The following is a 72,089-nucleotide window of genomic DNA, read 5'->3' on the forward strand; positions in this document are numbered from 1 at the left end:
CATCATTGTCCACCTCTAAAGTTATCGTATCATCTTCTGTGCCTGCATTTAATATATCTGTATCCATTTCATCAGTATGCATTTTCAAAGTTATTGTATTGTCCACTGCATCTGCTTCTACTGTTGCAATTTCACTACCTGTTAAAGACCTATCTTCACTTTCATCCCTTCGCAGTGCAACAGGGTCATTGATATTTTCTTCCAAATCCTCATAAGCTTGCGATGATGGTAAATTTAAAGTTGGTACAGTATTGTCCTTTAGCCTACGGATAAAAGAATCCACCATTACATCATTTTCATCAAAATGTTTATAACACACTTTATATTTATTTATATCATTTAAAGATAGATTATACAAATCCTGGTTTCTAATTTGTTTGACCCATTCTAATCCAATTGCCTTCTTTGGAATTAAGTGTCCTGGCTCCTTGCTCTTGCTTGAACATCCTGGCACAATGCATGAATATTTTGAGGGTATTTTCTTAGACATCCTGTTTGTTGAGTTTTTCACGTCCATTGATTTAAAATTCTGTACAAAATTAACAAGAAATAGAAATTAAAACATATTCTTTAATGTTTTATTCTACCGAAATTAACCTAACACTTTCGACAACTTTGAACTTTACTTACTTTAAAAAAAAAGAACACCAGGTAGAAACTATTATTCTATAATTGCACTCGTAGTTCCTGGCACCTAAGAATAACTTTTAAACACTTTTCAGTATTAAAAATTGCTGTTGAAATAACTTTACTTTAAGAGCGTATTTATACACATGCACAGTAAAAAGACTTTCAAACAGCAAGAAAGATGGTGGTCGGATGGCGGGATATCGGCGTCGTCAAAGTAGCGACGCCAGCGCCACTTAGGAACTCTGACATTTTTTGGAGGAACTATAACGCTGCCCCACTTCGCCTATGGTGCAACTGATGAAGACTCAAATATACTTTACACTTTTCGGCCCGTCCGGGCAAGTAGTACAATGACCGGCAGAGTTGGCGTCCCTTGATGCGTTTAGGAACCGCATTTTAGGATCCTTCACTGTATACTCTATTCTGCTAGGCGGAGATAGGGGAATGGAACGCGATAACTATAGTAGTTAGTTTATCTCGCTCTAAATGCGCGAGTGCGAGAGAGAGAGCTTTATACGGCATAGCAGGGCAAGCCAGGCGTCCCGAGGCTTATTTCTATCTGTGCCATTGCCTATGGCTATCTCTCTCGCTCGGTAAGAATCATTCGTCCGTCCTTGTTTAGGTCAGCTCTACGCCAATGGATACTCTCTAAAGAAGACTTTCTCAGGCGACACCATTGAAGACTGCGATTACAGCGGGGATTTTAAAATACTGTGCACCTGTCACTGTCAAACGTCAGTATGAAAGATTATTGTCGCTTACAGCGTTTGGTGCAATTAACATTATAAGTCTGGATTATTATGTGATATTCTGTAATGCACATATATATATACATATGTTAATTTACTTTTAATTTTTTAACCCAATAAGTTATTGGCATTATAGAAGAAACTCATTTAAATATAAGAATATACTGGTTTCCACTTATGTAACTTTTCTTGTAAATATAACATAATTTTAATTAATAAAATTCACTCGTTTATTAATCAGACTAAGAAGAGTTATTTCTTTTAAATTTTAACATGTATAGAATAATATCCTAAACGCGCACACTTAACTAATTATTATTAGAGAAATATTTTTATAATCGTTACACATTGATAATAATATATCTCAATATCCTTCAGTTTAAAATATCATTTACATTGAAGAAATCTTGATCAATGGTCATGAAGAGTTCGTGGTTCAATGGCTAGGTCGCTTGCCTCGAAGATTAGTTAAAGCGCTTTTGTCGGTGGTTCGAGTCCCGCGGGAGAGATTTTTTTTTTCGTTTTAAAAGCATTATTATCTTTTCTTTTTGTTAATTATTTGGAAGCATTGCTACTGCCTCCAAACATATTTTTGCAAACCTTAAAATATACAATGTTATATTTATGCTTTTTTTGTAATCTAATCTATATGAGCAGGAGCTCGCTTCTTCGGCATTTGTTTTTGTGCATTACAGAATATCACATAATAATCCAGACTTATAATGTTAATTGCACCAAACGCTGTAAGCGACAATAATCTTTCATACTGACGTTCAACAGTGACAGGTGCACAGTATTTTAAAATCCCCGCTGTAATCGCAGTCTTCAATGGTGTCGCCTGAGAAAATCTTCTTTAGAGAGTATCCATTGGCGTAGAACTGACCTAAACAAGGACGGACGAATGATTCTTACCGAGCGAGAGAGATAGCCATAGGCAATGGCACAGATAGAAATAAGCCTCGGGACGCCTGGCTTGCCCTGCTATGCCGTATAAAGCTCTCTCTCTCGCACTCACGCATTTAGAGCGAGATAAACTAACTACTATAGTTATCGCGTTCCATTCCCCTATCTCCGCCTAGCAGAATAGAGTATACAGTGAAGGATCCTAAAATGCGGTTCCTAAACGCATCAAGGGACGCCATTTCTGCCGGTCATTGTACTTGCCGTCTTTTTTTTACAAGCGAAGCTTGTTTTTTGAGATATATTTCTGTATTTTCAATCTCACAAGCAGCATTGTAACTAGCTAGAGTACGGTTGTTTTGTTGCCGTCTAGTCAATTTAGAAAACGATTTACGGATGATAAAATTATTTTTATGAATTAATATAAATAATTTAAAAATAATAAAACTTATAATATAAAAAAATTATATTTCTATATATACCATTTATGTTAGATTCTCTTGCAGAATAAAACTTGATATATGCCACCTGTAAATAACATTTATAGTAAATTAACCTGTATAATTTATATACATGCGTTAGTTTATGTTTTTTAAAGTAAAGTGTTCGTAAAGTTGCAAGTTTTCATGCTAACTGTTAGTCGGAAAACAATTCTAAATTAAAAACCAAAGGTGGTTCGAGTTCTATTTTTTATGAAAAGCTAGAAATGGTTAATAAAGGAGAGCTGGAAACAATGAAAAGGATAGAATAGAAGCGAAGACAAGAGAGATGGAGATAATGTAAGAAGGATAATCAGGAGTTATAGATGAGGACGTCATTGGACAAAGAGATGAGTGAAGAGGGTGGAACGATATTGAAGATGGCGGGAATACTTCGATTTAAAATTTGGAATGGAGGGCTACAAAAGGATATAGAAAGAAATATTACGCTTGTAGGAGTGAATGGAAGCTTAGTTATTGTATATCTAGTGAATAGGGAGGTGAGGGTGTGATTAAAAAAGATAGTCAATACAGAGAAAGATATGACTGATTTATGAAATTGGGAGAAAGAGAGGGAAATAGCTTATGCAAATGATCGATTTAAAAGTAGGAAGAAAGAAAAATGGAGCTTAAAAGAAGATAAAATGGAACATACAGGATGTTTTTCTAACATTGAAGCATAGGACGTTTCCCGTTATTTGACTATAGCACTATTGACTATAGCAAACTTTTAATATTTAGTTTAATTTATCATTAAATGCATGAGTGAGATTATTTAAGAAAAAGAATATTTATAATGAAGAATAAAAGTAATTAAATAGAAATAAGAGTTAAAAACTAACGCTCAAAGATTTTATTAAATATAATAATCTATAATATATGTGGGATTTGAAATACGTCTTAATAGTATAGTCGTTGTGTTATTTTACATTATGATACTAAGTTCTTTCTACGCAATGGTTGACTGTTTTGTTTATTTTCCGTGAGTCCGTCGACCGTTGTAATTCTACGAATTATATTGAGCGACGATCCCGCGAGAGCGCAAGAGCGAGTTAGTTAGTCTTGGACTACAGAGCGACGAGCATCTAACCAATTTAATTTGTATCTTGCCCTTAATATAATAAATAATTTTATTCTCGATCTTTATTTGTTCACCTCTACATATGGGGGCTCAGCCGGAATGAAACAAGACAAAAAATGGTGAGTCATATAATTAATCAGTAAAAGCTGTCGTCGGTTGTAAGTTGTTTGCCGTTGTATGTGCAAGAAGAAGAGTATCATTGGATATCTTATCGAGCTAAGTAGTGAGACAAAGTACAAGTTGGTACGAGTCTAAAAGTTGAAAAGAGGTGAGATATTATAATATACTCAAAATGAAGAAGAATGGAAACAAGAGGAAACTAGCAGGGACAAGTTGAAACACGGCAGAATTCTTCGGAATCTGAGGCAAAAAGTGGTTCGAACAAAAGATTAAAAATGGAAGATATAAAAGAGATGAAGATAAAGGAATTGAAAGAAAAATTAAAAGAGGCTCGATTGGCAATAACGGGCAAAAAGAGTGAATTACAGGAGAGGTTAATACAACGAATGGAAACAACAAAAGATGAAGTTGATCTGTTCCATTCAATCATAGAGTCAGATCATGGAGGTAGCAACGAAGGCTTATGCAACCCAGAAAATCAAGAAGATACGTCAGAAGAAGAAGCTGAGGAAACGGAGGACGAAGAACAGCCGGATGAAGAAGACGACGAATCGGATGAGTCAGCGGAGAGAGAAGATCGCGGCGATCGAAGAAAAAGACCTGTTCAACAGAGAAGACGCATGGGCAAGTTTACCATACGAGATGTTGAAGAAAGCCTATCGCAATTTTCGGGACGTGATAAATACCCTATCAAGATATGGATTAGAGAATTTGAAGAAATGAGTACGTTATTAGAGTGAGACGACCTACAGAAATTAATTTATGTTAAAAAATGATTGAAGGGATCTGCCAAACAGTTTGTAAACTTCGAACGAGGAATAACTTCGTGGTATGTATTGAAAAAACGATTGATTAGCGAATTCAAAATCAATATAAGTAGTGCTACTATTCATGTTCAATTATACAAACAAAAACAGCAAAATAATGAAAGCGCTAGAAGCTATATATATATGCAATGCAAGAAATCGAGGCTCAGGGAGATATAGAGATAGACTCGCTATTAGAATATATTATTAATGGTGTACAAAACGATGAAGCGAATAAAGTAATTTTGTATAATGCGCGTTCATTGAAAGAGTTGAAAGAAGCTTTTGATGTATATGATAAAATGTGAGAAAAAAGTAATAGAAAGACATTTAAGAATAACAATACGAAAAACAGTAAACTAAATATAAAAAAAGAAAAACGGTAAATAAACCAATACATTGTTTTAACTGCGGTTCTGCGGATCACGAGGTAGTAATCTGTGTTCACAAAAACAAAGGATCTAAATGTTTTAGGTGTAACGAATTCGGGCATCGAGTAGCGAATTGTAAACAAAGCGTAGAGTCTAAGACCGAACCGACAAAAATTAACTGTGTCAATAGTATAGATAATAGTATGATCCACTTAGATGTAAATAACATAAAATTATGTGAGTAGAGTAGCTAAGGGGATTCTATGACCGGGTGACGAGGGGGTCGGGATCCCGCGGGGGCAAGGGAAGTAGGGGAATTGCCCCCTCTCCTCGAGCGGTTGTGCGCATGCGCATCCTCCTCCCCCGACGTTAAACTCGTAGGGTACACACGTGGCCTCCCCCCCCCCCCCCCCCTCTTACGTTAAGCAGTGGACGCAGAGAAAGAGAGAAAGAGAGAAAGAGAGAGAGAGATTCCATCGATGATTGTCGGTATCGCTAACTACCGATAGTTGTCGCGTGTATCCCCCCTCTGACTCCTTTGGTGGGGGGGGGTACAAATGTGGCCTCCCCCTTTTACCTTAAATTCCTTAAAGAGCGGTGCCCAAGCGAATCTTGACGCTCCTGGGATGAGAGTTGGGGGGTGCCCAACCGAGTCTTTACGCTCCTGGGTGCCCGCGCGACCGACTTCTTTTAAGGCGAATAGTGTAGACGCTTTGGAGAAAGAGAGAGAGAGAGAGAATACTCGTAGAGAGCGATCCAGTGATCGCTCCCCCATATTTTTTTTTTTTTTTTTTTTTTTTTTTTTTTCGTAAGTTAGAAAAAAGGGAATCTTTTTTTTTTTTTTTAATTATAATTTATTGAAGTATTAAAAAGGTTTTATTTACAATGCTTTTTTTAGAAATTTTTTTTACATTCAATTGCATGATGTATATATTTATGACAAATGCTACACCACTCTGGTAGTGAACAATTGATGCGTAGGTGACCATATTTTGTACAATTTGTACACCAGTAATGTGGTGTGAGATCTATCTGAGGCTCCATTTGCGTAGCCTCAGTTCTTGTAGCAATGGACTCCGTTTGTGTGGCCATATTTTTCACCTGGGACATATTTGAAAAACATTTTGTTATTTTTTTTTTTTTTTTTGATATTGTAATAACTATTTTAACAAAGCAAATATACTTACAAAAATCACAAACTCTTCTTCTTCTTCTTCTTCTTCTTCCTCTTCTTCCACCATCTCCTCTTCTTCCTCCCTCTCCTCTAAAGCAATGGCTGGTAAAAAATAAAAGAAAAAAATTTTTTTTCGTAATTCTTCGTTTTGAATAATAATAAAAAAAAAATTGGTCAAATAGTGGGATTGTTAACAGTTTTCAAATATATGTGTCGTAAAATTCTTTTATGATTCTATTTATTGAAATAAACAATCTGTATGGATGGGTAGGGTTTTTTTTCTTTAAAAGAAATTAAAATAAGTACTTACAGTTCATGTGCATATTATGATGAAGCATTGCTTCATATTCTTCAAAATAACGATTATGAGAATCGTTAATTCTTTTGATGTAATCAGACATCGATTCCGCTTGATTTTTATCCTCCTCCTCCTCTACTAGATATATTGTCACTAAACAACGTTCACTTTCCATTTCTTTAATTTTCTACTTTACTATCCGCACTGATGAACGTTCGAGGACTGAATGCAGCCTCTGAAGAAATCCCGTCGAGAGAGAGAGAGAGTCTTTATCGTTTATGTTTTCAATATGAAGTTACATTTGATAACAATTAGAAGTGCATTCTTTCTTAATCAAGAAGGATACCCTCTGAATAATCCCCGTATAGAGATATCCATAGATATTTTTTCCTATTGTTTTCAATATGAAGTTACATTTGATAACAATTAGAAGTCCATTCTTTCTTTCTTTCTTAATCAAGAAGGATACACTATACCCTCTGAATAATTCCAATATAGTGATATCTATAGATATTTTTTCCAAACATTGAAATTAAATACGCTTAACATACGATAATATCGTTTGCAAAGAAGTCAAGTGAACAGCAGAAGAAGAAAAAGCTTCAGTCTATAAAACGTACTCTGCAAAGCAGTCACAGTAAAAGCGCTTCAGTCTGTAAAAACGTATTCTGCAAAGCAGTTTTTGTGTCAGGTGTATTGAGAGAAAAGAGTTTAAAACGCATTAAAAAGAAACTTGTTCTTGTTTGTTAGTTTGTTACATAAAAAAGGTAAGGATATATTTTCTTTTTTTAACTCTAATGAGACTAATCATTTTTTTTTTTCATAAAGATAAAAATGCATTATTTAATTGATTTTTTAACTCTAATGAGACTAATTATTTTTTTCTTTTTTTCATAGAGATAATAATGAATTTCAATAAAATTAATGAATTGGGAAGCGTAATTCCAAAGAATATCGTTAAATTAAATAGCTTGACGGAAAATAAAGAGTATGATATTTTAGAAGTGGACAAAATTATGACAAAATATGGAATAAAAATAATTGTTAAGCTGTCAGTTGGAGATTGGATGTTCTTGCCTGGCAGAATGGCAAAATTGGCGGAGGATACGGAGCAGTTGCAGCAGCTGCAAAAGGCTGCAACAGCCAAAAATTTAATAATGCTATACAAAGGAGGAAAATATCACAATGTGGAATTTAAATCTAAAGTTTGATTGGTATTTTGTATTCAAAAATAATGAATAAATTTGATACTTATTTATTTAATAAAACAATTGTTTCCTTATTTTTAACTTACATTTCTAACAATATTCGTAAGAGGATTATATTGTACAATTTTATCGTGTATGATTAAACAATAGGCTGTAGTATTATCCGGAATGATTTCCATACACTCGATCTCGAGTTTAACGTCGACCGTGCCGGTTTTTATGGACTCGTTCTGATGCGAGCAGTCGATGACGAAGAGCGGCCCGTACGTCAAAAAGTCCGTATAGTCGAGCATGGGTCTCCCGAGTTTCTCACCAGCGTAATAGGAGGTGAAAAACTTTACATACATGTCGTAGAGGACGGAGTAGCGGGATTTCGTGAAATCAGTGTCGAGACGATCGTACGGATAGGATTCGGAATTCAGATAGAGTTTGACATCGAGGACTTTGCAATGATTAAATCTCAGCACATCCTCGTGCTGATTACTCTTCTTGTTCGTTCTGAACGCCAGAATGACGTATCGCGGCTTCTCCAATTGCGTGGACGCTTTCACGGACCACGTGTGTCGCTGCGACTTGGGCAGAAGGGGATACTCGTAAAGTTCCCAGGCGCGAAAAGCGAGTGACAGACTCTTGTCCTGCTCGACGATACCGAGAAATTGGAGTTTCGTAATTTCGTTCAGGGTCACATGGGGTATTCTCCATTGCACTCGTAGCAGCTTGATCGACGAATCGGTGATTTTCACCGCCGAGTAAATGGCGTTTGTATCGTCGCGCGCGCGAATGAGAACGAGCTCGTGACGCGCGTTAACGACGACTCGCCGATAATCCTCGCAGAATCCCAGCAGCATTTTCAGGGGCACGCAAAAGCTGAAATTCTTAACAGCCGCCTCCTTTTTGAGTCGGTCTTTGGCCGTTGCGACGAACCATCCAGAATGACGTAGACTGGCGCTCTCCTCGGTGCTCAGGGAAACGAGATTCTTCAGAGTGCTGGTAATACCGACGTTTCTGCATCGGTCGATCTCGATACCGTTCAATTCATAACGAATCTCGTCGAAGAGGAAAGCCGCGGAATTGCAGTCGAGCGTAACTGTATCATCGTTGGTGGCGCTCGCGTCACGCGTACCCTCCACCAGCTGGCCCTCGACGTAGAGATAACTCTCGCACGGCAGGAGTATCAAATCTTGCTGCTGTATGGGAATGCGAATCTCGTCGCTGTTCGCCAACGAGGCGTTCGCATACGGATTGTAGGCATGCATCTCCATTTTCGTGATGCGATTGTCGTAGGTCAGCGGTGCGGTGACGTTCAAGGGATCTGCCATTGTTCCACTATGTACTACCTTCGCCCAATCTCTTCACGGTGAATCCCAATGATTGTAAAAATTCGATATTTCTTCTCGTTAGCAGGAAGCTCCTCTTGTCGCGATTTTCACTCCGAGCCGGTGTATTCGACTCCACGTAGGACGAACGACTAGCGAACGTTTCATCCAGTTTCACCGCTTTATAATCCTCGCTACTACTTTTGTAAATTAACATTTCTTAATGTGTAATCTTATGGTAATTTCTTCACGTCCAAAGTCTACGAGACGATCGTCCTGATCGAGGATACGTAACGTGAGACGGTCGATTACTCTGACGATGACCGGTAGATAAATGACGGTTTTCGGTGCCTCCGAGATTTTATAGCCCGGTGGTACGCTGGGAAAGAACTCGTGAATAATGTGTCGTGGTCTACCGTTGGTGTACGCACCACCCGCAATGTTGCACTCGATGCGTAGAATATTTGTTTTCACAATGTCCACGGTATCGTCGGATTCAGCCTGGACGTTCGGCTCGATCACGCGATTCGACGAGAAGCCCAGTAGTGAGCCAATGTTATTCGGTTTTCCAAAGTCAATCGAATATTTACAGAATATTTCACTCTTCAGTGTATTGTTATTCGCTCGTAGAAGAATAACGCTGTCAATGTCTTCTTGAATTTCGTGTCTCGCAGAAATTTGAGACTGCAAAAACTCATTTATGGCACTCAACTCGTAACAGCCTCTGGGTATCGTCAGCACCTTATCGTTATCGTAGTAAAACTTATTATTCGTCTCGTCCACATTGGCTATCGAGTTGAACGTTTGCATGTCCACGAGACCGATCTCGTAGCGATCGTCTTGCAGATTGATGGGGGGGAAGAAATCTGAATTTAATACTGATTTACGATCCGATAATGTCACGGTGAAAGACATTTTTGTTTCAAAGTATCTGTTCTCGCAGGAATTTCACGCACAACTGACCGCAATTGCTTTTATCGTACGATTGATATCGATCATGATTGTAGTAGATTGTAACGTTAGGACCAAAGTAACGCACACATTCTTTCGGCGGTTTCAAATTTCCGAAGGAATCAAAATATCGGACGATGTCGTTACGCTTGACGTAGGCTACCCAGTGGGTACCAGGACCGCATTGATCGTCGAGATTCACGATCGCGCACTCGTTGCACCGCGGTCCGTCTAGCGGCAGAGATGTGCGCATAAAGACTCCACGGAAGTATGGTATGCGTCGGCAGATGAGTGCCAATTGTACGTTACTAGTAGGACCTGAATCCGGGAGAGCATCGCGACGACGACGACGAAATTTTCCCTCATTCATTTTCTTCCTCGACCGTTTTTTTGTTGTTTTTTTTTGTTTTTTTTTTGTTTTTTTTTTGTTTTTTTTTTGTTTTTTTTTTTGTTTTTTTTTTGTTTTTTTTTCCACGGATACCCTCTCCGACGACTCGCTTGTACGGTTTCAGATAAAGACCTCGGCCTCTCTCGCGCGACGCTTCCATCGCGCGAGTGTGACGTTGCATTTCCCGCAATCGTTCTCTCTCAGCTTTTGCACGGTTTACAGCACTCGCTATACCCGATGCTCCACCTGCCAATGCTCCGACTGCACCTAGTAGTGGAAGTATAGGTATTATACCACCCCGTTTCCTCGGCATTCGAATTCTTCTCTTCCTCGTAATACCAATTTTTTTCTTGTTGTTGTTCTTTTTTTTAGCCGCTACTGCTTTCTTCATCGCAACAATATTATTATGTAATCCCAAGCCAAGTTTACGCTTAGCATTCATCGATGCCCATACGGCTGCGGCGACCGCGCGTTCACCCAAGGTCGCGTCTCTTGCGTTAATACGTTCACGCGCTCTCCTCGCTAGCACTTTATCGGCCTGATGACGCTCTGGTAGATCCTCGTTGTGCCAATATGCTAAGTCGTGATCGAGGCAGGCCTCGTCCAGCGGATTTATACCACGATCGCCGCGCTCCAATCTTTCGCGAAGTCGAGTGCCGGGTCCGCAATAATTGTAACCGGGCACGTGCAGCTCAAATGGCAATTTTTTCAAGACTTTATTGAAGAACGATCCAGACATTTAGAGCAACTGCTTCTCTTGCTGACAAACGTAACAGTCTTTTATCCGTCTCGGTGGTCCGTCGTGGTGAGTGGTATCAGGTAGATTGTAGTGTTGCAAACAATATTGATATTGCTGCACATCCGAGTCCGCGCGAATGTGCCGAGGTAATCTTTCCCACACACTCGCGATACTGTCTGGATAGTACTCGAGCAATACGATCTTCGGTATGTGTTCGAGCTGATGATTCGTCAAGTTATGCAGAGAATCGACGACGACTAGCATGAACGCCATCGTAATGGCAACTGACCGAATAGTTCCGTAATTCGCGAAATATAAATGAACGATACGGCTGTTCCCGAAGGTTAATAGCGAGGATGCATTTCGTGAAGCACGTGCCGACTATTCGCGTGACAAATTTGGATGCTCACAATGCTACCGCGCAAATAAAAAAAAAACGTCACGGATCGCTATTACCATCTACGATACGCTGCATAGTTTGCGGTCCGTCGAATTGCGGTAAGACAAAAGTGCTGCTGAGCCTCATAGAGAGTCCGCACGGTGTGAGATTCGAGAACCTGTACGTCTACTCGAAATCGCTCCAGCAACCGAAGTATCGATATCTGGAGCAGCTTCTGCAGGAAACGGAGGAAATCGGTTACTTTCAATTTTCCAACAATTGCGAGGTTGTGAACGTCGCGGATGCAAAGCCGAATTCCATTTTCATATTCGACGATGTGGCCAACGACAAGCAGGACAATATAAGGGACTACTTTTGCATGGGTAGACATTCCAACATCGATTGTTTCTACCTCTGTCAGACTTATGCGAAAATACCGAAGCATCTGATACGAGATAACGCAAACTTGCTAATAATATTTAAGCAGGATGGAACTAATCTGAAGCATATTTTCAACGATCACGTCAACAGTGATATGTCGTATGAGAAATTTCTCACATTGTGTTCGACCTGTTGGAGTCGCGATTACGGTTTCTTAGTAATAGACAAGGATAGCTCTCTGAGGAACGGTCGTTATCGCAAAGGTTTCAACGAGTACGCCACGATCGAATGAACGGCCTTGTCAGGCCGGTAAGGTTTCGACCTTGCCGGTAAGGTTTCGGCCTTGTGAATGTCGATAATCATGCCGGTAAGGTTTCACGATCACGGCCTTGAGTGTCAGTTTGATACTGGAGCGCAGGCTGTTCGGATCACCGTGTCAGGTCGGTTAAAACCCGTGTCGGTTCGGGGAGAATACAGCATCGCAACAGGTCGGTTAAAAACCGTTCAATTCGGGGGAAAGCTGTTTTATACAGCATCGCGATGGATGAAAAATCGCTTCTGAAGAGGATCGCCAAGACGAGCGAGGTCATTCGCGACAAGCATCGTGCCTTGAAATCGGAGAAGGCGATAATGGAGAGCAGTTTGAATGAGACATTCAAGCCGATAGTCGAACCATTGAAGAAACTCGTTTCGCAAACGGAGGATAACACAAATAATAATAATAGTTCGTTTGTCAAATACAACGATAAATTGAAGAGGGGAGCCTATTTCACATCGACACCGCATAAACGAGCAAAGAATCTTAGTAGTAGTAATATTAGTGAAACTATTACGAATCCATTGGATTTCATGACCGACGACGACGACGAGTCTTCTATAACCGATCAACCGTCGCCCGATTCAAAAAAAAGTTTGCTAGAAAAATTAAATGTTGATGAAAAACAGGAACCAGGCTTGTTTCAACATGTCTTTCAACATATTCAATTACATCCGATCCCTGGCAAGTATATTAAATTACTTCTGACTGATAGGGATAACTTGATTGATCGTGCTTTTGGACCTCGTTATGAAGATGATCAACTGACGCTTGGTAAATGTAAATTTGAAATAAGTCATGAGGGAGATATTATTCTCGATAAGACGTTATACACCGGTACAATGGGTACTTATGAACTAATTTTCATGAGAGAACCCAATCGAGCCATTATAAAACCCGACGATTTGGAACAATACAAGAGTATTCTCAATCAAACTAAAGCGCATAAACTGTTAAACGATAGTCTAAAACAAATCAAAGGTAATAGAGGTGCTAAATATACAGAAATTATGAAACCATTGCTATTGGGAAAACCTATTTTACCGCCTTATCGGTTACCATCAACATCACGCGCAAGAAAATCGTCAACTTCTGACGCGTCAACATCGGGCGCAAGTAAACCGTCGGGCGCAAGTAAACCGTCGAGCGCAAGTAAACCGTCATCAGCATCATCGAAAAAAAAGGGTAAAGGTCTTATGCGTGTCACCGAGGGACCAATCAACTACGTACATTGGAACGATCCGAATGAATTGATCGAACGTTTGAGACTTTTGATCGCGTCGGTGGCTGCCGGTAATACGAGTCATCACAACGAGATACAGTCGATAATCGAGGAGTTGCGCGACGAGGATCTTATCGTATAAAGAAAGTTGCACGTTACACTCTTACCTCAGTGTAATATCAACGTCTTTCGGTAGTACGAGGTAAAAAAAAAAAAAAATAAATGTCTGACTCCTGCTGCTGTGAAATTTGCATTTGTTTAACATACATCGTAGACTGTATACTCTCGACATTACGAGCCATCAAAAAGAGGAATAATAACGAGGAACAGGAGACTGATTTTTGAAATGTCGATAAATAAATTTGGAATTGGACTGGATGGTGAGAGTAGGAAACACGAACCAAATTTAGAACATTTACTGCATGAATTCAAACAATATCTGACAATGACATTGAATAAACATAATGAACAATTTGAGAAAAAGATGGACCAAATTTTTCAAACAATTTGTGAAAAATTGGATGATAAAGTGAGTAAAAGAGATCTGGAAAGAGCAATACTTAGCAACACTTTTCATTAGGAATTTCTAAGAATCTGTCTATTTTTTTGAAAAAAAAAAAAAAAAAAAAAATGAGCAAAGAAAAGATACAGTTGGTGGAGGAGCTCCATGCACCGGCGAGGATAAATTTTCCACGCAGAAGAGTCATCGTGCGCGGCTTCGACGATCTCTGGCAGGCCGATCTTGTTGATATGCGCAATTACGTCGATGCAGGTTACCAGTACATTCTCACTGTAATCGATACCCTCTCAAAATACGCTTGGTCGGTGGCATTGAAGACCAAGAGCGGCGGAGAAGTGACGACGGCAATGACGAGAATCCTACTGAAGGACGGCAGATGTCCGAAAAATTTACAGACCGACAACGGCAAGGAGTTTTACAACAGTGACTTTCGGGCGTTGATGAAGAAACGCGGGATAAATCACTACTCGACCTACAGCGTGATGAAAGCGTCGATAGTCGAGCGCTGGAATCGTACGTTGAAGACGGAAATGTGGAAACGATTTACGTTGAACGGTAATTACAAGTGGCGCGCTATGCTGCAAGAGTTGGTGGACGCGTACAATGCGCGAAAGCATCGTACCACGGGAATGCGTCCCGTGGATGTGAAACCCGAGCATGCAGATAAGCTACTCAAGACAGTATACAGCCACATCAACGTCGCAGGTCGTGCCAAGTTCAAAGTCGGTGATTTCGTACGAATCAGTAAATACAAGCAGATGTTCGCCAAAGGCTACACGCCTAATTGGACTACCGAAATATTCGAGGTGGCGAAAGTGCAGAGGACCAATCCCGCTACGTATCTCCTCAAGGATTCCAGGGGTACGGAACTGTTGGGTGGATTTTACGAATACGAGCTTTCGAAAACCATCAATCCCGATGTGTATCTGGTGGAGAGAGTATTGCGTAGAAAGGGCGATAAAGTGTTCGTTAAGTGGCTGGGAATCGACAGGACGCACAATTCCTGGATAAATAAGAGCAATGTTTTATAATAACTTTTATTAAGATGTATCAAAATATAGAATAAATAAATAAATAAATAAATAAATAAACAAATTATTTTAGACTATAATGTCCCCAGGGTAGAGTCGCCGCGGTGCCGGGTGTAACGAAACGCTTGTCGTCGTACGGACTGAGGGCGACCTTTCTCTGACTGATCGAGAAAACCTGGTGCAGTCTCGATCGAATCAAATTTTGACTGCGAGACTGTACGGTGAAATTATCCAAGCAATCCTTGTAGTCGTCAAATGTTATATTTCTATCGATAACGTAACCTTTGACACCTTTGGCTTTTTTGGTAATTCTCGCACAGTCCTGCACCTTGAAAGTATACATTTTTGCCCTCAGTCCTACGAACTCGGTCATGACACGACCATTGTTCTCGTCCTTCATCAGACCGGGTATCTTTTTGTTGACGCGTGGCAAGTCATACCGATTATCGTCAGGATAATCGCTGGTGTCGAATCGCGCGAGATCGCGTTTCATGACCGAGTAAACGTCGTCGCACTCGACACTGTATATCAGACTGTCCGTGTCGGTATACATCGCTCTACATTTACCGCCGAATGTAGGAAGCATATAGTCATAGTGGAATTCATACAAGCAAATTTTTGAAATATCTAAAATACTCATTCCCACGTAAATGGGTTTATCAAATTTCGCGGACAATTTCGACAATTGAATCGCGACCAAATTCTCGTTGAAAATCGCGAGACTGTGAAAATTCGGTTTGGAAATCAGGCTTTCCGCCCCGTATCTTCCCTCCCACTTGGTTGCGAGCCTCACGTCAACTCTATTCCTCACGTTCTCCATTATTTTACCGAAAACCGCGTTGTTCATCAACTTGAAGAGATTCCTCTCAAATTCGTTGGTGGACGCGGTGCGCAAACGCGTGTTCAGCTCGATGTAATCGCGTAGCCAGGTGGACTGCTGAAACTTTAAACCGCGATGTATACGCTTCAGTACGAGTCCATTACGCATACATTGTTGCAGAGCGCGATAATGTATTACGTAACGGGTCTTATCGTTTAAAGTGGCCAGCAGCTTCTCCTGGCTCGCGCCCGGCGGCTTCTCGCGCACCATGCAGAACGGTAGGTCCGCGTGTTTGTCGTGAAGCTCGCGCGGATACTCCAAATCGACCTCCAAAATATAACCCTCGGGATGATCCGTGGGTATAGCGGAGACATCGAGATTGGCAGCGTCCTCGATCCATTGGAATCCATGGGTGGGCAGCGGCTGACACATTGCCCACCCATACAGATTGTTTACGTCGTAATACATGAGATATTTCGACGGTTCCGCCGGATCGTAGTCCCGCATATACCGATTGTTGGCCCTCTCGTAACGATGGGAGCACTGACTCAAACCACCGCGTATACCGCGCTCCACGAACAGCAACATATCCACGTCCGTGAAAAGCTCCAGCCTGATTCCCGTATGCTTCAACATCGCGTCCCAGGTGAAGCCCGGTAGCGTATAATAATGGGCTGTATCCAACTCATAATTTAGCATGCAACTATCGCGAAAACTTTCGAAAACATCGGTCAACAATAGGACATCGGTCTTCAGGTACAGGTCACTGTACTCCCCAAGTGTGCGCATGTGGAATTTGGTCCATACCTCTACGGCATGATTGTATGCTTCCTCGCTGATATCGCTGTCGGTCAGTCTGTTGCGAAACGACTGTCGCGGTGGTAAAGCCGTCTCTTCCAATCTAGCCGCGCTATCTATATAGTCGTAAGGAAAAATACCTTTCCTCGTAAGCAAATTCAACTGTTCGACGCTCAATTCCGAAAATTGTGACCTCAAATTTGTCAGCTGAGATTCCGCCAAGTACGAGCTCAATTTGTCCAAACTGGAGGCCATGAATTTGAACGAATCGATAAATCTCAGCCGTATATTATAATTTCGCAGATATTTGGTGAATGAAATGTATTTTTCCTTATGCACAGGCAGCAGATATACCGATCCCTCGTACAAATTAGCGATCGTCTCGAAAATGAAATGTGAATCATAGCCGGAAAAATTGTGGAAAATGACTGGAATGACATGCGAATCTTTGAAATTTAAATTACAATTATTGTGAGCCGGTCCTCTGTATCTGCCGGTCAGATGATCGTGATCGCGAATTCGTAGTTGATTCGGAAGAAACGGCTTTTTGCATATATGACAATTGGGATCATTATAGTGACGCGAACGTTCGCTAATACTAAGATTATGCATGGGCACGACAGTCCCCAGTTTCTCGCTCGCGATGCGCGCAATGACCTCGAGCTCGCGTACGAACCATTCGATGCAGTCGGCACCCCGATGAGCATCGTATTTCGAGAGTGATGCATCGCGAGCACTTTTTAAATAATAGCCTACACTCATAGGTTCATGCTTCTGATAAATATCACTACTGTTCGATTGTTCAACTTTTGATAATATGCACTCCAGATCCGCGTATACGACGAATGGCACTCGTTCCCCATTTTTGATGTTCTTGAAGGAAACCCAGCGATCCTCGGACTCTCTCGGTAACATCAATCGGAGATTATCGTTGAGCTGCGAGCAATCCTGCTCATGCGACTCCAGCCTCTCCACTGTGCGAAAGTAGTGGAGACATCTAAAAAAAAAAAAAAAAAAAAAAATAAATAAATAAAACATATGCAGTTATATTTGTATCATTATTAATACATACCGATCGCATATATAATGCGCATTTTTGCTCCTGGTGAATTGACTTCGCACCAATCTCGACAGATTCCTTATGCACATGAAATGTCCTGCCCCCTGTTCATCGTTGACGAGAAGAAGAAGATTAGCATGCCTCGATCTCTTCTTCTTCGTCACCTGAAGCGGTACGATTTTTGCGTCGATATTTGGCTCTTCATTCTCCAAGGTAAAGATGTTAACCGACACGTCATTATCCGTCTCGAATTTCGGAATCTGTTTTAGCGTAGTCGGAAAGGTTAGGCTACCGACGTCTAAAACCGTCCGAAAATGTGGATAAGAGGTCGTGCGCTTTGGATTAGCCGTAGGTTTTGCCGGATAGAGTGCCGCCGTCACGGACCACGCGAAACATGCATTATCACTGGTTTCTAAATTTATCAGAGCTTTCCTACTCGTGATAGCGGATGGTATATTAATTCTACAACCCGCGTGCAACGGGTTAAAACGATTAATGTTAACTATTAAATAATGAATTTTGTGCAAAGCCCATCCACTATCACGCTCTTGAAATTCACTTAATTTTTTCATTATAACGTCTAAAATGTTTTTCCTATACCAATCACTAAAATTATCAGTCTTATACAATGTAGCATTAGTCGTACTAATGTTTTTATCATCACTCTGGTCCTTAGAGATGAATTGTCCGTTAAATACACAATTAACCTTAACACTATTTGCACTAACAAATACCTTATCTATACGCGTACGCACTAATACTTCCGCGTCTACTAAAAAATCCTTAGGCTCTATATAATTACTATTAACTACCATGCCGCTGCATATTCGACTTCGAAACGCCGAATCAAGCTCCTCCCAGGTAAGTCCTTGTACGTCATTGCTACAACCAGCCCCTGATTTAATATAATTCAATTCCCTCTGCGCTCGTAGCAACAGACACTTTATACACGCGATTTCGGCAAAATTCTTCTGACGCGTTCCAACGGGTAAAGCTCGATCCGCGTTGCTAAATCGTCGAATATGCTCGCGACATTCCAGTACCCACGCATCGTACTCATTCGCACTATTAATTGTAAAAAATTTTCTTCGCAATTCAGTCGACATTTTATGTTTTTTCTTAAAGAAATGACTCTGTCATACGGTGAACAACAACAATAAATTAATAATTGCGAATGCGTCTCTCCCGAAGAGTAACGCTTATATATATATCGAATAGAGAATGGAAGTAGGGGTATCTACACATCCCATTGTTTCGTCCGAGATGCATACTGACATTGATATACATTGTTTTTTTTTCAGAAGTCTTTTATTCCTTTATATATTGATCATATACAGATTTCATAAAGTAAACATTTTGCAGTGAACATATACCATAATGATTCATACACTTGGGTAACGGTGGTTCGAAATTTTTACTCCATCCAAGACTAAATTTACCCCACTCACACTCCTTCGCATTGTATATATTTTCTAAGTTGCAAATTTTTCTCAACCAATCATATTTCTCCCGTCCTTTCACAAAAATCCAATCTTCATCGTACGACGTTACATACTTTCTTATTACATCTTTATGCTTGTAATAAGGTGAATGACCGTCGGTCCAATTGAATCCATGTCGATTAAAATAAAGCCAACTTTAAAAAAAAAAAAAATTATATACAAAACATTACATTCAAAAAAAAAAAAAATACTTACTCATTCTGTTCTCTCTCGAGATCGCTCAACCAAGCTTCTTGAAATGGTGGTGAAAATACATTGTGATACACTTCATTATCACGCAACACCGCAAATTCTTTAACTATAAAACTCTTGTCGGTCAATACAAAACCTTGAAAATCAACGAATGTCGGTGTCATTATCGTCGTCGTCAGTCGCTCGATGCAATACTGAACGATCTTTTTTTTGTTGCATTTAAGAAAATATTAAAATTTAATGTTTTTTTTTTTTTTTTTTTTTAGGAGGGGATATTTTCTAAGAATGGACTCCTTATCGAATGTAACTTTATTTTTTTCCCATTGTTAGTTTCTTCGGAAAAAAAAAAAAAAAATATCTTACGGAGATTAAGAAAGAATGGACTCCTTATCGAATGTAACTTTATATTTTAAAGAAACGATAAAGACTTTCTCTCTACGGAGATATTTCTTCGAATGTCTCATTTCAGTTTTTTTCTTCATCGAGAATAGCACGAGCGCAACAATGCATAGAATAACTCACATAATGGATATAGAAGCTTTCTTAGTTTATAAAAAAGAACTTAAATATAAAGATATAGCTATAATTGATTTAAAAAGTAACCAAATTTCTTACGCATCTTTTCGTTTGCGTGACAGTATGCAAAACCTTAGTGAGAAAGACAAAAAAACTGTGTGGTATTTGGTCAATATGGTGCATAGTATAAAATATAGTGATACGGGATTCGAGAAATACGAGCAAGAGGATGTGGAAGATTTTATTAGAGGTTGCCTAACGTGCGAGAATCCCGTAGTAGCCTACAAGGGAGGGAACATTGAAAAAAATCTATTGAATAGGATGAATGTGGATAATATCAATTTAGAAGTGTATGGTTGCCCTAAGTTTAAGGATTTAATTAAATTATATGATTTTGAAAAAACTCCGTGCAATTTACACGTTCGAGAGAAGAACTTGAACAATGAACGTATCCACTGTCCGTACGAGGAGGTGTCAGTTTTTGCCAAATGGATAAAAGCAAAAATGTAATTTTTACAAACTCATAGAGGGAGTGGAAAAAAAACTATATTGAGAAATAAATAGGGTAAAACAAATCCTCGCAGCCTCATTCAATCTTACAACATCGTCGGTGCTGGACATACAGTAAGAAAAAATGAGCTGCGAAAAGTGTAAATTAATCATGATTCAAGAGGATATTGTTCCTCTTCCACCCACTCCTCCCAGAGAATTGACAGAGGAAACCGTCAATCGAATTAACGATTTCTTCAATCGTTACTTCGAAGAGTATGAACGGAAACTGCATCATTATTTGCATAAAAACTGTAAGTATTTATTTAATAATATAATATTTTTACATTTCCATAATTATTATTATTATTATTATTATTATTATTTGTATATTTTTCTTAAAAAAAATAAAGTGAAGAAAGACGAAGAGACTGAGGAAGAAGATAAAGAGCAGAAAAAAAAAATAGAGGAGGAGGAGGAGGAGGAGGAGGAGGAAAAATATATTGAGACGAAGAAGGAAGAAGAAGAAGATAAAGAGCAGAAAAAAAAATAGAGGAGGAGGAGGAGGAGGAGGAGGAAAAAGATATTGAGACGAAGAAGGAAGAAGAAGATAAAGAGGAGGAAGAATGTAAGTATTAACTTTATCTTTTTTACCTTTTCATAATTATTACCTGTTTGTATTTTTAAATTAAAGTGAAGAAAGACGAAGAGAAACAGACCGTGGAAGATATTGAGTCAAAGGAGATGAAGAAGGAAGAAGAAGAAGAAGAGGAGAAAAAAATAGAGGAGGAGAAGGAGAAAAAAGTAGTGGAGGTGGAGGAGGAGGAGGAGGAAAAAGATATTGCGTCAAAGCAGACTAAGAAGGAAGAGGAACCACCACATTTCTTTTTCTTTTACTATTAAATTATTTTATAGAAACATATTCCTTTATCAAATAAATGGAAAAATATTATTATTATTTCTGTTATCATTAAATTAAAAACTACAACGATCGTTCAACCCCCCTCCCCCTGATCCTCAACCTTTGAATTACGCGAAAAAATGATTAAACAATATTATTATTATTATTATTATTATTATTAACGTTCGTCGTATCAGGTCTCTATTGAAATTCTCTTTGACTGCGTTCCGCTTCTCGGATAGGAGGCTAATACGTTTTGATAAAGAGTAGACTAATATGTATGTATTGATAAAGAAGAAGAAAGAAAGGTATCAGATTAACTACAAAATACGTGTGTAATCAGTAAGTTCATATTTCATTGGAAGATCGTTTTGCATCTGAGCGACTAGTGACGAAAAATCTTGAGATCATTTTAACGCTAGCAACGACAGTGACAATGTTCTGTGATACACCTAAAAAACGAGACATTTTTGAGGATAATCCTGATTTTGATGCCTTGATTGAAGACCTTGTGGGGATAATAAGTGAAATAGAGGAACAAATAGAGGAAGAGGACGAAGATTTGTTGAGGAATCCGGAGGATAATCCTGAATTTAGCGCCTTGGTTAAAGAACTTGTGGAAATAATGGGTGAAATGGAGGAAGAAGTGCAAGAGGACGAAGATTTGTTGGGTGACGATCCTGATTTGATAGTACTAGTTGAAAAACTAGTGGAGCTCAGAAATCGAATACAAGAAGGGCTACAGCAAGCGGAGCAAGAGCAGGTGGAATAAGAGGAAGAAGAAGAAGAAGAAGAGCATGAGGAGGAGGAGGAGGAGGAGGAGGAGGAAAACGAAGGAGAAGCAGCGAAAGCCTAAAAATCGCATTGTGATTTTTGTAAGTATATTTGCTTTGTTAAAAAAAAAAAAAAAAAAAAAAAAAAAAAATTGAGCTATTACTTTGCGATAAAGAAAAGTAACAACATTAATTCAAATATGTTTGAAGTGAGAAATATTGGGGGCTGCGCAATCTGAGACTTTCGTCACGGGGGAACACAAGTTACGAGCCTGAGGTACAACTTACTTCGACGATGAAAAGTACTATGGAGCCTAGCTGTCTCAATGCCGATTGTTTTCAATACCAATTGTTAAAAAAAAAAAAAAAAAAAAAAAAAAAATGTAATAATTGTAAATAATAAAGTGGGTTTTTATCAAAATCTACGTGTACTTATACGTTCCCTTAGTTTCTCTCTCTCTCTATTACGATCGGTAAGTAAAATTTAAACGTTCGAAAGTGTGACTGCATGAGAATGTAGCGGCGCGAAAGAAATTCAATATGTTTAGATTAAGATATGTAATTCAATCTAAAGTAGAGATAGCTAAAAATTAAGAGCAACCTAGACCTCAGTAGTGTTTCCCACAGTGAACGAAATGGATTCAAACCAACAGAAAAAAATCAGTTTGTCTGACGAAATGGATTCAAACCAAAAGAAAAAAATAAGTTTACCAGAAAAAAAATTTACATTAGAAGATATTGAAAAATGTGGAAAGCCTGTAGCTATTGTGAAGCCATTTAGAATTGTACAACAGCCAACACCGCAGGTAGTTGTGCCAAATAGATGGAGACTTCTGCAGCAGCAGGAGCAGCAACCACTTCGCAGACCTTTAAATGCACCGCTGCTGCCTGCTGCTGCTGCAGATGCTGGTGCTGCTGATGCTGATCATCAACCTGCGCCATTGTAAGTATAATTTCATTTAAAAAATAGCTTTTACTATTTTGAAAAAGAAGAAGAAGAGTAACAACATGTTTTCAAATATGTCTCAGGTGATTACGCAAACCACAATGGAAGTAAAAGCAGTAGCAACAAGCAGAATCCCACGAAGAAGAAGAAGAAGAAGAAGTTTGCAGTGTGTGTGTGTGTGTGTGTGTGTGTGCGTGTGTGTTTTAGTTAAAAACATGTATTTTAAATAATAAAGTGAGTTTTTTATACCGAAAGGCTTTTTTCCCATAATCTGCGTGTATTTACAATTAACCGTTCCCTTAATTCCTTTCATAAATAAAAAATTATTTTAAACAATATTTGTTCTCTCTCTCTCTCTTGTATGACTTAACGTAAGGGGGATGGGGGGCTCTCTCTCTCTCTCTCTCTCTCTTGTACGGATTAACGTAAGGGGGGCCACGTGTGTACCCTACGAGTTTAACGTCGGGGGAGGAGGATGCGCATGCGCACAACCGCTCGAGGAGAGGGGGCAATTCCCCTACTTCCCTTGCCCCCGCGGGACCCCGACCCCCTCGTCACCCGGTCATAGAATCCCCTTAGCTACTCTACTTATGTGCACTCATAGATACGGGAAGCGATGTAACTCTAATACGAGAAAGTACTTATATGAAAATCGGCCGACCTCAACTTAACGATGCACATTGTATTTTCACAGAGCTTGGTAACGCAGTAAAAAACCTATAGGAATCTGCTCAATAGATTTTAAAATTAAAAGTCAAATAAGTAGCGCTAGATTTTTTGTTGTACCGAATGACTCATTGAGCTATGAGATAATTTTAGGAGCTGAAGTTTTGTGTAAAACAGAAATATGTATAAAGCGAAGCTAAAACTACAATATCTCTACTTACGGAAGATGTAGGATTAAGTGATATTGACGAATCAGCTAAAGAAAAGATAGAATACGATATAAATATAAGTCAAGAAACGACACATTCAAATCAAATTGCTGAGATACGAGAATTAATGTTAATTGACTCTACGACGCCCAAAGTCGACGTATCGAGTAAATACAAAGAAAGAGTCGAGACATTAATCATGAAGTATAAACCGGAGAAGAAAGAAGAAACTAATATTAAAACGAAAATTGTATTGAAGAATACGGAACCGGTAGTACAACGGGTGCGAAGACTAGCTCCGAAAGAAAAAGAGATTTTGAAAAAACAAATAGAAGAATGGTTACAGGAAAAGATAATACAGCCAAGTAAAAGCGAATATGCTATTCCGGTAGTTATAGTTCCGAAAAAGAATGGGACTTATCGCGTCTGTGTTGATTATCGACAGTTGAATAGAAAAGTCGCTAAAGATAGATTCCCAATGACTATTATCGATGATTGTTTGGACGCCTTGGTTGATGCATGAATATTTTCAGTATTAGACCTTAAAAACGAATTTTTTCACGTGCCAATGGAAGAGAAATCAAGGGAATACACAGCATTCATAACACCTTTTGGACAGTATGAATTCCTGAAAACTCCATTTGGTTTATGCAATAGTCCAGCGAGTTTTGTCAGATTTATTAACGATGTATTTGGCGAATTCATTCAGAACGGTGTTGTGCTGACGAACATAAATGATCTTATTATTCCTGCGAGAGATGAGGAAGAAGCCTATGTAAAATTGCAAAAAAACTCTAGAAGTGGCCCCCAGTAATAATTTAAATATCAATTGCGAAAAATGTAAATTTCTCAAAAATAAGATAGCATTTTTAAGTCATGAAATAGCAGAAGGGTGCATTTATCCGTCACCAGAGAAAGTTAAGGCTGTACAGTGTTTTCCGGAACCAAGATCAAAGAAAGAAATACAAAGTTTCCTGGGACTGACCGGATACTTTAGAAAATTTATCAAGGGTTATGCGAAAATAGCACGACCCTTACCTGATGTACTAAAGACGAATCAAAATTTTATATTCGACAGAAATCAAAAGATCGCGTTTAATATGTTAAAAGACAAGCTAACAAGCGAACCTGTATTACGAATTTATGATCCGACATCAATCACAGAACTGCATACGGATGCGTGCAAAGAAGGGTTTGGAGCTGTTCTACTCCAAAAAAGAACACACGAGAAAGATCTACATGTGGTGCATTACATGAGTAGGAAGACTTCGGATGCAGAGAGTAAATTGCATTCTTATGAATTGGAAGTACCTGCTATCGCAAATGCAGTTAAGAAGTTTCGTACTTATCTGTTGGGAATATCCTTCAAGATTATTACCGATTGTGAGGCTTTCCAAAAAACATTACTAAAGAAGGATTTGCCGGCTAAAGTTTCCCGTTGGGCATTGACGCTAGAACAATTTACATATACGATAGAACACCGTAGAGGTAGTCAATTGAAGCATGCAGACGCATTAAGTAGACGACCAATCATGATAGTTGATACAAAACTAACTGAATTGATTAAAAAGGAACAAGAAAAAGAAGAACGGATGAGTGATTAAGCAACTTCTGGAAAAGGAACCATACGATAATTATTATCTGAAAAATGGTATTTTGTTCAAGCAACTGGGAAGATCTGACGCAGTTGTTATTCCAACGAGTATACAAATAGAATTAATCAAACAAATACATGAAAATGGACACTTCGGAAAGAGAAAAATGTTAGAAGAAATAAGAAAGGATTACTATATTCCCAAGTTGGAAGAAAAGATTACTAATGTCATTGAGTGTTGTATACCATGCATTATGGCTGAAAGAAAGAAAGGTAAAAAAGAAGGCGAATTGAATCCAATACCGAAGGGCGATACACCTTTAACGACATACGATGTGGATCATTCACGACCCATGGCAGCGACTTGTAAACTGTATAAGTATTTATTGGTAATATTCGATGATTTCTCGAAATTCGTTTGGATGTATCCAACCAAAACCACTAGTGCTAAAGAGACTATAGATAAGTTGAATGTGCAACAGCAAGTTTTTGGAAATCCTGCGCGAATGATAACAGACAGAGAGAGTGCATTTACTGCACATGAATTTAGTGAATATTGTTCGCAAGAAAATATTGAGCATATCACCATAGTAACTGGAGTTCCACGCGGCAACGGACAAGTTGAAAGCATCCATCGAAAAATTATACCTATGTTGACTATATTAGCAGAAGCCGATGTCACTAAATGGTATAAATTTACGTCCAGGATGCAACGAGCGATTAATAGTACCTTCCGAAGAAGCATTGGAATGAGTCCTTTTGAAGTTTTGACAAGTACCAAGTTGAAGCAACGAGAAGACCTGAAAATTAAGGAGATATTGGAACAAGAGAACTTGGAAGTATATTGTACCGATCGAGACGAATTAAGACGGTTGGCTAAGGGAAATATTATAAAAATCCAAGAAGAAAATAGGCGTACACATAATAAAAGTTGCAAACCAGCTACAATTTATCAGGAAGGCGATTTGGTCTTTATAAAACGTACTCAGTTCGGGCCAGAATTAAAAATCAAGAATAAGTTTTTAGGCCCGTATAAAGTTACTCAAGTCAAGCGAAATAATCGCTATGAAGTTTTAAAAATTGACGATAACACTGAAGGACCGAAGATTACTTCTACTGCTGCTGATTACATGAAACCCTATAGAATTTCTTCAGGGACCGAAGAATGAGCAGAAATGGCCGAATGTGGGATTTGAAAGACGTCTTAATAGTATAGTCGTTGTGTTATTTTACATTATGATACTAAGTTCTTTCTACGCGATGGTTGACTGTTTTGTTTATTTTCCGTGAATCCGTCGACCGTTGTAATTCAAAGAATTATATTGAGCGACGATCCCGCGAGAGCGCATAGGCGAGTTAGTTAGACTTGGACTACAGAGCGGCGAGCATCTAACCATTTTAATTTGTATCTTGCCCATAATATAATAAATAATTTTATTCTCGATCCTTGTTTGTTCACCTCTACATATATGTATAGGTGCTATTGTCAAATAACTCAAATTTCCTGTATTCAGCATTTAGAGAAAAGAACCTTGTATGTTATATGGTGGTTCTTAAAAAAGTTTCCTTTTTATTTTGATCTATCGACCAGAATATACAGTGGAAATAAATTAAAAAAAAATAATTCCCTTATATTACGCTCTAACCAAAATTTATAAATGCTTGAAACCGCCCCCCCCCCCCCACTTTCTTTTATCATTTAAACAAATTAAAGATTTTTACAAGAATAAAAAGTATTTTTTTAAAGTATGTTTTAGGTTAAAATAGTGTACAACTGTGCAAAACTGTCAAATGTGCATGCTATTATATATAGTAAATTTGAGTGTACTTTTGTTTACATACATAAAGAATATAGTATATGGTCATATAGCAACTTTAGGTTTAATTTTAAAGACATGGCAATGTTGATGTATTTAAAGAAATTTTTTTTTCTAATTTTCTACAAATATTATTAGTTTTCCCTTATAGCTTTCATCGCTTTTATAATTTTTGAAATAAGACCTAATTTATACAAAAGATTTATTTTATAATTCAATTAAAGAGAATAGAGAATAAAAAAGTGCAAAATCTCAATAAATCAAGAGACACGGTAGTGTCTTGATGGCAAGTACATAAAAGTAGAAAAAGTCATGCCTATACCGCCGTTGAGGCACTACTCTCTTATACAGCTAGTTGGGGCGTCCCAATTTTCAAACCGATTTTTTTTCGCGAATAATCCATTGCCATTATTTAAGTAAAGCTTTTTTTAAAATGGTTTTGAAAAAGCTTTCATTTGCGCCTAAAAACATCAAAATTGGTTCACGCTATCCAGAGATCTCATACTCAGTTAGCTATATATATATATATCGAAAATTAAGATTCTTCTTCATAATCTTCTTCTCCAGTCAGGATGTATGTATGTCTCGGGCTGAAGTTGGTCGCTAAAAAAAATGACGTCATTTTCACAACGCTTCCAACATAATAGACTCAACGACCAAACTATATATGGTTGTGAACTGTCAATTAAAATCGATATAATCGATAATTAATTCGGTGACTATATTGAACTGTGTAAATTGTAATGTGAGGTTATTCATCGTGTTGCGATATTGCATCTGTTAAATTTCTACAATCACAAATAAATTCAATTAACAGTGATTGAAGGATTCGCGAATTAGATAAGCATAACATTATATTTTAAAATGCAGGATGTAGTATACTTTGTGGTACTTTGTGGTACTTTGTGGTCTTTCTATTTCAGATTAAATCAAAACAGAACATTTTCATTTTCATTGATGACGATAGAGCTGACTGGATTAAATAAGATTAATATTTACAACTCTGTGCATATGAGAAGTATACTTTCAACATTAATGTGCATCGGTCATTATCAGGAGGATATTAATTGAAAGAAATTGTTAAGGTATTTAATAATCATATGCTAAACTTTCAGGTATTGAAATCATTAATCAAATGCATGTTTTGCTTTTTCTTTTCTTTAAACTGATATTGATTGTAACTATCCGATAGGTTATATAGATTGTCAAATAACTCCCTTCCGCTTGTTTTGTTATTTATTCAATGCTTTATAAAAAAACTTACTGGGATCGGATTTATTTCAAATATGCGCCGTTTTGTTCGATAATCTGTTGCCATCTAGACGGCAACTTCATAATACCCCTCTCGTAGAAGCCTCCCTCCTTATTTGCGAAAAACTCGGACAGCCACTTTTCACAAGCTTCTTTTGAATTTAACTTTACACTACCAAGGGCGTTCGCCATCGACAGGAACAGGTGATAATCGCTGGGCGCCATGTCTGGGCTATATGGTGGATGCAATAAAACCTCCCATCCGAGCTCTCGTAGCTTTTGACGCGTCATCAACGAAGAATGTGGTTTGGCCTTATCTTGGTGGAACACTACACCTTTCCTGTTGGCCAATTCAGGACGCTTCTGGTCGATCGCCTGCTTCAAGCGGTCCAATTGTTCGCAATAGATGGTTGAGTTAAGCGTTTGACCATATGGGAGCAACTAATAATGGATGATTCCCCTCCAATCCCACCAAACACACAGTAAAACCTTTCTGGCCGTCAATCCCGGCTTAGCCACAGTTTGAGACGATTCGTCGGCTTTTGACCACGACCGTTTTCGCTTAATGTTGTCGTAGGTAATCCACTTTTCATCACCAGTCACCATCCGCTTCAAAAATAGGTCGAGTTCGTTCCGTTTCAGCAGCATATCGCAGGCGTTGATTCGGTCCAGAAGGTTTTTTTGAGTCAAATCATGTGGCACCCAAACATCAAGCATTTTTTTGTATCCAGCCTTCCGCAGATAGTTTAAGATTGATTGATGACTCACTCCCATCTCCTGTGCGATGTCACGAGATGCCACATGCCTGTTTAAGGAGGTTGGGTACTAAATTAAAAATGATTAAAAACTTTTGAAACTTCTTTTAACTTATTGCTAAGTATAGAAAAAAGATTGTGTAAAAGTTTGAAAAGGATTGTCAATGTAGTTACCGAGAAAATCTATATCAAAGTAGTGCTCTTATATATGGGCTCTTATGGGCAAAAACTTAAACCTTACATCATTCTTAAATAATTTTGTTAAAAATGATAAACTGTTGAAAAGCAAAGTTGCAATAGAAACTTCAAGGATTTCTGAATGTTTAGAAAAAAAAATAAGGTATACTTACAATGTAGTTATATAGATAATTGAATTCAGAGAAAATATTTTCGTAATTATTGGACAAATGGCCGGCTAATGTAAAGAAACGTGGCAACGCTGAGGTGTCTGCTAGATCATGTAATGGACCGCGCAACTGGCTCGCGCATGTGAACTATTCAAACGGTGTGACGCGTTTGCTTCTGCTTATATATAAGATCAATTGTAATTTATGTTATATTTTTTATTTTATTCATGCAGTGCTTATTAAGACAAATATTTTTTATACAAAGCTCTTGTGTAATGCCATGATTATCAGGATTTGTTCTTTAAATAATATATTTATGAAATAATTTGTGTTGAATCACTTTGGTTTATTATAGAACTTCATACAAACTGAATTTAAAGCAAACAATAAATGAACATTATTTAAATAATTACTGACTACTCAATATTTGGTTAATTAAATTCTGAAACTAACATTTTGACTGTATATTTTTAAAATAATTTAAAATGCTCCTTATAATTTTCTTACTTTTTATTACTTGAGGTTTACCATTAGCTTTTTGTTCAAGTAAGTCTATCACACTCTGTTCATCTTTTTGGTACTCTTTTAATAATTTATCATAAGATATAGCTGCGAAAGCCATTTTTTTTATTATCGTTTTTGACACGACGCTAAAAAGGGGATTTAAACTTTGAATAAATATTTTACTATCTCTTTCCTTATCTATTTTTTGTATATAATAATCAACAGTCTTTACATTTTCGACTAATTCATCGTACGTAAAAAATTTGTTAACTAATTTTTCTAATAAGATAACGTCATATAATGCATCATGTGCATTCATAACAGGTACTAATTCTTTCAGGTTGTCTAATTCTTTAGCTAATGCAGTTAATGTTAATGTGTTTTTTCCTTTCTTCTCAGGAAAGCGTTTTTTGAATAGACTTAAAGTATCAACAAATCCTACAACAATTGTATTAAATTTTTCTATCAAAGAAGCTGATCTTAGTTTTAATAAAAGTCGAGGCACATCAAAATTACTGTTATGTGCGACAAGTATACAAGATTTGTATATTTTGCTTAAAAAAGTCAATAATTCATCTAAAACAATTTTCATAGGTAAAGACTGCACTCTTACTCCTCGTAGATACAACTCGTTATTTTCATTTGTCAAACCATGAACGGCTGATGCTTTAGAATTAATAATTTTAGAAGGTTAACGTAGCGATTAAAAACGGTAAGTTTATATTTCGAAGCAATTTGCAAAATATCATCTGTCATTGAAAAACCTCCAGTTTCAATATCAAATATAATTATTGCTAAGGGATTATCATTAATTTCATCATTTATTTCGTTGTTAACAGTTGCAATATCTGTAGGTATGTAAAACAATCCGATATTATTTTCATACATTTGTCCTTCTATGGCTTCACGTTTATTTTTTAATTGCGTACGATTTCTTTTGAGCGTATGACGATGTAATTTGAATCTTGGTGTTTTTGCTTTCTCAGCTCGTATTTTGCTGTATTTTGTAACCCTTTGAATATGTTTGGATAGATGGGACCCAGGACTGAAGCTACATTTATTCAATGTGTCTTGAACATATTGCTCTCCTCGATTCTTTTGTGCTACAGAACAAGCAACTCTATAATCATATGACTCGGAGCATTCATATGGAACACCTTTTGGAGCTTTTCTACATATAATATTATTTAAACTTTCGTTTCCTTGTGTCGAAGCGCAAGATACAAACGTCTCAGCATTTTCAGATAATTTATAAAATATATTCTTTAACTCTTCAAATAATATTTTATTTTTCAAACCCCCTATTACTTTACTGTGTTCATAATTTTCTTTGTTTTGTACATATCCGCACCATTCACCACAGTTATCATGCATATTAAATGCATGATAAGGAATATTTTTTATCGCTGCTGCCATTCCTGAGACTTTTCCCTGATGCTGAGCCATGGCATACGTGAAACATTTATGAAGATATTTAATCGTTTCCGATGTCATTTCCTTATCAGGATCTTTACTTTTGTCGAGTTTATACAATAAACTTTTTACACCCTTTGATGTGTGATTTTTATCAGACTGTTTTATGATGTCATGATTTGCAGCTTTTTTTATTGCACAAATACTAGTACTATCGTTATCTCCGATGAAAACTCCTACTTCAATATTTTTGTCTTTCAACGTTGTGCTTCGAGTGACTAGTTCTACAGCTACATCTGGCTCCATAGCTTTTGCTGTTCCATAATAATTCAATCGGCAATCATGATCCGATTTTGCATGCCCCTGATCGCACATTCTGCACTTTCTATTCCTTGTAGCATAATCAATAACTTTACCAGATTGACTACCAATAAGATGACCTACCCCACTCAAACTATCGTACTGATAACCTGAACCTCGTGTGTGCCAACCCATGTCGAAACTGGCAAAAACTCGAATTTTTTCATTATTATTTATGTCAGCAGTTAAAGATGGTGTACTACTATTTTCTGTGACCAATACTGATGGTAAACTAGTCGATGAAGCTGATGATACTGTAACTTGATTTTCTAGTTGCTTTTCTACTGAAGACACTGACTGTGTAATAGTTGACAAATCTACTGCTATGGGATTAATTTGTGCAATTGAATGGAGACATGTTGAACTTGGTGTGATGTTGGATAAAGGTGAATCAAATCTTTCAGGAGTAAGAAAAAGTAGAGGTATGGAGTCAGGTCTGTGAAAATAACAGAAAATGAAAATATAATTATATATATACTTGAAATTAACAAAATTATTTAAATATTTCATTAAATAATTATATTAACTGAAAAAACTGTAAAATGTATCAAACAATATTATATTACCATATGCCAGGTATAACCTGTCTTTGAAAGCCAAATTATAAGAATTTCAATTTTTGATTTACCGTAGACATACCTCATATTGAATCATCAAAGGCCTTTTTTGCTTTGATAGATCTACTTTTTTCAAATTTAATTCATTTTCAAATTCCCATAATTAGACCATGAATATATACATTTATAGTATATCAAAGCAAAAGTGTCCTTTAAGCTGTAATCTGAATTAATTCTACGGTGAGTGAAAAATTGAAAATCCTGAATTTTGGCTTTCGAAGATATAATATGTGTAGCATACCATATATGTAATAATTGTTTAACACTTTTTATAGTATTTGATTAGAATCGTTTATTCGAATAAACTAAAATCAATTATCTCAATACATTATCAGTCGTAAATACTTATTTTGTACACTAAGATTATAATATATATACATTAAAAATTAATTTATTTTAATTCATCTGTAGTTTTGGAATTTTAAAATTTATTAAGAGATTATGAGAGTTCAGTATCTAATTGTCTTATTCTTGACATGTTTCATTTTATATTAACTTACAAACGTTTTTTTAAATCTTCTAATTGAGATATCGTTAACTGCCTTTCCTCGTCACAGGCTTCTATGCAACTATCCTTGGCAACGCTCTCAACAACAGGTCCGATTTCTCGTTCATAATTTTTAAAAGTTTTGTTCGACATATTAGGTAGATTCATCACACTTAGAAATTTGTTTATTGATGTATACCCAAGTCCAGAATGGATGGCACCTAAAGAATAACGTTATTGAAATATATTATTTGTATGTAATTTTATTTACATTATACACAAATTGAAAGGTACGTACCAAGAACAGCTTTTGAATTAGTATCATATTTTTCATATAGACCTGATACTCCTTTGTGCACCTTGCTGGTTGGCACTACAGTTGTTGCAAGACATTTTGAACATCTCACTGTTAATAAAGATGCTAGGCCTTTTCGTACTTCTCTTTCCGTGTCGTCAAGAGAGAGAATTTCTTTACAAAATGAGCAATAGAGATGTTGTGCCATAACCTTTAATTCAACAATACGGCGTCCTTCAACGATGCACTCAGATTTATCAATTTCATCACACTGTATTTTTTTCTTTCTCCTGTTACCACTTTGTATCTGGCTCAATCGTCTTTTATATTGTTTTTCGGTCATGACTTTACCTTTATATCTGGGCAATCGCTGCATTTTCCTCAAATTTAAACACTGTTCAGTCGGTGCCAGTGTCGCCAATCTGACAGATGCACAAAATGAGTTGAAACAATGCGACGTTGCCAAACTTTCCAGATATTTCAAAGAACTTCAAATTAATAAAAATAAACTTTTATTCATATAAAACATGGATTATTTTATATTTAATATTTAAAAAAGATGTTTATACACGATTTGATTATAAACTGCCACGAAAAAAGCGTACTAAACAATATTAAATTTTTTTATCTAACGTTGGATACTATACTGAACGCCTGTGTATAAGCATAGACATACCCCTCTCACCGCTTACCCCGCTAGTGATATACCCAACCTCCTTAACTCAATGATTTCTTTGATTTTATCTGTGTTAGTCGTCACAGGTCTTCCGCCCGCTGGCTTATCCATGGTGTCGTTTTCACCGGCTCTGAATCGTCGAAACCATTCCGCCGCGGTTCGAAGCGATACAGCTCCATCCCCCAAAACACCATTAATCTCACGAAACGTTTCTCTAGCAGATTTGCCTTGTACGAAGAAAAACTTCAAACTAGCGCGAATTTCGGCGTTAGTGAACTCCATGTTTACACGTATATAACAGCTGAACGCAATATGCAATCTAATTATACTTAGCGGCGTTTTAAAGGTCATTTCAAGGGCTTTTAAATAATATATAATATCACTGGATAAGAGCTATGCAACACTTTGTACATAGCTGCGAATTTCAAAAAAACAAAAAAGCGGATGGAGTTATTTGACAATCATATACGAACAAATATTTCAGATTAAATTATGGCAATGCTTATTTGAAAGATATGAAACATTCCAAAGAATCTTCATTTACGTAAAATACAAGTTGACCAGTATTTGGATTTGAACAAATTATACGATAGTAGATGTTTACAAAAGATGCGAAGACAACCAAATATTACAGAAGTTAGGTCAACAAGCAATAAAGATAATAAAGATGGAGCAAAATCAAATACTGGTAAGTAACTGAGATGTTTCATGTTCCTTCAAATATTTATTTTCTTTGAAGATTAAGATTGTTAAATGATGAATTTGATTTTAGGCTTACTCATAGTGTTATCATTTAGTATTTTACAGTCACTGTGCAAGTGTATTATAGCAAATAGTAATACTTGTACTTTGACTTAAATACATTTGGTACAATAGAATTAAAAATCCAAGGAAGAAGGTTCGCTCACATACTGACTATTGAAGTTGAATCAAACATTGGACTTTTCATTCCTGCATTCTGGTATTTGAAACAGGCAAGGATGAAAGCATTGAAAGATTGACAAAGTAAGAGTAAGCCAATATTCAGAAAAACGTCATCCATTGCTCAGCCATATTTTAAAGATGAGATTCATTGGATGAAATTCTGTTAAATTAAGTTAATAACTTGATTGTTTTCCTTTGTTACCTATATGCTCGTATGCTAGGCCAAAGGCAGTATACTGGTCATTGGTATGGATAAAAAAATGCACGGTTGCACTCGATTGAAAGTCAGTCCAAAAATTAATGGTTTCCACTACATTTAGCAGCACCAGAAATCCGACCAGTTTCAACAGTGTATAGAAATTAGCGAAACGAACATCTGAGGACTCTAGCACAAGAAATATTATAAGGACGACTCGCCAATGTATATCCCATGCCGCCTTTGTCAAGAGTTACCAGCATAAATGTAACAATGATTGGTGCCAAAAAGAAACGTGGTATGCAAAACGATAATGTCAGCTTTGAATATATGCTTAATTGTAGCTTATTCAAAGCTTTGCGAATTGCTTTTCCAGTCATGCCCCTGTATCATCTCAAGCAGCTGATGGAGTTACTGAAGTTTCGCAAAGTCAGATGTTGGTAAAAAGTAAAATGTTGATTAACAAATGGAATGATTCATGTTTCTTTAAAATATTATTTTCTTTGAAGATTTGAGATATTTAAATGATGAATTTGATTTTAGGTTTACTCAGATGTTATCATTTAATATTTTACAGTCACTGTGCAAGTGTATTATAGCAAATAGTAATACTTGTGCTTCGACTTAAATACATTTGGTACAATAGAATTAAAAATCCAAGGAAGAAGGTTCGCTCACATACTGACTATTCGAGTTGAATCAACAATTGGGCTTTTCACTCCTGTATTCTGGTACTTGAAACAGACAAAGATGAAAGCATGAAAAGATTGGCAAAGTAAGAATAAGCCAATATTCAGAAAAACGTCATCAATTGCTCAGCCATAATTTAAGGATGACACTCATTGGATGAAATTCTGAAGAATTGAGTTAATAACTGTTAATTGTTTTCCTCTGTTACCTATGCTAGTATTCTAGGCCAAAGGCAGTATACTAGTCATTGGTATGGATGCAAAAATGCACGGTTACTGTTGGAGATCGGAGTGTAGGTACGAGCGGTCTGGGACTCTCAGGCCGTCTCGCTCCCGCTCACACTCTGTCTCTCTTGATCCTACCTCCAACAGAGGCCGATAGGTGGCCCACGGCGTAGAACTCTCTCTCGCTGTTATTATTTGGGTCTGTTGTACTTATCAATACCCAATAGTTCTGTGATAATTGCGGCTCGTTTCAGTCAGTCTAGGCTCTAGACTCTGTCAAACTTTTGTATGATTAGCAGCTTAGCCATTCATCCCTTCCTGCGACGCCACTAAGTCTCTTAGTACGCATTTTTGCTCCATTGTCGATTTCTTGGGCTCCAAGAAATCGTCTTCCTTTCTCTCTATCTTCGTTGCCTGGGAGTCTCAGGTACGGGGAATCCTGTCCGGGGACCTGGGGACCACAGGGTTGGGATTTCGTAGTTGTAACTTTGGGTGGATTATCAATTTGCGGCTCAGCCTCCTTTGGAGCACTTTTTGATTCTTTTGTATTTTTTTTCAGCTCAAATAAACTGATTTTACCAGATTTCCTGGGCGTTGTTTTTGTCACCCTGGAGCCTTCCTTCCTAGACCTCCTTGCGGATATCACCCAATCAACTTTCAAACAAATTTCTGGTCCTTCGAGCCGGATATAACCGGTACATATTCAATTGAGTTGAATTTTGATTGGTGATTCTTCGAGGTGACTGGGGGAGTGTCTCTGGTGGCAAAATGGTAACGCAGGAGGAAATACTCATGTGCGCAGGTCACGTTAGTCTTTATTGCTCAGAATTAGAACGGCTACTGGTCAACACCAAAAAGCGTGGTATAGGTAATTTTACCGTCCCTTATTTAAATGGTCGTCTGGCTAGTGCCAAGGAAATTCTCGCGAAAATACAAACGAATCATGTGACGATCACTAATCATTTATCGGAAAAAGATTTGCAATAGTTTAACTATACGACGCAGAATACTTATGAGCGAGCTATGACGGCGTATTTGACTGCGCAAGAATACATTTTAGAGCAAATCGAGAATTTAAGCGGTGAGTAAGTCGCTCCTGTCACTGCAGGGCGGACCCATGCTCCCTCGTTGAAACTTCCTAAGTTAGATTTACCCAAATTTAGTGGTGACTATTCTGAGTGGTCAACCTTCTATGACTCTTTCAAATCAATGATTCACGATAATTCGACATTACCAGGTGTTCAAAAGTTTCATTATTTAAAGGCATGTCTTCAAGGAGAAGCTAGCTCAGTAATTCGATCCTTAGCCGCCAGTAACGATAGTTACTTAACAGCATGGAATGCATTAGTGACTAGGTATACAAATGAACGAATTATTACGTCCAACCTTCTTAGCAAACTAACGCTCATTCCGAAAGTCTTCGCTGACAATCTCATGTCCATGAAAACACTACGCGATACAACTATAGTTGCGCTAGACTCGCTGAGGACATTAGGATATCCAGTTGATGGTTGGAGTGCCATATTGGTCCACATCCTCTCAAACAAGCTAGATCAAGTTATCACTGTGGAATGGGAGAAGGAAATAAGACGTGTATTGAAATATCCTTCTTTCACTCAGTTTTTAGAGTTCATCACCGAGCAGATTAATATGCTCGAATCTATTAGTAATAAATTCAAAGGTAGTAAACAAACTACTGATAAAACTTCTCGTCCTAAGTCGTTGAAATCACTCAACGTAATCGTGGATAAACCAAAATGCTTTTATTGCGACGCGGATCATCCTCTCTATCAATGCAACAGCTTTATTGCCTTGAATCCTCAAGCCAGATATAAAGCAGCGCAAAATAACTCACTTTGTAACAATTGCTTGAGACCTGGACATTCGATATCGTCTTGCCGAAGTAATTCTCGGTGTAAAAAATGTTCCAAGGCACATCATACGCTTTTGCATTTTGAGAAACAAGCTAATCCGACGCCTCAACGTAATTCATCTCAAGCTGCTTCACCCACGAGTCTTCAAACCATTGATCAGTCTTCGACTTCTGTTGTTGCTCATGTGAGTGCCATGGATGAACGCACGACACTCCTTGCTACTTTTCTCGCACGCGCTACAGCACCAAATGGCCGTCAAATTATGATTAGAGGCTTAGTCGACCCGGGCTCACAAACATTGTTCATGACGGAAAATCTAGCCCAGTTATTAAGAGTTACACGCCGCAAAGTTAATGCAACGATTTACGGAGTCACAGGAGGTGCGGTACGTAACGTCTCGAGCAAAGCTGAACTCATCTTACAGTCAGTCAAACACGATCAGGCCTCACTCAAGGTGACGGCATTAATTTTACCAAAAATCACGAATTATAGTCCTCGGTCGTATTCACCTCTTGAATTCCCTCAATTAGGTTCTCTGGACCTCGTGGACGAATATGCTTCTGTTAAAAATCCAATTGATATTTTAATTGGTGCAGATTATTGCCCTCAGCTTTTACTGAATCAAATAATTCATTCATCGAACCGTGCACTGATAGCACAAGATTCGTTATTTGGCTGGGTTGTGTATGGTACACTTACGTCGCACATGCATACTGCAACAGTAAACGTTCTTCATTGTTGTGACTTCGATAAAACACTTCGAGATTTTTGGGAGATTGAAGAAGTTACTAGCACCTATAGTTTGACCCCTGAAGATCAATTATGCGAGGACATTTTCGCGAGTAACGTTACTCAATTACCATCAGGCCGCTATCAGGTTGCATTGCCTTTCAAGACAGAGTTCTCCAAATCGGCACTGGGAGCCTCTCGCAGCATAGCCGAATCAGCTTTAAAGCGAGTTCTCTGTCGTATTAACAAATCTCCTGAGCAGTCCGAAAGCTATGCTAAATTCATTAGAGAATACGAGCAGCTAGGACATATGGAGAAGGTCACAACAAACGCGATTGACACAGACTCCTTGGTTTACCTGCCTCATCACGCAGTATTTAAGCTCGAAAATGGAAAGCAGAAAATACGTGTCGTATTTAACGCGTCCGCTAAAACTAAGAGTGGTCTATCACTCAACGACGTACTCTTAGTAGGGCCAAAACTACAAAAGGATATAACAGCCATTCTTATGAATTGGCGTGATTTTCGTTTTGTTGGTATAACAGATATTGTTAAAATGTTCCGCCAAATTCTAATTCGTCCGGAAGACAGAAAATTCCAATCTATAATTTGGAAAGATGATTCTGGTAATACTCAAGCATATCAATTGAACACGGTCACATACGGTACCGGACCTGCACCGTTTTTAGCTTCACGGGTAGTGCAGGAACTCGCAAATCAACACGGTGATGACTTCCCAGACGCGAAGTCCATCTTACTTCAATCAATCTATGTCGATGACATTCTTTTTGGAGCTAACAACCTTGCAGATTTACGCGATATCCAATCTCAATTAGTTCAGTTGTTGGATAAAGGTAAATTTGAGCTCAGTAAATGGGCCTTCAATTCAGCAAGCACAGCTCTCCAAGAAATTCCTAATGATTCTAGTAACGCTAATCTTAATTTTAATAGCGAAAATTTTAACGAAACTAGCAAAGTGCTGGGCATATCTTGGTATACCAGCTCTGATTCATTTCAGTTTATAATCTCGCCTTCTTCCATCACTAAGTTAACAAAGCGCATGTTACTCTCGGAAAACGCGAAGATTTACGATCCTTTAGGCTGGATCTCACCGTTCACCATTGTGTTAAAGCAAATAATGCAATCCACATGGTTGCTCAAACTTAATTGGGATGACGAGGTTCCCGAGCCTATCCAATCCAAATGGATGTCTTATTACTCGCAAATGTGCGAATTAACAAAAATCAATATCCCGCGCTGGAATGGTCAACTTAGTGCAGCAGATAAATTAGAACTCTATGGGTTCTGTGATGCTTCAAATGTATCCTATAGTGCTGTGGTGTATGCCAAATTCACCAATAGTGATAGTCAAACCTCAGTCAGCCTCGTAATGGCAAAAGTCAAAGTGCCCCCTCTTAAAGCAATTAGCATTGCTCGTCTTGAACTAGTGGCCGCTGCTTATTTGACTAAACTAATGCTTCATATCAAGTCATCACTTAAACGTTCAGTGCATGACATTTTTTGTTTTTCTGATTCACAAATCGTGCTGGCTTGGAGTGCACAACATTCGTCAAAATGGAAAGCTTTTGTAGCCAACCGAGTCGAATATATACAGTCAAGTCTACCAGAGGCTCATTGGTCTTATGTCAATACTAAGTCCAATCCTGCAGATCTCAACTCGCGAGGGATTAATCCAAGCCAATTAATACATTGTACGCTTTGGTGGGAAGGACCCTCTATAATTCGGGAAACGTCATCGGAAAATTCTCCTTTAATGTTTGAAACCAACGAGGAAATAAAGACCTCCTCGATATATACAAATCATGTCACACGCGATTTACCGTCATTTCTTCATAACTATTCGTCGTGGACAAAACTAATCCGTGTTGTTAGCTACGTGTTGCGATTTATAGATCGAGCGCGTAGAAAAAATGTTTGTCAACACGCTCACTTGTCAGCTCTCGAGCTACGCACTGCAACACTGCGTGTTGTGAAAATAATTCAAGCTGCTGCTTTCTTAAACGATATATTGACGTTGCAAGGCAAAAGGTCAGTTCCGTCAAGTTCTCGATTACTTTCTCTTGCACCATTTTTAGATGCGCAAGGAATTCTACGAGTAGGTGGGCGTCTGCAACACTCATTTTTGTCAGACAACCAAAAGCATCCCATTATTTTGCCAACTAATTATTTAACCGAGCTGCTCATTCGACATATACATATCACGACCTTGCACGGTGGCCTACAGCTTACGTTAACAGTATTGCGGTAAAAGTATTGGGTGATCAATGCACGAAACGCTGCGAAAAGCATAATACATAGGTGTGTCACTTGCGTTCGTCAGCGTGCCAAGCTAGGAACACAATTCATGGGATCTTTGCCTACTGCTCGAGTAAACCGTAGCCATCCGTTTGAACATACTGGCATTGATTACGCCGGGCCCTTCCTTGTAAAACTGCATCAAGGCCGAAACTCGAAATCAGTTAAGTGTTATATAGCTGTTTTTGTATGCATGGCTACTCGTGCCACCCATCTTGAGCTTGTCTCCAAATATGATACGGATGCATTTTTGGCAGCTCTAGCTCGTTTTACTTCACGTCGTGGTAAACCCGCGGTGATTTACTCTGATAACGGGTTAAATTTTCAAGGAGCAAATAAGGAATTGAAACTTGCATTCCAAGGCTCTCTGAAACATGTGCAATCTATAGATTTTGAACCTATACGCGAAATAGAATGGAAATTTATTCCCGTGGCCACTCCTTATTGGGGTGGATTGTGGGAGAGCGGGGTACGAAGCGTAAAACATCATCTAAAGCGTGTTCTTGGGACTTTTCTTCCTACGTTCGAGGAAATGACCACACTAATTTGTCGTATTGAAGCCTGTCTACACTCCAGACCTCTTTCTCGTTTACGCGATGACATTGAAAGTTTAGAATGTCTAACGCCAGGGCATTTCTTGGTTGGTCGCTCTTTACTCGCTCCACCCGAAATGTCCGTTCTAGATTTAAAGGAATCTACTCTAAATCGATGGCAGACAATCACTCGGATTACCGAGCTCTTTTGGCAAAAATGGTCGGGCGAATATCTGCAATCATTACAATCTCGTCCAAAATGGCAAATCAAAAATAACGATTTTCGTGAGGGTGACATCGTTATAATTAAGACTCCAAACGCTCCACCTTGCAAATGGAACTTAGGCCGAATTATTCGTTTAATAATCGGTTCAGACTCAGTAGCAAGAGTAGCTGTGGTTCAAACAGCGAATAAACAGATTCAACGCAGCCTAACCCAGCTGTGTAGGATCCCGGCATAAATACAAATATTGACAAACAATCCCAACGGCTTCTGATCTGCCGACTCGTACATCTCATCACCTTGACGCTTTACTTATTAAATCAGTACTCCTTAATCATGGCTAGTGACAAGGTACCTAATCTAGTCGGCAACGTCGAAATGTTCTTAAGTGAAGTTTGGGGCGAAGAAGCCAACGCGTCCGATGTACTGGACCTTTCCTTCAGTGACTTGAGTCTTTCGGACGATGCTCCTTGTGTTGATTCTCTGCTTGAACTTCCGGATTTGCTTGTGTCGACGAAGGAAGAAGAGGACTCCAGGATGCAGGTCATTTTGGATCCGCCTTGTCCACCTGAACCAGAATCAGCTGACGTGGTCATGGAACCTATAGCGGGACCTTCTTGTACACCAGCACCAGCAATTGATTTAGCTGTTTTATACGCGAGCAGTTGGGAGAATGGAATCCTGTATGATTCTACCGCAAAGGAGCTGGAGCGTACAGCAAAATACGTTACCGTATTGGCGTTCGGGCTCACACACCGTATACCATTGCATGCGGTCTTGAAATATCGGCAGTGGAAGTCTTGGGATCCTCAAGGAAAATTGCTCTTGCGTTGAACTCCAGCGTTAGAGCTGAAAACTGCCAAACTCATCATTAAGAAATGAGTTAGTCTGCGACCATTGGTGGACATTCGGAGCTTCGCTCAAAGGTTTTTTTTTTTTTCTTTTCCACCATGGTCTTTATTTACGGTGTTTCACCATTCCAAATTTTAGAACATCAGTTTAGTTTATTTCCAACATCTGCGAGATTCATCTGAATTGACGTGGGAACGTCAATGCGGGGGAGGATTTGTTGGAGATCGGAGTGTAGGTACGAGCGGTCTGGGACTCTCAGGCCGTCTCGCTCCCGCTCACACTCTGTCTCTCTTGATCCTACCTCCAACAGAGGCCGATAGGTGGCCCACGGCGTAGAACTCTCTCTCGCTGTTATTATTTTGGTCTGTTGTACATATCAATACCCAATAGTTCCGTGATAATTGCGGCTCGTTTCAGTCAGTCTAGGCTCTAGACTCTGTCAAACTTTTGTATGATTAGCAGCTTAGCCATTCCTCCCTTCCTGCGACGCCACTAAGTCTCTTAGTACGCATTTCTGCTCCATTGTCGATTTCTTGGGCTCCAAGAAATCGTCTTCCTTTCTCTCTATCTTCGTTGCCTGGTAGTCTCAGGTACGGGGAATCCTGTCCGGGGACCTGGGGACCACAGGGTTGGGATTTCGTAGTTGTAACTTTGGGTGGATTATCAATTTGCGGCTCAGCCTCCTTTGGAGCACTTTTTGATTCTTTTGTATTTTTTTTCAACTCAAATAAACTGATTTTACCAGATTTCCTGGGCGTTGTTTTTGTCACCCTGGAGCCTTCCTTCCTAGACCTCCTTGCGGATATCACCCAATCAACTTTCAAACAGTTACTCTCAATGGAAAGTCAGTCCAAAAACTAATTGTTTCGACTCCATTTTGCAGCACCTGAAATCCAACCAGTTTCAAGTGTGTAAAAATTTACGAACGAACATTTGAGGACTTTGGCACAGGAAATGTTATAACGACGACTCGCCAATGTATCTCCCATGTCACTTTTGTCAAGAGTTAGCAGCATAAACGTGACAATGGTTGGTACTAAAAAGAAACGGCGTATGCAAAACGACAATGTCAGCTTTGAATATATGCTTGATTGTAGCTTATTTGAAGCTTTACAAATTGCTTGTCCAGTCTTGCTCCTGTATCATCTCAAGCAGCTGATGGAGTTACTGAAGTTTGGCAAAGTTAGATGTTGGTAAAAAGTCCAATGTTCATAAACAAAAAATGTAAATTAATTAAAACATAAATTTAACTTCATTATTTTTATATGTTGAAAGTATGTTTATTGATTATGAAAAATTTAATCAAACTTTTATTATAGTGAAACTGAAAACATTAAAAAACTAGCCTGAGCATTAATTATGAAGTTCATTTATGCAAAATACATTAAAAATATCAATAAATTCAATGTGTTGACTATGATATTTTTCCAATATTAATATATGTTTTTTATTAGTTAACGGGATCCCTCACGCCTTCTTTATCGACAGTTAAAGTCAATAAACAATTAGTTTAATAAAATTCAAATGCGAAGCAAATTGAACAATCGGGCGTTTGTAGGACAATGTGCCAGTCCTAACGAGTCAAACGAACTTAAAAACACTCAAATTAGTTGAAAAATAACGCTGTACCATTGTGCCGCGTTCTTGAAGAGAGGTTACTTTTGGTTATTTCCACTTCAAGAACGCGGGACAGTGGTACAGCGTTATTCTTCATTCGATTTGAATTTTTTTAATCTCGATTGACTCGTTAAAATTGGCACCTTGTCATAAAGAAGCCCGTTTTTGCAATTTGCCTCGCATTTGACTTTTATTAAACGAATTGTTTATTCACTTGTACTGTCGGTAAAGCACGCGTGAGGGATCCCGTTAAGCGCTGCTGTTTCAAAAAATGAGAAAGGTGGAAATTTTCTTTAAATTCTGTAGAAATTAAAAAAATTATTTAATTTTTTAAATATCAAGTAACACAGTAGTGTTACGCGGCAAGTAATTTATATAGCCGCGCGACACTACCTACTTTTACGCCAAGTTTGACCAATTTTTTTTTTCGGTGGCTATATTTAGAAATTGATTAATTTTTTTAACATTCTAATAAAACTTTCATTATATAATTCGATCCTAAGTTTTCCAACGAGACTACAAACATTCAAATCGGTTCATGCAATGCAGAGATATTCAAATATGCATTTGCGCAACAGCCATCTTGGCTTGGCCGGAATTTTTCCCGACCAAAAATGTTACGACCGATCAAAATGTTCAGACCAGAGAATTGTTCCGACCGACTCGGATCTCTCACTCTATCACGTTAGAAGCGCCATCTCCTATCCTTATTGGACTATCGGGTTTAAAAAGCAGCATTATGGTGTATCAAAAGTTTTATCAAGATCTTATATTTCTTTGCTAGATATGATGATAAGGACTATTTAAGGTTAATAAATGATTGGAGATAACTGGTTCTTTAATATCGTTAATGTTTGAATACATTTTTAAAAGATTTCACTAGGGGGTAAGAACTCATTTCCATATTTAACTTTTATTAAAAATATATTATAGTAAAAGTGTAATTATTTTCAGTTAAAATAAGTGGCTGATAAGAATATTCCAAAAATAAAAACTACCCCATTCGATTTTGTGAAACACATGAGAAAAGATCCAATTACAAATGGGTAAGCATTTGCTATTTCTGATATATGTAAGCTATATTTGTTATAGGCTTTAACATACTATACAGAAATATCAGCTTTTAATACAAGATCTTATATTTCTTTTCTAGATATGATGATAAGGACTATTTAAGGTTAAAATGATTGGAGATAACTGGTTCTTTAATATCGTTAATGTTTGAATACATTTTTAAAAGATTTCAGTAGGAGGTAAGAATTCATTTTCTATATTTCACTTTTATTAAAAATATATTATAGTAAAAGTGTAATTACTTTCAGTTAAAATAAGTGGCGGATAAGAATATTCCAAAAATAAAAACTTCCCCATTCGATTTTGTGAAACACATGAGAAAAGATCCAATTACAAATGGGTAAGCATTTGCTATTTCTGATATATGTAAACTATATTTGTTATAGGCTTTAACATACTATACAGAAATATCAGCTTTTAATACAAGATCTTATATTTCTTTTCTAGATATGATGATAAGGACTATTTAAGGTTAAAATGATTGGAGATAACTGGTTCTTTAATATCGTTAATGTTTGAATACATTTTTAAAAGATTTCACTAGGAGGTAAGAACTCATTTCCATATTTAACTTATATTAAAAATATATTATAGTTAAAGTGCAATTACTTTCAGTTAAAATAAGTGGCTCATAAGAATATTCCAAAAATAAAAACTACCCCATTCGATTTTGTGAAACACATGAAAAAAGATCCAATTACAAATGGATAAGCATTTGCTATTTCTGATATATGTAAGCTATATTTGTTATAGGCTTTTACATACTATACAGAAACATCTGCTTTTAATATAAAAGGTTAATTGGACTATCAGGTTTAAAATGCAGCATTATGGTGTAACCCATTGGACTACCAGAAGTTTTAAAATGGAGCATTATGGTGTAACACATTGGACTACCAGAAGTTTTAAAATGGAGTATTATTGTGTATCAAAAGTTTTATCAAGATTATATTATATTTCTCTGCTAGATATGATGAAGTGTTAATTCTCGATTTGAGAAAACTAAGAAAATATCAGGTTCACTATCCATACAGCCGTCTTAATGGAGAAAGCTATAAACAAATGAAACTCTTCAAGGAGAAGTAAGTGAGTTTTATTACGTAGGACAGATGATTTAATAGAAAAGGTTAATTTTTCTTTCAACTCTATTTTAAAGATTGGTGTTGGTTAGTGAAAATTGAGCTTTAATGATGCGCATTACTACTGATGTAGTGGAAATAAGAGCCGAATATAGGTTAGCGTTTAATCTTAATGTGGAAAATGTAAATATACTAGGAGGAGAAGAAGTTAACAATAAAGAGAGGTTTATATGATTTTTTAAAATGGCAAAATCTTAGGAACAACTAAAAATTATAAAAAATTAGTTAATGTTTTACGTCTGGTCAGAAGAAAAGGTTTAATAAATGGCTTTGTTTCTATCTTTACACAGCATCAACATAGGTAATAGTTTACTCTTAATACTTCCATACATTTTCAAATTCATTAAATTACAAATTGTATAATTACTTATAGATGCGTTCAGATCAGCTGTGATGTTCAACGTTTATGTAGACAATATGTTATTGTAAAAATCTGTGAATCTCTTATGTAAAAAGAACGTATAAAGTTATTGGAATAAGGTGTAAGAACATTTGAAGACTTCTTACGAGACAGTAATTAATATAATTGTTTTTTTACTAATGAATTCCCTGCAATTGATATTAGATTTGTATATTTTTTCAAACTATTGAATATGTAGATGTAAATTGGTAGAATGACAGGTCAATTGATTTTAACAAAACTTGTATAAATAAAAAACAACTAAACTTGAAATAGAGTTATTTACTTTAATAGGAGTTTGCACAGGTTTTGTCTTATATACGCATTAAGATTAAAGTCCACAAAACACCTGTGCGAATGGGTAAACAAGCAATGAGTACTATAGGATATAATCAAGGTTATCATATTTATAGGCTATTGTATAATTGAATATAAACACAAGCATCTATGAATAAATTTTAATTTTATTTAATATTTACATTATTAATAATAGCCTCCTCTTCCTCTGCCGCCCCTTCCCCGCCGCTCAATCCTCTTCTGGCCTCTCTCAACATTGGCCCAAACCTTAGCGGCGTAAAATCCAAGGCCAGCCATCATCTTCCGATAATTATTGGCATCTTGCCGCTGTCGGGTAATGCGGCCTGCCCGGTAGTTCCTCCTCCTCCCTGAAAAAAAGAAAGACAGAATTAATTTAAAAGCTAAATATAAAAATGGTGTTATCTTATTTAATTATAAATGTGGACGAATATCATAGTACAAAATATTAGGGAAACTTACTGTGATAGGGGCGGTGGGGAGGCTGTTGCTCTCCATTATGGCCATTTTGTTGGCCTTCCTCCCCCGGAACGTCCATCATTTCATCGTTGTGTGGTGGTTGTTCCGGGGGAGGAGGTTGTTGCCGTCTTGAGGGTGGCTGCGGCTGGTGCCCCTGCTGGGGACCTCGCTGGGCAGGGGTAATCGCAGGAGATACCCCTGCCCGTGAGGTTGATGGGCGCTGGCCCGAAGGGTTGCTTTGGCATTGGGCCTGATTGTTGGCCTGGTTGGCTGCAATTGCTGCTTGCTGGTTATTCTGTTAACATAAAAAGTAAAACAAATATTTATTATATATTTATTAACATATATTTTATTATAAATTGTGTAAAGGAAATAGAAAATGAATACATTTTTACATATTTTCAATTACACGGATATACCTAAAAGATTACTTACAGCCATGGTGTCCTTACAATGGTTTTCGTTAGAATAAATTTGAACATCAAAAATGGTATATCACGAATATGTCGAAAATTAATTGGTATATAGATGTTATACGAATTGCTTAATTTCAGGTTTATTGGTATAATAGTCTTTGCGCATTATCCTGCGCTTTAATGACATTTGAGGATTTATAGCCAATCAGATTCCTTTATCGATAGATCAATCAATCAGATTAAAACTTTCTCTCATAATGTCGGTCATTTTGGACAAAGATATAGAACAAGTTCATTATGGTAATGTAGGTAATTGATGCTTTTGTTATCTCATCAAACTATTGTATACTTTCATTTATTGATCTATAATTGGTCAATTAGAATCAATTCAAATCGATATATGAAGTACGTTCAATTTTAGAATATACTTATGAAACAATGTTTTTTTTTATGTACACTTTAAATTTCTAACTGATCAATGTTTGATAGACCGGTAACGTAGGTATTTTGCCTACTCATATCAAGATTTAAAGAAAGCTGAAAATACTGAAATGGAGACTTTTTGACAGGAGAAACAGAGGTTAGTGTGAGTGGTTAGTGTTAGGAATAAACTGCAGAAGTAATCACCTGCAATGTAATTATACGCAAGATATGAGGAACAAATATCAGATAAGTATTTCGTATGTCATAAAAAATATATAATTATTTTACTTTAAAAGAGATTGATTCTTTGTATTATATATGTTACAGATTATTTCCTGAATCCTAATATATAGAAAGTGAGCAAAGACAATGGTGGTACCTAAATATTGGCTATACAATGGAGCATTATTATTGTAACATGGTTGTTTACTCCATACGGATGATGCATTATGGCAAGCTGTTATAAGCACTTGTGAGTGAACTGAAACGAAGCTATTTTAAAAGTTATGCATTAGCAGGACCAAAGGGATTATATATTTCTTCTAATACTGGTCAGGATCACTTTTATAAAAAATTATGGTTATTTATTTTGTTTACTTTCAGTTAATATTTCACAATGACGAGCTGTGGTTTGCCAAAAGTTGAAAATAAGGAGAGAGAAGAAAAGTTTGGATATGTCTATGTATTTTCTGGACTAAGTTAGTTAATTATTTTTATTCATATATTAATATAAGTGTTTCTTAAAATTTACTTTTATAGTAATATTTTATTTTTGATTTTAGTTGTGCCACCAGAAAAGATGTCTGATTCCCATATATAAGAGTTGATACGAGTGAGCTATTATGAATTAATAGAAGGAATTATTCGTTTAGGCGATATGGTTACCACATTCAAGAAACAATATATTTTTGGTTTTTATGAGTCAATCTTTCTTTTAAATTTTTTTGACCCACCTAAATACTTATTTACAAGGAAACCAGTGGTGTGACTGTAGAAGATCCAGTATTTAAAACAGGAAAGCCCTTACATGTTGAATTGTAGCCTAGTATTATTAGCAGCATTTTCAATGACATTACAGCGTCCACTCAAAGACATCAACAAGCTTACTAGCTCCATTTATATTCCTAAGTGTGTTAATGTGCCTTATTGGTCTCATACTACACATTCTGGGAATGCAATCCATTAAATATTAAAATGGTAGCCACGTCATTGGTGTTGATTTGGTTGGAATTATTCAGGAGAGCACACTGGTAAAGCATAGCATGTTACCTCTGCAGTAAATATTAAAGAACATTGAACGAGTGCTATGACAAGAAGTTATCTGAATTTGTCCTACTCACAACAAAAGTTATTCAGATTCTTCAGGAAGAATAGGATTTGTCTGCAATCAAGTCGTTAAAGGACGACTTCTTCCAACAAAACAAGTAATTTCAACGATAACGTTATTTTATTATCGTCTGACTGAGCTGTTAATTCTACGGCTTGCCTATCCATATTGTAAAAAGCGATTATATTTCGCAACATTCCTACGGTTTTATAATGTAGACAGAGATAATCATATGGCGTATAGCCAGAGAGAAAGAAGGAAATGGAATTTACTAATAAACATTAATAATTTGCAAGTTATACACTCGAATCATTCCAATTACCTGTTTTATTACAAAAAGTCGTCCTTTAACAGTTTGGTAACTTCCAGATTATTTTGCCTCTTTGAGCTAAGGAAGCTTTACCAACCAATTGCATGATTTCAGACAAATCCTGTTCTTCCTGAAGAATTTCATAAACTTTTGCTTTCAGTGGGACAATTTCAGGAATGCTTGTTGGATGTTTTCGTCACGGTGATAGAAGTCTGCTCAAAAAACCTTTGCATCACCGTCTTTCAAAGGTTCCTATGAGAAATAGATTGTTAGATAGAAATACCATACATAATAATCGTAAAATGCGATCATATTTCGCAACATTTGTACGTTTTTCGTCAAATGGACGGAAACGATCGTACGATGAGTAGGTAGAGAGAAAAAATAAAATAGAATTTACGAACAAACTCCTAATTTGCACGATATAAGCTCGAATCGTTGAAATTACTTATTTTTTGCAAGAAGTTGTCCTTTAACGACTTGATTGCATACAAATCCTATTCTTCTTGAAGAATCTGATTAACTTTTGCTGTGAGTAGGATAAATTGAGGAAATTTCTTGTCATAGAACTCGTTCAATCCTCTTCAATATTTACTGCCGAGGTAACATACTGTGCTTTACCAGTGTGGTCTCCTGAACAATTCCAAATAAATCAACATCAGTGATGTGGCTGCCACTTTTAACATTTAATGGATTGCGTTCCCAGGATGTGTAGTATGGGACAAGTAAGGCACATTAACACACTTTGGAATATAAATGGGGCTAGTAAGCTTGTTGATGTCTTTGAGTAGATGCTGTATGTCATTGAAAATGCTGCTAATAACACCAGGCTACAAATCAACGTGTAAGGGCTTTTCTGTTTTAAATACTGCATTTTCTACAGTTACACCGCTGGTTTCCTTGTAAATCTGTAATTAGTAAATAAGTATTTAGGTGGGTTAAAAAAATTTTAAAGAGAGATTGACTCATAAAAACCAAAAATATATTGTTTCCTGAATGTGGTAACCATATCGCCTAAACGAATAATTCCTACTATTAATTCATAATAGCCCACTCGTATCAACTCTTATATAGCTGAATCAGACATCTTTTCTGGTGGCACAACTAAAATCAAAAATAAAATATTACTATAAAGGTAAATTTTAAGAAATTATTGTATTAATATATGAATAAAAATAATTAACTAACTTAGTCCAGAAAATACATAGACATATCCAAACTTTTCTTCTCTCTCCTTATTTTCAACTTTTGGCAAACCACAGCTCGTCATTGTGAAATATTAATTGAAAGTAAACAAAATAAATAACCATAATTTTTTATAAAAGTGATCCTGACCAGTATTGGAAGAAATATATAATCCCTCTGGTCCTGCTAATGCATAACTTTTAAAATAGCTTCGTTTCAGTTCACTCACAAATGCTTATAACAGCTTGCCATAATGCATCATCCGTATGGAGTAAACAACCATGTTACAATAATAAAGCTCCATTGTATAGCCAATATCTAGGTACCACCATTGTCTTTGCTCACTTTATATATATTAGGATTCAGGAAATAATCTGTAACATATATAATACAAAGAATCAATCTCTTTTATAGTAAAATAATTATATACTTTTTATGACACACGAAATACTTATCTGATGTTTGTTCCTCATAACTTGCGTATAATTATATTGCAGATGATGGATGTTTACGTTCAGTGATCTGATTCGGGTTAGGGTTTACTACAGTCGCAGTAATACAACTTTCGAAAAAAACCCTAGATTAACCCGGATTTGGTGAGGAGGCTTCCGCGTGTGGATCTGATCGGGTCTGGGTTAAAGAGGTTAAGGTAGGACGTATTCCGACGTGATTGAAGTGTCAAAAACGGACAAGTGACCAATAGCAATAGGTTTTACCAACAAGTTAAAGGATTTCCATTTATTTGAACACTGCTTGCCATTAACTAAATATCCTTTTTTACCTAATTCTGCAGCAATTACCTCCCATAATTTTTTTTGACCAATATTTTTATTTTGTATTATGTTTTTATTTTTCCTTATATGTTCCAACAACAATTTTGTGCTTCCAATTGTCCAGGAATATTTATTCAGATCTGTCAAAAAAAAGAAAGTATTAATTAAAATATTTCCTTTTAATAAAGTCTAATGACATTAAGATTTAATAATTAATGCAAATACACTTTTTTCACTCCAATGTTTAGGGTTGTGCAGGAAATTAAAGTATAATTAATAAAACTGAATACTTTACTATTTTAGTATTCTGTACTACATTTAAACTTTACATACCTACATATCTATTGTGAGCGTAGTATTGATCCATCTTTATTTCTGAAAAAATTTAGTAATTAATTGCAAATATACAGAAAATTTATTGCCATTTAAATACAATCAAAATAAGATTAAGGTTATCATTTTAAATATAATTTATTTCTTCTTAATTTTTTATTTTTACCTGATGAAATTAAAAAACTACGTGATAAAATGTTAATAATAAAAGTTTATAACTAAGTTTACCTTTATTTGCTTATTGAAATTTTACCAATGCTGTTTTGAATTTCGATCACGTCTGAGTACGTCCTACCTTAATCCTCTTTAACCCGGATCCGATCAGATCCACTCGCGGAAGCCTCCTCACTAGACTCGGATCCATCTAGAGTTTTTTCGAAAGTTGCAGCTCTGAAACTGGGTCTAACCCTAACCCGCATCAGATCACTGAACGTAAGCATCCGATTACTTCTGCTGTTTATTCCTAACACTAACCAACACTGACCAACACTAACCACTGACAATTGCTGACAATAACCTATTCTCTTGTCAGTGGGTATTACTGGGTATTTCTTTTCTACGGATTGGATCGGATTGGATTGGCATTTGGTTACAGTCATGTAATCGTTAACGAAGAAACACTAGATTCCCTAGAGTGCGGCGTATCTATTTATTTCTGGTCGGATTGGATGGGATCGGATTAAGATGGCGGCGTCCATGGTCTGGTAGAGTGATGTGTCAAAATGACATTTAATATCAGTAAATGGAAGAACTGGAATATTAGCAATCAATCAATAATGAAGAGGTGCTCTCCAAGCGACAGAATACATTTATGCTGTTGTAATACACATTGATGCAGTTATTAATTCAGATGAGTATAAATTTAACTATTATGTATGTAAAATTTATTGGAGTACGAGATTCTTTGTGGTTTCTATGATTTTTACAGGTAGTTTTCGTTATCATAATCTTTGAGATGCTTATCAAATGAGGAAATGGATTAGCAAGGATATTTAGGAGGGATAAGAAATTAGACGAAAGGACTGCAATTTGAAGAAAAATGCAGGAATTATCCAACATTTGTTTATTTGAAGTTTAAGTGCAGCCTCCATTACATGAACTATATAATTATAGCTGATGGTTAATTTAAACTTGTTTAAATTAAACGATTCTAAAGATAAGAATCACTTTTTCTTATTAAATTAGTTTATATGTCTTAATCGATTGAAGGAAAGCTAATACAATAGTAGTAAAAGAACGGGATATATATAATGGATAATACGGTGCAATTAAATGGTGAGTAATATGTAGCTATATATTAAAAATTGGCAAATAGTTACTATAATAATATTCAATTTAAAGTTTTATCAAAGAAATAGATTTACCAAGAGGCTCACCGATATGTGGAATAATTAGTTTTTAATCAATTTCCTATATACTTCTTGGTTGTCAAATACCCGTAGAACAATTGCAACTTGTTTTGTAACTGATATGCAAAAACTTCCTTTTTGAACTAAGATTGGGCCAATGGTTGCAATTAATATTTCAAATGATTCTCTATTGACACGAAAATGAGATTTAAAATCTAAAAAAAAGCATAGAATTTCAAAATAATTTATAATATTAAATAGCTGATAACATATATTTTGTTACCTGTTAAGGACTAACGTAAGGCAATATTTGTAAAAAAATTTGGAATAAGGAAATGATTTAGCCTTGTTGTTTCTAATGATAACTCATCTTGCTCATCGATTGTATCAAAAATGAAACTAATTATAGCAGATGGATCCATAATCATCAGAATCTACAAATATTAAAGCAAAATTTATTATATTTATCTTATTAAGCATGTAAGAAAAATAGAATAAATACTTTATTATTTAATTTAAAATATTTCTTATATTTTAACTGCTACTGTATTAGTTTTCCTTTAATCGGTTAACAGTTGTGAACTAATTTAATAAGAAAATGTAATTCTTACTTTTAGGATCTGTTAATTTAAACAAATTTAAATTAACCATCAGCTATAATTATATAGTTCATGTAGTGGAGGCTGCACTTAAACTTCAAATAAACAAATGTTGGACAATTCCTGCATTTTTCTTTAAATTGCAGTCCTTTCGTCTAATTTCTTATCCCTCCTAGATATCCTTGCTAATCCTTTTTCCTCATTTGATAGGACTTTCAAAGATTGTGATAAAGAAAACTACCTGCAAAAATCATAGAAACCACAAAGAATCTCGTACTCCAATAAATTTTACTGTATATAATGGTTAAATTTATACTCATCTGAATTAATAACTGCATCAATGTGTATTAAGGCAGTATAAATATATTCTGTCGCTTTGAGAGCACCTCTTTATTATTGATTGATTGCTAATATTCCTGTTCTTCCATTTACTGATATTAAATGTCATTTTGACACATCACTCTAGCAGACCATAGACGCCGCCATCTTAATCCGATCCGATTTCATTCCGAGACCAGAAATAATAGATACGCCGCATTCTAGGGAATCTAGTGTTTTTTTGTTATCGGTTACATGACTCTGACCAAACGCCAATCCAATCCGATCCAATCCGCAGAAAATAAATGTCTCCATTTCAGCTTTCTACAATCTTGAGTACGCAAAATACCGACGTTACCGACATGACGTTACGACCATTTCTGCGGTTTGATTTATCGGACTTCAAATTATCGTTTTTCTGCGAAAATTTATTATACAGAGAATAAAACTATTTTAATATAGTAAAGAAAAAAATAAGACATTTTTATGTAATTTTACAATCTCTAAGTACGGAATTCATAGACGTCGCTCGAGCTACACTGATGTTTAAATAATACATTTTACGTAACATATACAGTAGTATATTTTAGCCTGATTTGAGTGCGAGTGGAGTTCGAGTGACGTCTATGAATTTGACCTTAAATTTATTTTCGTCTGTTGTTAAAACAATTTAGTTAATTTATTAATTAGAATATTATATTTATACTAATTTTTATATAACTGATATAAATAAATTGTATGTATTCATTAAAGATATTTAATGCATACTAAAAATGTAGGATTATTTCATGAGTTCATTATTACCTTTTTCATTTTTCCAGATTACCGAAAGAAACGTCTTGACCTGTTTCCTATTCTACTATCCTATCCAAAATTATATTTATTATGCAACTCTGAGTATTATATATTCATTGAGAGCATTATTGAAATTATTTGCTGTTCTTAGAAAAAGGATTTCTAATTTGAACGCAACCAAAGGCACAGTTCCAACTACTATATCATATCCTTCCGGTAGTTGTTCGAACGCCTCTATATATTTTACATTTTTATTGCAGTAATATTTTTGTTATAGTTATAATGGCATTACAACAATTATCCTTTCACGAAATTGAAATAATTCGAAAAGGAGAATGGCTAACAGATGCACATATGGATTATTTTGCATTGCTTTTAGAAAATTGTTCTAAATATAAACCACGTAATACGTGGAGAATTCAGCTGCCCAACACAATTGAACCGGTAGCTTGCAATAATAAACATATTCAAATACTTCATAGTGCACAAAAATTAAATACAAATATCGGTGGACATTGGGTATGTTCATTTTATAATGGTAAAGATATTTTTATTTATGATTCATTAAATTATAAGCAGCTACATGAACATCATAAAATATTTCTTGAAAAATTATTTCCATTTTATAATTTTGATAAAAACAAGTTTCAATTTCCGTTAGTGCAATCCCAGCCTAACTATAATGATTGTGGATTATTTGCAATTGCCTTTGCTATATCGCTTTTATATGGAAAAGAACCTGATAAGATATTGTATGATCATAAATTTATGCGTCAACATTTGATTCATATATTTGAAACAAATCAATTAGAACATTTTCCAATTATTATACGCCCCGATGACCAAATTAATATTATTTCTTTCGAGCAACTGCAAAAAGTTAAAAAATTAGCAGATCCAAAAAAAGCATTAATAAGAATGATACTGTATTACCAATGAAGAGAGCTATAATTATTAACGATTCAACAATTCAGGTAAATAATTCAAAGAATAATGAAAGTGATAAAATTTTCAACGAATCAATTTCTAAAGAAACAAACATAAATAAACATAAAGTTTATTACGAAAAACATAAGGACAAAATATTGTTGAAAAAAAAATATCGTTATGAGACAAATAACCCATATTAGATTCCACACAGCAAGAAAAATCTGATAAAAATCAAGTTAAATCAGATAATATATTATCGGTTGATGCATCAGCAATTATTGTCTCTGATTATTACAGCCAAGACAATATGTAAAATACAAATCGATCGAATATTCAACTAAAACGTCCAAAGGAGAAAGTAAGCGATAAAAGTTCTGACGATTCGACGCCTAAAATAAAAAGAATTAAAAAAAATAAAAATTATTATGAAAAACATAAGGCCAAAATACTATTGAAAAAGAAAGATCGCTATCATAAAAATAAACAAAACATACTAGATCTTATAGAACAGGAAACATCTAATAAGAAACAATTTAAATCTAATAATATATTATCGGTTGACGTATCAGCAATTAATGTCTCTCAAAATTACAAGACAGATAATATAAGAAATACAAATAAATTGAATATTCAGTTAAAACGTTCCAAGGAGTTAGTAACCGATAAAAGTTCTGATGATTCAATTCATAAAATAAAAAGAACGAAAAAACATAAAATTTATTATGAAAAACATAAGGAAAAAATACTATTGAAAAAGAGACATCATCGTGAAAAAAAGAAAAAAGCTATGTTAGACTCTACAGAAAAAAGGATTAAGAACAAAACATATTATGACAAATATAAGAACCAGATACTGTCGAAAAAGAAAGATTATTATAAAAAAAACAGACAAGCCATACTCGATTTTATAAAAAAGCGAAAATCATTAGAAAATCAATTTAATTCAAAATTAAAAATAAATACAACTAAAAATATTGTTTCTAAATACAAAAATATAATTGTTACTAATAATATCATTAAAATGAAACAAAATGTCGAAAAATATATTTCAAATATTACCAAAGATCTCGGCATACCATCAATAACCGAATGTAGACTAGAGGCTCAGCGTATAGTCAAATGGTGTATGCATATTAGGAAAATTCATATTACTCATATGCAGAAAGTTTTAAAACAAGTTAAGCAGAAAGCAGAAATATCAATAACGCGATATGATGAATTAAAAGAGAATGAGAGTGTCGAAAATATTGCTATTGCCTTATGTGGTAAGTCAAGGCATATTCCTTCTTCAGAACCATATTTCTATGAAACTGCTTATCTGCCTTATAATGATAAAAGTCCTATTATTATCAATATTGATGGTAAAGCTATGAATATTTTACCACTTATAGGAATAAATAAGAAAAATAAAAATAAAAAAATATGGGAATGCAGTTCCTTGTGTAAGATAAGAGATCTTAAGATGTTTCATATTCTAAAAGGATTTTATCAAGATTTGTTAAACTGTACATTAAGAAATTTAGGTCAGTTTTTCAATAAGACGCGCAAATGCTTAAATATAAGTGAATATCAAAAACAAGGTGGAAAATTGGGTCATCCACACATTTGTTATATAGATTATAATAATTGTAAATCTAAATTTCTTATAATTGAAAAATTAACATCACATTTCATTGAAATAAGATATATAAAACGATTGATTTACGATTTAATGAATGTGGATAAAAATATACGTCGAATAGATGATGCTTTCGAAAAAAATGATGTCGTTAAGCTTAGTGAAATAGCGAAAGAAGCTCAACAAAATGCACTTGATATTTATAAACAAGGTAATCCTGAAATATGTTTGAATGAAGATGACATACAATCAATGTACCAATTAGCTTTTAGAGCTTTCACAAAGCAATCAATTGATTTACCTAAATTACCCTGTATTTCTTGTGAAAAACTTTGTTTTGAGAAACAGGGAAAAATGATTCAATTATTGAAAAAAAATCACTCCGCTAAAATTTGGAGTAATTTTTTGGATCACATAAAATATAAAAGAAATGAAAACTGTTTTATTTGTACATATTGTAGTACAAAATTTAAACAAAATATGATGCCCCCTACTTGTATCTTAAACAAATTAGAAGTACACCAAGTACCTGAGGAAATAGAATTTTTAAATAATTATGAACGATTACTTATTCAAAGAGCAAAGGCATTTCAGACAGTCATAAAAATGGGAGCAGTAGCGAATAAAAAGCTACCATTTAAGCATATGGTGCCAAAAGTTAAAGGTAGAACGTTTCACTTACCTCTGCCTATTGAAGAAACTTTAAAGAAAATTTGTCCGTCAAAAAATCCAATTAATTTAAACCACGAATTATATATTATGGTACGGGGAATTCCAACAAAATCAAAAGTAGTATGGGAAAATTTGGTTGATTTAAAAAAGGTATGGAATGCTCTATTATGGTTAAAAGAAAATAATCCAATATATAAAGAAATAATTATTCCAGAATCTCCTCAAAAATTGCTATCAACTCCTGATTTACAGGATACCGAATTTCAATTTAAAAGCGATAACTGTGCTGATCCTGATGATCCAGACGATCCAGACAAATTTTCGTCTGATGATTTAAAGTATTATAAAAATTTAGATAATCCAGACAATCTAGATGATCCAGATGAATTTCCAGATAAAAATAATGAAAATAATAAAAACCAGAATCCGGCTTTGTTAACACAAATGTTGGAGTCTGATTCGTATTACGAACAATTCACAATTTATCCTATGTACGAAAAGAGAAATAATGAAACATCTACTTCTTTGTACCAAATGTTGAAAGTACAAGATTGTCCACTAGATAATCGAAGTCATGATTTGGATGTGAAATGCTTCCCTGATCTTTATCCATATGGCATAAATGGTCAACATGAAGATCGATCTGTTCGACTAACTAATTTTGAATTTATAAAATCGAGATTGATGTCCAAACATCCACAATTTAGATTAAATATACAATATATATTTTACTTGTTGCATGATAACAATATGAGACAATTAAATGCTGGTATTTTTCATAAAATGAATGTTACTAATCCCCGTGAAAAATATACAGCTGCTACTTATTTAGAAAAATTGAATAAAGAGCAGCTTGAAACAAATTTAAATACTATATTTGCTAGATTACGAAACACTGCGCAATATTGGAGTATTCCTAGAAATATGTTAAGATGTATGATATTTTATTACGGACCTGCAACTTGGTTTCTCACTCTCAGCCCTAGTGAATGGCTATGGACGGATATGATAGAATATCTTCGTCATGTAAATAATCCTACGGCAGAAAAAATGTCGGCAAATGAGCTAATTGCTTCTGATCCTATATCAGTTTCGAGATTTATAAAAAATAAATTTGATGCCATGATTAAATTTATCACGTCACCAGATAATCCAATTGGAGAAGTAACTCACTACTTTATACGACGTGAATATCAAGGAAGAGGTACACAACATATTCATTGCTTAATTTGGATAAAAGATGCTCCAATTATTGGTAAATCTACGAATCAAGAAGTATCAGCTTTTATTTTAAAATATATAACATGCAGATTACCATTAAAAACAGTTTCTTCAGAATTGTATAGACGTGTAAATACTCATCAAAGACATACGCACAACAATTATTGCTTACGATATAAGAAAAATAAATCAAGTCATAATAAAGTTTGCAGATTTGGTTTTTCACGACCTGTAACAAATACTTTAAAAATGAGGGATGTTGCTATATCCATTTCTAGCAGGAAAAAATTGAATACAAAAAAAAGATTGTATGACCTCCCACGATCTGGAAAAGAAATTAATATCAATGATTATAATCCCGCTAATCTTACAGCTTGGGAAGGAAACATGGACATTCAGTTTGTTGGAGAAAAATCTACACTTTCAACTTGGTATGCAACCAAGTATGTGTCAAAATCTGAAAAATGTAATTTTACAGATTTATTAGATGTTGTTAATTCTACGAAAAGCTTACGCAGTAATCTGTGGAATATTGGGATGCGTATGTTAAATCACAGAGAATGTGGAGCTCTTGAAGCTGCGGATAGCCTTTTAGGCATCCCACTATATTTTACGGTCCCAAATACCACTATCAAGTGGCTCGATGTAAATATAATTAGAAGTAGAAAGCTTAAAACATGTAAAGAAATTGAATCTTTAGATGATGATTCAACTGAAATATTTTGTCCTTCAATAATCGATAATTATTATCCCATAAGGCCAAAACAATTAGATTCTATGTGTCTTTACGATTTTGCTCAATGGTATGATATCATTAAAGATGAACCGAAAAGGAGTACAGCTGAATATTACCCAATTGGAAAATCATTATTTGTGAAGAAACGATCTCGTCCTGCCCTCATTAATCATTTTAACTACAGTGTTCATACCCAGCCTGAAAAATATTACTATGCACTGTTATTACTGCTTAAACATTGGAGAGATATTAATGAATTAAAGAATGGACGTGAAACTTATGCAGAAGCATTTCTATCTTTACAATCTGAGCTTACCAAAGCACTTGAGTATCATGAGCGTATTGAAGATATTCAAAAAGGTTTGGATCATATAAAACAATTTGTTGCTCAGCAAATAGACGAAGATGAGAAAAAGGAAGAAGTAAATGAATCAAATGAAATAGAATGCGTACCAGTGGAAGCAATGTGTGCTATGAAAGATTTCCAAGATGTTGAAAATAAGCAAAATGAAATCCTTAATATTGCACAAATGATATCGGAACTGAATACTGATCAAAAACGAGTATTTGATAAGGTAACTGAAGCCCTCACGTCAAATAATAACATACTTCGACAGTATGTCAGTGGTGAGGGTGGTACCGGAAAAAGTTTTCTTATAAAAACTATAAGATGTTGGACGAAACAAGTATTAGAAAAAGATACAGCCGTTACAGCTCCAACTGGAATAGCTGCTTTCAATATTGATGGTCTCACGATTCATCGATTATTTCAATTACCAGTTGAGCATGGACATACTGCAAAATATTCGAATCAGTCCGATCAAGTTCTTAAAATTGTTCGGAATGAATTGAAAAATGTTACTTTCATAATTATTGATGAAATCTCAATGATATCCAATATTATATTCATGTATATACATCTTAGACTAACAGCAATTTTTAATACAGAGGATTGCGAAGATGGATGGTTTGGTAACAAACATATTTTATTATTTGGTGATCTATTGCAACTTCCACCTGTTCACGAGGATCCTGCATTCATTAAATTGTCAAACGATAAGATATTAAACCATATTGGAGCTATAGGTACAGCTGATCTATGGGCAGCTTTATTCACTTATGATGAGTTGAGAATCAATATGAGACAAAAGGAAGACCTCTCCTACAAAGAAATTTTATCAAGAATTCGTGTAGGGATAGTGCTTGACACAGACACAGCAATTTTAGCATCAAGAATGATAAAATTAAATGGTACAGATTATAATGTTAGAATATATGAGCTGTGCGATTATATATCACAATTACCGACCGATACAGTATGTCTATTCGCTACTTGTGAAAAATGTGATTTTCTAAATACAACAATGCTTAAAAATATTTCCTCTGAGGAAATAAAACTTATTGCAAAGGACTCTATAGATTGTCCTTCATATTTAAGGAAAAAAACTGAACAAGTATTAAGTAAAAACGATGAAACGGATGAGGATAGCACAAGAACTGCTGGATTAGGAAGGGTAATAACAGTTAAAATTGGTGCTAAAATAATGATTAGAAGAAATATTGATGTCAGTTTGGGTCTTGTTAATGGTACGATGGCTACTGTTGTATCAGTAAAAAGATCTGTTGACAATAATCAAAACGATGTGGAATCAATTAATGTGCGTTTATCTGATGGAATTGAGCATACAATAGAACGTTTAAGTGCAAAGTTCGAAATAATGGACAGAGTATACGTAATACGGAAGCTATTTCCTATAAGCCTTAGTTACGGTATGACAATTCATAAAAGTCAAGGTTTGAGTTTGAAAAATGCAATTGTCGATGTTGGTAATTCAATATTTACTTGTGGCCAAACCTATGTTGCTCTTTCACGAGTAACTTCTTTAGAAGGATTATATATTATTAATTACGATCCAGCATCTGTGAAAGCAAGTGAAGTAGCTATATTAGAATATAATAGATTACGAAAAGAGTACAGGCCAGATCTTGTACCCTATAATGTTTCAAAAAAACGAAATCAAAAAGTGCCTGATACAGTGTGGGAATTACCAAAAGAAATATTCAAATGTCAAATAGAAGAGATGGACGAAGTACTTGGAAATGACTGGAATATAAGGGGAATAAATAAAAATGATAATATTTCTTCATATGCAAATGCAGTTATACAATGTATTTTAAATTGCTCTTCGATTAGAAATGTATTATTTCGTATAGAAGCAGACAATGTTCTAAAATCATTTATCCATGCTTATAGAGGTATTGATGATAAAACTTTGGAGAATATTGATGTTCGACGATATGTTGGAAACCAATTTGTTGAAAAACGGCAGCATGATGCGAGTGATTTTATCACTGCTCTATGTAACAAATTAAACTGTTTGAATCGTCTTGTGGAACATTATATAACAACTGTTAAATGTGTTTTATGCGGTCATACAGATATTACTCAATCTGGTAATAATATTTTGTTACTCACATTACCTGATGGTATGAAAAATTTGTTAATTTCAAAAAAATTACAGAAATATAATACTTGGAGCATGAAAGAAATTATTCAAAGCAACTTCTCTAAATGGTATAACGGGGATTCTTGGGACCCCCATTATAAGTGGGAGTTTTAGTTATAATGCGTTTACTTCACCAATCGACAGGCCCTCCCTCCTTGCTCAACCCGCTATACCCTCTCGATAGTAACAATATTTTACTCTGTGGACTAATCCACTCTAAATTTGTATAGAGTCAGCACCTATGTGCCACTTATTATTTGTTGTTTATTATGTAAGGTCGTGGGAATGAAGGAATGTGAGGGAACGACTCGAGGAGTGAGGGGGATAAGCGCCGGGAGCATAAAGCAATAGGGAGGAAAGACTAGGCACTATCCTGGGCCCAAACCCGGAGGTAAGCAGAAAGAGGAAGAGAAAGGCAGAGAGAGAGAGAGTGATTTGGATCGAAGAGAGAGACGGAAAAGTACCTCTCCCCGGAGCCCTCCTCAGCCGCCAACGCCCCGAGGAGTCTCCATGCTTATCTGCGCAGGAGGCGATCGCACCTTACGCGGTAAGGCCTCGCTGTAATGGAGGGGAGATAGAATACGTGACGTCGATTACTCACGTGACTCTATGTGGCCAATTACGCCAAAAATAAGGAAAGAAGTAGTGGTAAAGGGGAGGCGGAGAGGAGCCGGGAAATAAAAGAGGGAAAAGCGTCGAGAGAGGAAGCAGAGAAGCAGAGAGTGAGAGTCGGTGTGGAGAGAGTTGAAGGAAGGATTCTGGCCGGACAGCAAGGGGCGATAAAGGCCCAGAAAGAGAGTCCAGTAGTAGTGGTAGCTAGGGGGTTATTGTGACACGGTGGTGAGGGGAGTGCGGGTGTGCGGGGGGGAAGTGTCTTGGGTTCCTGTGACATGGAGGTGGGGGGGGGGGGGGTGCGGGTGTGCGGGGGGAAGTGTCTTCTTAAGAGCTAGGGTTTATTGGGTGATGAGGAGGGTGCGGGTGTGCGGAGGAAATGCTTTGGTTATGGGGAGTGAGAGAGAGAGAGATCCCTCTCACCCTCTCTTTCTCTCTTAGAGTCTCTCACCCCTCTCCCATCAGCCTAGGGCCCGGATGGTTAATTATCCTACGGGTCCACTAGTTCTCTAAGGCTTACCCCCTCTCCCATGTCACTAGGGTCCGGATGGTTAGTTATCCTACGTGTCCACCAGTTCCCTAAGGGTTACCCCTCTCCCATCACCCTAGGGCTCGGATGGTTAGTTATCCTGACAGTTACCCAGAGAACTTTTTTTTGTATTTTAGTTGGTGGAGGAAAAAGTTTCTTTTTTCTCCACTAGGTGGCGATCACGAAAATTACTGGGGCAGCTACACCGCTAGGGGTCCTAAGCATCTTACGGGCTGCCATTTTTGTTTTCTTAGTCCTGCCCTCGGAGGGTCTTTTCTCCCTCCACATACTTATCCTAGACCCTCCCACTATTTTCCTACTATGGACCCGCCATTTAACTTGATTTCACATTTAACCATTTTTCTTCCCTCTCAACCTACCTCTACACCATTGAAGGGTCTTTTTCCCTCCATATACCCATTCTATTCCCTCCTACTATTTTCCTCCTTGGGTCCTTCTTTTAATTTCACATTATACCTTTCTTGAACCTTGGGTACAGATTCCTTTTTTCTTATACAAGCTGTCGATAAATATAAAGTGAAAAAATATGCAGTATCAAGTGATTATTAATTTAGCGTATAGACAGAATTCTCCAGTAATTCATATAATTACAAGAATAATAGATGAAATTATGCAAAATTTATCACGAGCGGTAAATGAAGAAACAATCGAGACGCATGGAATGGAGTATGAAAATAGTAAGTTATTATGAATGAGATTGCATCATACATATTTCTAAAATCTGATGATTTTTTACAGTAACACGCTGTATACAACTGTTGATGAGAGGTATCAGAATGATTGAGATAGAGGCAGAGATAATTCCGCAGGAAGAGGAGGAGGAGCAGGAGGAGGAAGAGGATGAGGATGAGACAACGATGGAGGTAGCAAGGGCAGAAGAATAGCTTGATATTTTAAAATATTATATGTTAAAACTCTTTTTAGTTATATATATATATATATATATATATATTGAATAAAAGTATTATATGTTAAATCTTTTGAATATTGAATAAAAATTACTGTAAGCATATTATAAGTGAATAGATTATTCATTACATCTTCCTGTAAGCATGCTCTACATGTCACATAGTTAACAGACATTATTTTTCCTTTTGCGAAACAATGGAGAGTGAAATTCTAGGGACCACCCAATGTTCCTCCTATGAGCTTTCCCAGGGCTCTCTAAAACTGACCCGATACCTTCTGCCCATATTTTACTCTCTCAACCAGTCTCTAGCTATTTTTTTCGAGACTTTTCTCACAAACAGGTCAGATAAATGAGCCCACGTGCTAAACAGAGTCACAGTGTGAAGTAAGATAGTCAAGAAGCCATTGATGCGCTCGATACTTTCTGACCATATTTTACCCTCTAAACCAGCCTCTAGCTATTTTTTCGTGACTTTTCCTCCCTCAAGCAGACCAGACAAATCATTCAGCCTCTAGCTATTTTTTTCTCAAGACTTTTCTCACAAGCAGAGCAGACAAATGATCCCACGTGCTAAACAGAGTCACAGTGTGACGTAAGATTGTCGAAAAGCCATTGATGCGCTCGTAAATTTTAAGCTGCACTCAGGATATGTCCTTAAGATGCTAGTATTCCCAACCCAAGTAATAATGAGCGTATATTTCACGACTCGTTTCTAAATAATGAAAAGTTTATATTTTAAACTGTCATTACTTTATCTGAGGAACGTGACTATCTGCACCATCTAGTACGTGTTATGACACGTTTCAATTAAATATATTTGTTTTAGATGACGGTTATTTGATCTGAAGAACGTGTATCTCACGACTTGCTTTTAAACAATGAAAAGTTTATATTCTAGACTGATGTCACTTTATATAAGGAACGTGTATATAATTAAATGGATTTATTTATTTTAATTAACAACTACTTGATCTAAAGAATACTTGTATCAACAGTTTTAAAACAATGAATTCTCTTTGAAATCTACAATCATGAGTGAGTAACCCATCAAAAATGTCGTTCGCCTGCAACAGTCCCTCCACTCTCAATTTCCAATAAGCGTGTATATCTTATCCCTTCCTACGATATTATTCAAAGCCACCCAAGTTTCGTTTGCCTGCAACACTTCCCCTACTCTCAATTTCCAAGTGTGTATATCTTATTCCCTCCTAGGATATTATTCAAAGTCACCCACGCTAGCAATTAGGAAATTTCATTCAGTCTCGATTAGAAGCGTGAAGCAGTCGAAAGTTCAAGTCTGTAACGCTGCAGTCATAATATTTTATTGTGGTGTAATAGCAGTATTGAAGCTTCAAGCAGTGCAAAGTACCAGTTTCACGTTGCAGACAGAATATTTTTTTATTGTCACGTAATTGCCGTAGACAATCTTTAGAAGGTAAGAATTATTTTTTCTTTTTTACGTTATTCTCTATTCTTAATATTATTTTATTATTATAGAAATGGATTTAACTAAGATTAATGAACTCGCAACTGTAGAACCAAAAACTTTTATAAAACTGAATACTTTGGAGATTGGGGGGTCATACCGAATAACTGAATTATCGAAAATTAAAACCAAATATGGAGAGAGAATAATAGCAAAGCTGCTTACGAAGGAATGGTTCTTCTTGCCTGCGAGGATGATGGCATTACTGGAAAAACCAGAACAATTCAAGAATTTTCAAGATGCAGCTTCAAATCAAATATTAACATTCACGTATCATGGTGGAAATTATAATAATATGACATTTGCAATTGTTAGTCAAATTTCAAAAGATTAATTTAGAAAACATTTGTAAGGAATAATTTAAACACAAATAAATGATTATTATATCTTATTTATTATTTTTTTTCCTTCATTATAATGATAAGCTTAACTATAGTCTATTAGCGATTAACATACATTTCTAACTATTAGCGATTAACTTACATTTCTAACTATTAGCGATTAACTTACATTTCTAACTATTAACGATTAACTTACATTTCTAACAATACTTGTAAGCGGGTTATATTCAACAATTTTATCATGAATAATTAAACAATACGCAGTAGTATTACTTGCAATATTTTTAGAACAATCGATCTCTATTTTAACGTCAACTGTGCCAGATTTAATAGATTCGTTTTGATGCGAAAAATCAATGACAAAGAGAGGTCCATATTCTAAGAAATTGTTGTAATCAAGCATTGGTTTCGACGGTTTTTCTCCAGCATAATAGGATTGGATAAATTTAACATACATATCATATAGTACAGAAAATCGTGATTTTTCAGTATCAGTATCAAGTCGATCATACGGATAAAATTCAGAATTAAGATAGACTTTAATATCACGAACAAAACTATCATCGAAGTCAAGCACCTTCATATGCTGCGTATTCTTCTTATTTGTTCTAAATGCTAGAATAACGTATCGAGGCTTCTCCAATTGTGTTGCAGCTTTTACAGCCCACGTATGCCTCTGTGTTTCTGGTAGAAGCGGGTATTCGTAGAGTTCCCAGGATCGAAAAGCCATGGTGAGGCTTTTGTTTTGGTCGATAATACGTAGAAATTGGAGTTTTGTGTATTCATTCAATGATATATGAGGAATTCTTCATTGCACTTTTTGAACATCAATTTTGGAGTCGGTGATTTTCGTTGAAGAATATATGGAATTCGTATCATTACGCGCTCGAATGAGAACGAGCTCATGACGTGCATTTATAATGACTCTTCTATAGTCTTCACAAAAACCCAACAGCATTTTCAGTGGTACGCAAAAATTAAAATATTTCGTAGGCTTATAATCTGATAGAAACCATTCTGAATGGTGTAGACTCGTACTCTCTTCCCCAGTCAGAGAAATGAGATTCTTCATGGAACTAGTAATACCCACATTCTTACTGCGGTCAATCTCAATACCATTCAATTCATAGCGAATTTCATCGAACAAGAATGCCATGGAATTGCAGTCAAGTCCCACTGTATCTTGAACTGTTGCACCCTGAGCACGAGTGCCCTCGATTAATTTTCCCTCTATGTATAGGTAACTCTCACATGGTAGAAGAATTAAATCTTGCTGATGTATTGGAATTCGAATTTCGTCACTATTTCCCAATGATGCATTTGCATACGGATTGTAAGCATGTATTTCCATTTTAGTAATACGATTGTCGTACACAGGTTGTGCGGTTACGTCCAACAGGTCCATTTTTATTTCTGACCTTGAAACCCAGTGATTGAAGAAAGGTTATATTTTTTCTTGTTAGCGGTCTTCTAACGTAATCCCCACCCAATGTATCTGCTCCTGCAACAACTGTTGGACTGATGATAGGCTCATCTGGTATCGGTGATTTATAAGTATTCTTATAAATTAGCATTTTCTAATGTGTAATCGAATTGTAATTTCTTCCCCACCGAAATTTACTAGACGCTTTTCTTGATCGAGAATGCGCAAAGTAAGACGGCCAATTACTTTCACAATGACTGGCAAGTAAATGACGTTTTTCGGTGTTTCCGAGATTTTATAGCCTGGTGGCACGCTTGGAAAAAATTCATGTATAACATGTTGAGGTTTGCCGTTTGTATATGCACCAGCAGTAATATTACATTCAATTCGTAAAATATTGACCCTTATAATGTTTACGGGCTGGTCTGATTCGGCTAGTGTTCGGCTGAATAATTCGATCTGACGAAAAACCCAATAAAGAGCATATATTATTGGGTTTTGTAAAATCGATCAGATATTTACACTTTATTTCACTTTTCAACGTATTATTATTAGCACGTAGAATAATGACATCTTCATTATCCGCCTCATGCATCAATGTACGCAAAAGATCATTTATAGCACTCAATTCATAACAACCTGTAGGTATAGTCAGATCTTCAGTATCGTAGTAAAACTTATTGTTCGACTCATCAACATTAGCGATTGAATTGAAGCTCTGAAAGTCTACGAGACCAAGTTCATATTGCTCCTCCCGAAGATTGATCGGTGGGAAAAAATCTGCCTCTAATATGGACTCGCGGTCAGACAGCGTAACCGTTAAAGACATTGTTCACGTAGAAACTTGACACACAACTGACCGCATATGCTTGTATCATACGATTGATATTGATCGTGGTTGTAGTAGATTATAGCAGAAGGACCAAAATAAACTAAAATTTCAATTGGAGGTTTCAAATTTCCGAAGGAGTCGAAATACTTTACGTAATTATTACGTTTAACGTAGGCAACCCAATGTGTATCAGAACCTTTATCTTCATCAAGATTCACGATTGCACACTTATTGCATAGTACGGTTTGTGGTAGAGATGTGCGCATAAAAACTCCTCAAAAATGTGGTATATCCTGACATGAATGTAATAATTGAATATTACTAGTAGCTCCAGATTTCGGGAGGTTGCTTATTTTTTTTTTTGCGAGGTTTTTTTCCTCCTTTTCAAACCCTCCCCCCTTCGTCCGTAAGGGGTTAGGTATAAACCATGTCCACGCCTGCCTTCTATTACACGATTGTGACGCTGTATCTCTTCCAATTGTCTCTTGGATGCTTTCGCATCGTTTACAGCTTTTGTTATACCTGCTGCGCCCCCAGCTAATGCGCCCACTGCACTCAACAGTGGGAGCAGAGGTAATAAACCACCCCGTTTTTTTTTTTGAGTAAATTGCTTTTTCCTCAATAAACCTCCTCGTTTCTTCAGTACACGAATTTTTCTTTTCTTCATGCTTCTTCCATGCACTTGTAGGCCTAAGCCAAGTTTTCGTTTTACATTCATGGATGCCCAGACTGCTGCTGCAGCTGCTCGTTCACGTACAGATGAGTCACTAGCAGTAATACGTTTTCGTGCACGCTGTGCAAGAACTTTATCAGCCTGGTGACATGGTGGCAGATCCTTATGTATTGAATATGCGATATCGTGTTCACGACAGGCTTCATCTAGAGGATTTATACCAGGATCACCACGTGCTAACCGTTCTCGAAGTCGAGTACCTGGTCCGCAATAATTGTAGCCAGGTATGTGTACTTCGAACGGTAATTTATTCAGTATTTTATTGAAAAAAGTTCCACAACCGTAGCTTACCATGTGGAACTTTCTTTCTGTTTCTCACACAGAGTTTGCTGACAAGCCCAGCAATCTTTTATTGAAGGGAGCGGTCCATCAATGTGATCTGTATTAGGTAGATTATGATGTTTAAAACACCAGCGATATTGTTGTACTTCAGGATCTGCACGAATATGTTCAGGCAATTAATTCCAAACCTCTTGAATACTACGCGGAAAGTACTTTAAAAGTAAAATTTTCGGTATGTATTCAAACTGCTCAGCGGTTAATACCTCCAAACTTGACACATCTAACACTAATAACGGCATGATGAGAACTGATCAAACAATTCATTTCATTCCTATAAATATGTTGTATGACCACAGAGTTTTCAGTCATGGACTTCGTAAAGCAGCCGCTCGGTATTAGTGTTTCTAATATAGATTACCGAACAACCGATAAATGCATGAGACGTCACGGACCTCTATTCCCATCAACCATACGCTGTATAGTTTGTGGCCCTTCAAATTGTGGAAAAACAAATGTATTGCTGAGCCTTACAGAAAGCCCTCAGGGTGTGAGATTTAAAAACCTATACGTTTATTCAAAATCGTTGCAGCAACCAAAATATCGATACTTGGAGCGACTATTATCGGACAATGGAGAAATTAGTTATTTCCAATTTTCTAATAATAGTGAGGTTATAAAAGTAGCTGAAGCACTACCAAATTCAATTTTCATATTTGATGATGTTGCAACCGATAAGCAAGACAATATAAGAGACTACTTCTCCATGGGTAGACATTCTAAGATTGATTGCTTTTATCTTTGTCAGACTTATGCAAGGATACCAAAACATCTAATACGTGATAATTCAAATTTTTTAATTATTTTTAAACAAGATGGAACTAACCTAAAACATATATATAACGAACATGTAAATACAGATATGGCGTTTGAAAAATTTTATGAATTGTGTTCAAATTGTTGGAAGCGTGATTATGGATTTTTAGTAATTGATTAAGACAGTGCAATGCAAAATGGACGATATCGAAAGGGTTTCAATAAATATGCTGTGATTAAAGAGTGATGTTAATGGTCAAAAATGTTAGTTTAACCTTGAACGTTGAACAAGTCTATATATTGAATAGAGAATAGCTTTACAAAATGAAGGAGAAAAAGCTTCTAAAGAAGATTGCTGAGGCAAGTGAAGTAATTCGTCAAAAATATCGCGCACTCAAATCAGACAGAGTAATGATGGAAGACAGTTTAAATGAAACTTTTAAACCAATAGTTGAACCATTAAAGAAGCTCACCGAAAATAATCAAGCAATTTTCGTTGCACCGAAACATGAGATGAAAATGGAACCTATAAAGAGATCTCTCTCACACGAGGAATCTTTCATAATTCCGATGAAACGAAGAAAGTCTTATCTCACATCGACTCCACAGCGGAAAGATTTCATAAGCAGCTCCAGAATTAACGTTCAAGGTCATTCATCGGATGATGAGCAGGAATATCCACAGTCGCACGAAACACAGTACCTTTCTCTGGAAGATGATGAAGAGGAGGAGGAGGAGGAGGAGGAGAAGGTGAAGAAGAATAATGAATATGGCACGCAAGATTTAGCGAAACAAATAGAATTACCTGTGCATACATCCATCGAGGATGTAAAAGATGCTAATGGAAGTACGATAAAGTCTGGTTCAATTGCATCCAAATATATAGAATTGTTGACGAATAATGCTAAGGATAAAATTGACAGTAATTTTGGAGTTAAGTTAGATAAAGTGACGAATAAAATGTGGCTTGCGAAATGTGCTTT

The 72,089-nt window shown here is 36.2% G+C and overlaps 3 protein-coding genes across 3 annotated transcripts; 2 read left to right on the forward strand and 1 right to left on the reverse strand.

Annotated features, from left to right (window-relative positions):
• The first annotated feature begins 4,016 nt into the window (after positions 1-4,016).
• On the forward strand, positions 4,017-7,819 carry LOC136775069 (uncharacterized protein PF3D7_1120000-like). The gene is made up of 9 exons (XM_066729546.1): positions 4,017-4,082; positions 4,166-4,682; positions 4,742-4,788; positions 4,897-5,069; positions 5,121-5,147; positions 5,240-5,354; positions 7,179-7,294; positions 7,359-7,375; positions 7,506-7,819. The coding sequence occupies exons 1-9, from the start codon at positions 4,017-4,019 to the stop codon at positions 7,817-7,819; spliced, it is 1,392 nt and encodes a 463-aa protein (XP_066585643.1).
• Positions 7,820-33,085: 25,266 nt separating this feature from the next.
• On the reverse strand, positions 33,086-33,747 carry LOC136775175 (uncharacterized). The gene is made up of 2 exons (XM_066729695.1): positions 33,375-33,747; positions 33,086-33,297 (listed from the first exon to the last, which is right to left on the reverse strand). The coding sequence occupies exons 1-2, from the start codon at positions 33,745-33,747 to the stop codon at positions 33,086-33,088; spliced, it is 585 nt and encodes a 194-aa protein (XP_066585792.1).
• Positions 33,748-36,849: 3,102 nt separating this feature from the next.
• LOC136775070 (uncharacterized) lies at positions 36,850-41,994 on the forward strand. The gene is made up of 3 exons (XM_066729547.1): positions 36,850-36,949; positions 37,190-40,949; positions 41,004-41,994. The coding sequence occupies exons 1-3, from the start codon at positions 36,850-36,852 to the stop codon at positions 41,992-41,994; spliced, it is 4,851 nt and encodes a 1,616-aa protein (XP_066585644.1).
• Positions 41,995-72,089: the final 30,095 nt, after the last annotated feature.

This window comes from Prorops nasuta, unplaced genomic scaffold, assembly GCF_024137725.1.
Source record: "Prorops nasuta isolate Cenicafe-Biocafe unplaced genomic scaffold, Cenicafe_Pnas_1.2 PNAS00007, whole genome shotgun sequence".
In the NCBI taxonomy this organism is placed as follows: domain Eukaryota; kingdom Metazoa; phylum Arthropoda; class Insecta; order Hymenoptera; family Bethylidae; genus Prorops; species Prorops nasuta.

What these genes read in the sequence shown, in the direction of transcription:
- LOC136775069 (XM_066729546.1), top strand. Translation starts at nt 4,017, where the DNA reads ATGTGCAAGAAGAAGAGTATCATTGGATATCTTATCGAGCTAAGTAGT. An exon ending in GTGAGACAAAGTACAAGTTG is followed by an intron (nt 4,083 to 4,165) that starts GTACGAGTCTAA and finishes GGAAACTAGCAG; the next exon opens with GGACAAGTTGAAACACGGCA. An exon ending in TTTGATGTATATGATAAAAT is followed by an intron (nt 5,070 to 5,120) that starts GTGAGAAAAAAG and finishes TACGAAAAACAG; the next exon opens with TAAACTAAATATAAAAAAAG.
- LOC136775175 (XM_066729695.1), bottom strand. Translation starts at nt 33,747, where the DNA reads ATGCAGCGATTGCCCAGATATAAAGGTAAAGTCATGACCGAAAAACAA. An exon ending in TAATTCAAAAGCTGTTCTTG is followed by an intron (nt 33,298 to 33,374) that starts GTACGTACCTTT and finishes GTTATTCTTTAG; the next exon opens with GTGCCATCCATTCTGGACTT.
- LOC136775070 (XM_066729547.1), top strand. Translation starts at nt 36,850, where the DNA reads ATGGTAACGCAGGAGGAAATACTCATGTGCGCAGGTCACGTTAGTCTT. An exon ending in CACCAAAAAGCGTGGTATAG is followed by an intron (nt 36,950 to 37,189) that starts GTAATTTTACCG and finishes CTGTCACTGCAG; the next exon opens with GGCGGACCCATGCTCCCTCG. An exon ending in CTTACGTTAACAGTATTGCG is followed by an intron (nt 40,950 to 41,003) that starts GTAAAAGTATTG and finishes CATAATACATAG; the next exon opens with GTGTGTCACTTGCGTTCGTC.